Raw genomic sequence first — 51,290 nt, 5'->3', positions numbered from 1 at the left:
ATAGAAAAGGATATCTCACATTGAATACATGATAGCTAGTGGATATATCATCCTCTTAAAACTGTATGATTAAAGCAAATAATAGTTATTCTTCATGAACTGTATAATGTTACAGCCTTTAACAAATCATTACAATACAAAGTAAAAAAGAAGGAGTGAAACATTTCTGTGTGTGAAATACATGTTTACCTTCCCCGGATTCCACCATAAACAAGCCTGGATGCAAGTGCATCCATCTCCCAAATCACTGTGCATCGTGGTGCAGGGGCCCTCCTGTTTTTTACCACAAGGTGATGCACAAAGACGGTCGGAATAGCATCTACTCTCGGCCTCGACTCATCCTTTGAATTTGGTGTAAAAAGGTATATTTAAAATATATGTATGCAGTAAAAAGTTAGTTGAGAACAGATTTGTATTTGCACATCTTGCAGTTGTCCAGGAGATGGTGGTGTTTGTCTCATTATTGTCTCCGCCAGGCCGAAAGGCATGGCGAGAGAGAGTATGTTTTACTCCCTGTCTGTCCGTCCGTCCGTGTGTCCGTCCGTGTGTCCGTCCATGTGTCTGTCTGTGAACAGCTAATCTCCGGCACCGTTAGCCCGGCTGCTGCGAAACTGCACACACACTCCCTGGATGCCAAAGCCGAACTTCTGCCCCCAACTTTTCAGATTGGCCTGTTATAGCGACACCAGGAGGCCGATTTGTGCAAAACACATTTTTGGATATCACTCCTACAGATTTTGTCCAAACCTCACGCAAATCGGTACACAGTATCTATATAGTCATGTGATCAACACGGATCTGTCCGATCTTCTATATTCTGTCCTGATTGGCTAAGATTGGCTTCCAAAGTTTGCAGGATTGGTTTGTTTTGAACAAAATGCCTCAAATCATCAACGCAGAGTGCGATTGCCGTGAAATTTTGCACACACCTTCTCACTAGGACTAGGCCGAGGAAGAAATGCCACCCTTTTCACAATGACCTGTTATAGCGCCACCAGCAGGTCTAATTTAGCAAAACGCATTTTTGGAACAAAATGCCTCAAATCATGAATGCAGTGTCCGATTGAAAGGTCTAAGAAGAAATGGCACCCTTTTCACATTGGCCTATTATAGCGCCACCAGGAGGCCACAATAACCTATCTGACCTGGCGGAGACCTGTGCTCCGAGGAGCACTTTTTCTAGTTATCATTATTATTATTATTATTATCACCAGAACGGATATCCACTAGACTCTCCAGCCCCATGGTTATCTGATGACTGCAAAAGAAAAAAAGGATCTGTTGTCTTACTCATCTTAGGCATTTAAAATCAATTAAAGTATAAAACAGATAAGACATGTAGAGAGCATAAATTATGATACTGACCATGATACTAACCATGATACTGACCATTATACTGACCAATGACCATTATACTGACCATGATACTGACCATGATACTAACCATGATAACCATGATACTGACAATGATACTAACATGATACTGACAACGATACTGACCATGATACTAACCATGGCCCCGATTCACTAAGAAATGTACGACCATATTTTGATCTTACCGGCATTTAAGACAATATTTTGCATGAAGGAAATTGTCTTAAATGCCGGTAAGATCAAAATATGGTCGTAAACTGCTTAGTGAATCGGGACCACGATACTAACCATGACCATGACCATGATAATGACCATGATACTGACATGGTACTAACCATGATACCGACAATGTAGCCTACTGCATGTTGATTAGTTTTGTGATATACTGTTAGAGCATTCATTTTGTTATTTTTTTTTGTTTTTATTTGTGTTCTAACAGTTAATTAAGCAATAACTCACAACAGGCCATGGCTATTGTTATTATATCGGACCTATGGAGTATCGTTCGGTCCAACGTGAAGTGGAGCAGCTGCAGGTTAAATCTAAACCTACTGCATGGAAGACGCCTGGCCAGCTCCCAGGGAGGCTGTGCAAAAAGCAAAGATCTGGCTGAGAATTGGACAGGTGGAATTTTTGTTTGTTTGTTTGTTTTTAGTTAAACTTTTTCCATGCAGGCAAGCTGCAGTTCAAAGACTGCACCCCCAATGTGGGCTAGAGGAGGTGGGTGGAGAAAGAGAAAAAGTAATATCCTCCCATCAACACGGCACCCCTCTATTGGGCCCCCCTAATTGTGACAGTAGCAGTGGTGTAAAGTAACTAAGTACATTTACTCAAGTAGTGTACTTTTGAGTACTACACTTTTGAGGTACTTTTACTTGAGTATGGAGTATTTCCAATTTTCAATACTTTTACTCCTCTACATCTCGGAGGCAAATATTGTACTTTTACTTCACAACAATTATTTGAAAACTTTAGTTACTAGTTACTTTGCAGATATAAATTATTATATTATAAAACATACATTAACCACTTCAGCCCTATTTTATACGTCGGCCATTTGAAAATTGCCGATCTACAAGCTCACAACGCGTCCTGTTGTGAGCTTGTAGATATGCTATTTTCAAACATTTTAGTACTTTTACTTTTGGTACTTAAAGTATATTTTGATGGCAATACTTTTGTACTTTTACTCAAGTAACATTTTGAACACAGGCCTTTTACTTGTAGCAGAGTATTTCTACATTGCAGTATTGATACTTTTACTTAAGTAAAACATTTGAGTACTTTTCCCACCACTGGACAGTAGACTGTCTGATGCAGAGCATTGTATTTATTTTAAATAAAAAGCTTCCTTCCTACCTTCGCTAAATATATAAATCATATTAAAAATGTGAGTAATCTGTAACCGTAGATAATAACCACACTGTAAGGTAAAGTGACTTGATGAAGTTTCAAATCTGTCAGCCTGCATGGAAAACTTTGAATTATAAGGCTCCATCTTTGTTCAGAGTAACAATTAAATCTTTGAAAGGATAAATTGATTGACCAGTGTCCACATGACATGACTCTTAATGTAGACATACAGTATGTTCAAAAACATGGCAGTCAGGAAAAGGGGTTTATCTCTCTTTGACAAATATGTAGGCTACAGGTAGCTACAAAAGCACATTATTTAGATAACTGAAAATATTAATGTCAAATTACATAATTTCATTGTCATAATTGATCATTTCCCCTGGTTTTACCATAAAAATACATAATGTACAGCAAGGCTAAGGTGTAAAAACCCACAATACAAGATTATACTTTTATATACTGTAAGTGGTGGGGTGTGTAAGAAAAAAAACAAGAAACCATATATTCAGCTTTCAAAGCCCTGTGTTTTGCTGAGGTTGTTTAAGATGTACAGACAGCCATACAATATTAAGTCAAAACCAATACCAGGATCTTTTGAAACCTAATTGAGACCATGACAAAATAATCATATTTTTCAAAAGGGAAAAACTGTTTGAAATTAGTTTATTTTTAGTAGCAACAGTGGAGAATATCAAACCAAACAATTTTATAGTAATTAACTGTTAATTCAGGGAGCAGCTCCTTCTCACTCACACTTTATTGAAAAAAAGCAAATTTTCAGTGTTACTCTGGTTATCTTGATCCGTTGCATAACCTTATCAGGAAAGCCATTTCAACCTTTCCATTTACGTCATATTCACCGGATGGGAGTCAAGAGTACCGTGTGAGTGAGGCCACCTGTGCATTAGCAGGTACTGTATATAGGGAGGTGTGTGTAACCTTGAAGCCAGAGCGCTCTCAGATCCTCTTCCTGGAACACTCCACTCTTTCATCATGAACCTCCTAAGTCTCCTGGCCTGTTTCAGCCTGGCACTGGTGTCAACTGTTGCACAGAAGCCCAAGCCCTGTGGTGAGCTACAATGTTTTAAACAGAAAAATATCTAATACAATGTGTGTGTATTTATGTATTTCCAAAACAGTTGAGACTCATACATAGGACCACAATGGAAACAAGTCCCCAGGTGCCAGAAACCTTGAAATGCCTAAAAAAGGGACACCAGGTTGAAGCCATTTTTGTATTTTTAGAACACAGTTCTTATATTACCTGATTTTAAAAGTATATGGGATTTTGATTTGGAACAAATGTTCATGACCTTAGGGCCTGTTTTTCTTTTTTTGTTTATGCTCCAACAGCTTGTGACTAAATGATAACTACTGTACATCGGATCCTTTGGAACACAGGTTCCTCTTTCCATTTTCTGAAAAGTAATGGTTTTGGACATACAGTACAAGGTTTTCACCCAACGGCGATGATATACTATTTATTGATATTATACGGCATGGCCTACTGGGAGACAACCAATCTAAAAGTTTACCAAAACTCAAATCAAAATCAGATCTGTGGCTTAAGACATTCAAATATGTGGTGATATGTAATCCTATGTTATTCTTCCCAACACATATCGCACTACACACATTTATTCATGTGAAAATCTGTCGCTGGAATTTCAGAGTTAAGCCTACGACAATATTTTTTCATCTTTTGATATTACTGATCTTATTCATGAGTAATATGGACTTTGACTTGATATGGCAGTGGAATGTTTTGGAAATCAGTGTGTAAACTAGAACAGAATAACATTAAGTACAATAGAAATATTTGAATTCGCTCTGAAGAATCAATCTTTTTTATTGTTTAAAAATGTCATTCTGTCTGCCCTCTTGTGTACATAGTGGTGCCACCACTGCTGAATGGACACTATAGTATGGTGCGTATGATCCTATTAAACACATTCACATATTTCATGTGAGGGCCAAATGGCCACCATGAGAATTTGGTCAATTGTATAGATTCAAAATAAATGTTTCTCTCTCTCTCTCTCTCTCTCTCTCTCTCTCTCTCTCTGTCTCTCTCTCTCTCTCTCTCTCTCTCTCTCTCTCTCTCTCTTTGCCCCCTAGTCACTTAGCAATGGAGTTATGGGCCAGGGATCCATCAGTTATGACGCTTTCGGTCAGAGGTTTCGTGTCAGAAGCATGGGAATAGCTGGCAACGAGACCTTTGCAGTGGACCAGCTGATGCTCTTCAAACAGGTACTGTCATTTCACAGTTTTCCTACTGCCATACTGATGCCAGATGGGTAGCAGTGGTGGTCAGTAAATACTTTTATTTACTTGAGTACTGTACATTTTTGGGGTATCTGTACTTCACAATTTTTGGATGCTTGTTGACTTTCATTCCAACACATTTCAAAGACAAATATTGTACTTTTGACTCAAATACATTTCTAGGAAGGGGAAAGTACGTTATGAATTAACCACTTGCCCTATTTCAAATATAGTGAAAATAGCAGATCTACAAGCTCAGATAGACCTAATATTTTTTTGAAAATATCTGCTCTCTACCAATTCAGCTATGGCTGCAATGGACAATACAAGTGCTAAGAAATCATTATATAATCTCAGTGAAAGAAATAGCATGTACTTATGAATTGTTTTGTAATTACCCGACATCTCAATTATGATGTTCCATCCTGGTTCAAGCAAATATTCTCAAATACTTTCTGACATTACATTTTCTGATGACTGTTCCTAATTTCCTTTCATTTCTATCTACATGTCAAAAGTCCCTCCCTCACATGTAATGTCCAACAGGCTAAGGCTACAGCAAGTATAAACTAAGTAATTAACAGGAAATCCCTTTTCCACAAGGTTTTTACATCTCTCTCTCTCTCTCTCTCTCTCTCTCTCTCTCTCTCTCTCTCTCTCTCTCTCTCATATAATAGAAAGTCTACTATGAGATTGACTGGGCTAAATTCTCCTGCAAGAAGAAGCAGTTGGATGCCACCTTCAACCCCATGCAGGTGCCTAAAGATGCTGAACTGATGGGTCAGGTGGTCATGGGCTCCTCCTCTGGCTTCGGAATGGGTGTGCTGGTCAACACCTGGACTGGAAAGCTGCCCCAAAATGGTAAAAGGAAATATATGTAGAATCATGCATGCAGTTATGGCTGTACGTTTAATTCTGAGTGTAAAAATGTATCCTTATGGGTCCGTTTTTGCAATGAGAGTTAACACATGATTATGTGCCTAATGTTAATTATTTAATAATTTAAGGAATCATTAAGTGTCAGGACTACTTAGGAAAGTAGCTTTCAAGCTTCTGCTTCCTTAGCAACATAAACATTGACCAATCAGAAGTACAGTATCAAGTATTCAACAAAGCTGTGTAATATTAAACAATTAGATAATGAAATGTTGAACTGATGTCTGGACTGATTTCAAAATATTTTAGAGATGCATTAATTGGTGTGTTATGGTCTTTTGTGTTTACAAATGATAACCTCAAGTTCAGGTTGAAATTTATTATCATCTCACAAGTTTACAGATATAAAAGCTCATAAAGTTTTGCCTTTTCAAAACATACATACAAAAAACGACAAAAAAAACAAGACACAAAGACGATGCCAATACCATACATAAGGTGCATGGTCAAAATAGATAATGAAATAAAAATTAGGCAGAATATCACAGCCTCTTGTGCAAGAAAGGACTGTGTAGAGACTTGGGGCACTTCAGCGCTGCAGTATATTAACTAGCTGGGCCTGTGTGTTATGTGCTGCAATCACTCTGACTCAAATTGTCTCATTTTCTCCCATGTCCCATGTCTTGTGTGTTCAGGAGGGTACATGGCTGTCTACACAGAGATTGGCTGCATCCCTACCTCCATCATGAGCTTCTCTCCAGAGTCTGGCTGGAACACTATCAAGTTAGTGAACCGTATGCATGTTATAAAGTACTGTTCCCTGTTTCCTTGGACTTTATGTTAGTGTGGAATTTGAAACCGTTTCCAATATCTCTCAGTACAGTTACCACCCAGACTAATACAACAGTTAAAAACCACAAGGTCACTGTAGACAAGGTTTCTCTGTGCTTTACTTACCAAGAGTGTAAATTAATTCAAATGGTCACATGTAGGCTACAGTTATATCAGTGTTAAAGCAGAAATGTTATTGGACATGATATAGGGCATGGGTCTTCAACATGAGGTCTGGGTCATAGTTATAAAAGAACTAGAGAACGGACGGCCCCGCCACACCTATTCATTTCAATGAAGTTGCTCACCCAGCACACAAAGCAACAAAAGTGCACTCTACTTCTGCAAATTTGGTGCCCAAATGCGGAAGATTAGAGCACCTAGCAGGCGCACGCGCACTAGGGTTTCAGATGATAGAAGCACACGCAGTAGTGCTTTAAAATGCAGAAGTCTTGCAATACCAGATTTGACCACCAGGACACGGCAGCTTCAATAGTCATCCTAGGTCCTGGGGGCTTGGTCTGGGTCCCCTAGGCCTGGGGGTCCTCAGAGCTATTACAGGGGCCGGGGCAGCCACATTAGGATAGGAACGTTTTATTTTATGTAAATGTCTGAAAATACACATGAATCCAACATATTATAGCAAAGATAATGTGAAAACAAACACATTTGTTATTTACACAACACTGGTGATAGTGCTGAAGCTAGACAAGCTGCAGCCTGCAGCATCATTTGGAGGAAACCCATAGTCACTTAAAAGAAGAAAATATGTGGAATAATTCAAGCTACAGTAGTCTCAAATCTCTCAACAGTCAACACACTCAACAGACATTGATGAGATAATGAGCTTCTCTTTGAAAGCCTCTTATCAAGTTGGAAGGCTTTCTAAAAAAGAAAGAAGAAAAAAAGGAAAAGTTTAATATGCAACACAATTAAAATTTAAGACAATATGGGGATCCCTGCTTTGTCTCTTTCAACTAAGGGGTCATTGGCCTGAAAAAAACGTTGAAGACCCCAGATATACTGTAGGGTATATAGTTTACAGTACATAATAGAGTATGTGAGATCTTGTCCTGGTGTACTGTGGTCAATAAATGTAGATTTAAGACAAATTGCTGTACATTAAGATCCCATTTCCACCTTGCAAACATGCATGTTCTCTAAACCCAGATAATATATCCAGATCCAGAACACATTTGAATGCAAAGTGTAAATGGGGTCTAATGATACGTGGTGACTATAATACTATGTTTTTATTTGTATAGCACCTTCTTTACAGTGTACTGAATAGGAGAAAAGCCACAGCCAAAATTCCCCCCAAAACTCTTGTTGTCATTTCAGTACTGTCAACTGGGTGGTGGGCAACACAAACCCCATGGACTTCCATCCTTCATTCATCTGCAACAAGGCTGAACTGGAGGAGACCGAGAAACCTGACACGTTCTTCGCTGCCATGAGCAGATTGTCTGAGCAGACCAAGAGAGAGCAGTGAACGACCTCTGGAGAGTCTCTCACCTAATTAACCACTTAAGCCCTACACTCAGTACACTGTATACTTCATCATGCAATGAATAGCGATAATAGCCGGACTACAAGCGCACAACAAGTCACATCGCAACACGTTGGTGTAAGCAGGAGTTTTGCTGCATAGAACAATCAAGAGATTTCATTAAAGCACAGGAATGTAGGCTATAAAGTGTTTGTGTTTGAAATAAAGAAAGAAAGACATTATTATTATTGGTGCTTACTGGAACAAGAAACCCCATTTGCTTTTTCTCAACATCAATGAGTGAAATAAATGTTTATGTGACATCATGGATCTTGGACAGAATTAAAATATGTACCAATCTTATCTTTGTGATAGAGATCTTATTTTGTTGCTTTGTAAATCATATAGGCTACTGGATATTTTGCAGTGCCAATCTATTTGATATTTATGTCTGTTCAATACTAAACCTAGAAACCTTCCTTCCTTTTTTGTTGATTTGTATCCATATGGGGACATAAAACAGGCAACCAGGCTAAAATCAATCTAGGTCCCCACCGTATGAATACAAATCCACAAGGAAAAAAACATTCATAGTAAAGAACATTTCTAGGTTCATGATATGACAAATGGATTAATTCACCTGCTTGCCAGGTGAGATTGAGATGTGAGATTGAGATGTGAGATTGAGATGTAGGATTGAGATGCGAGATTGATCTGCGATTAAAAAAAGAAAGAAATTAATTCTACACACATGAAAACCTCCATTGGAATATGCTAATTGCGAGAGTTGCCATGCTATTTCTAATGGACTATACCAGTAGTAAGCAGCACTACTTGAGTCATACCTTCTTGCTCAATTCATCATATAAAACCTTTTCACTGGTGGCTTTTACATAATATCTGAATTAGATTAATACTGATTTTTATAGTTCATGGGGTTGAATGTTTATTTACTTTTTATGTTTTTGCCCAACTTAAGTTAATAAAGCCTTCAGCAGGTAACAGCGAGTCCCCGGTTTTGCACAGAACATTTTCCGCATGTCACTCTACTCTCTCTCTCCATGTTTCCGGTCTCCCTTCGCTATACCAGAAGGTAAATTAGTAAGAGTAAAGTATAATAAATAACCAGATAAAACCCAATAAAATAGTGTGTCGGCTACGGCACCTTTGTTAATATAACGGGAAGGCCAATACATATAATTTCCCAAACATTACACAGGTTTGTACTAAAATCAGGATAGAAGAGCCAACAACAAAAGCTGAACCAGAGACTAAAAAACAGTCTAATGGTAATAGGTTTAAGGAATAAAAACCTTTCAGAGGCCTTGCAGAGGCCTTGCAGAGGCCTTTAATCGGCGTAAAAATGTATTCAATAAAAAACTAATCACCCTAACCAGTCCCAGGGCCAACTAAAAATACACATTAAAGAGGAGAGCCTATGAGGGACAGCAAGTCCAGGGGAGCCCTCTGGTAAGCCCCACACCACCACCTAGCGATCTGTGGAAGGACAACAGAGTGCCAGATAACCTGTTCCAACACCACACTATTGTTACCAAACAGGATGCGAAGGACCAAGTGCTACTTGTCTGGATACTTAAACGCCAGGGAGAACGCTATGGCCTGCCTCTGCAGTAATCAGGTTGCTTATGGGCGGTCCATCGATGTCGACGATGGCGTTGCTCCAAATAGAATTTATGAGTTGATTATTGTGATGTCTTTGGCCTGTGCATAGCCAGGTGGCTGCTCAGACCGATGCGTGATCCTCAGACTTTGTCACAGGAGGGGCAGGGCGGGAAGGCAGCAGTGGTGTTCGGTGGTGACAGGTAGAGCTCCAGGTGTGGCGATCAACAGCCAGGGACTCTAGTGCTGGTGGTTTAATGTCACACTCCTTCAGGAGAGTTTTAATGTGGTCCTTGTACCGCTTTTTCTGCCCCCCATTAGATCTAGAAGCTGGCCATAGAGTATCTGTCGGGGTAGACGGTGGGCTGGCGTGCGGATCACGTGCCCGACCCATCTCAGGTGTTTTTGGCCAAGGAGTGCTGTGAGACTTTTTTTTTCTGTAAGAGAGTAGTGTTGTCAGTTCTCTGCTGTTTCATCAAACAAACTAAATAACAACACACTTACTTACTTGACATGCTTCAGCGGGGACAGTGAATTATGTGATTTCATACTGTCGTTTCCAAAAACAGACATTATCAAATATAACTGAATCATAAACAACACAGAGTCATCTACTTGACAGAATTGTTGCACTAGTTTTATTTTCTATTTTTGTAACACCGGGATTTAGAATGGAGAAAACAACTCCGTGATCCAGGGGGTAACGGAAGTGACGTTAGGAATTCTGTACTCTATTAGACCCCGCTGCGGCGCTGCAAGTCCTTAATGCAAAATTGTATGGGAGAATGTCCCCAGTGGCAAAAAAAACTATAGAAAAATGTATGCACACATGACAAAAGAATAATAAAGAATCCAGAAGAATACAAAACCCATAACATGCAATATAATTAAAGATGGGGTGCCATGATATTTTTCAACCCTAAAACCTGATCATAAGGTATTATTATTATGTAAGGCTTTTTTTCAACAAAAAAAGTGTACAGAAATTGTTAAAATTATGTTTCTATGTGGACACGCCTCCAGTTCATTAAGTATACCTGGTTCTCACCTTAGCACCTCCTCCACCACCTTAGCACCACCCACCTGTCCTAGTCCCTCCTCCTCCTCATGCCCACACCTGTTGTGTTATGATAATGAGGGGGAGGGTATGGCTTTGTGATGTCACTAAAGCGCTGTTTCTCTATTGGCACGTTTGACCCTCAAGGTTTCAGCCTCCAGGAAGAAACTCCAAATAGTCAGAGAAGACATAAAACACCATAAAAACACCACCAGGGGGCTTAATGAAGTTCTATCAACCTCATAGACACATGAAAAACAGAAAAAGTGCAAAACCATGGCACCACCTCTTTAAAACTAAAAACCACACATTAATAATAATATTTACATAACTTGTCACAAATTTACACACACATGTACATTCCTAGAGACACGACTCACACGAGATATGGGACAAATGTACTATTGAGACTGTGTTGGAAAACAAACATGATCCATTGCATGACCTAATACAACCTTTCCATAGGTTTTCCATGACAGAAAGATATTTTTAGTCATGCACCGGACGGGTGAAGAGTACCGTGTGAGTGAGGCCACCTGTGCATCAGCAGGTATATATAGGGAGGTGTGTGTAACCTTGAAGCCAGAGCGCTCTCAGATCACCTGATTTCTTTCAACATGAACCTCCTAAGTCTCCTGGCCTGTTTCAGCCTGGCGCTGATGTCAACTGTTGCACAGAAGCCCAAGCCCTGTGGTGAGCTACAATGTGTTGAATAGAAAAATATCTTTATTTGACAATATGTGTGTGTGTATTTATGTATTTGCAAAACAGTTAAGACCATGTCCAGTAAAGCAATTTTGCATATTGACGCTGTCACACATAAACCTAGTATCTCTGTCTTTCTCTAAATTCCACTATACTAGCAGGTATTTCATGAAAGTATGTTGTAAAGTAAAATACATAACAAAAACAAAAATGTAAAGAAATAAATACATTCTTATCATGGTTCCAGCTGCATTGAGTGCACCCTACCTTGCCTCCAACATAACCTGGCCTGCCTGATTAATCCTAGCAACGGAGACTTATTAAAGACTGCTGTACAGACAGTGTGGTGGTCACCTAACCACTAGGATCTTTTTTTTTTTTTTTTTTTACAGTAGCAGCACTGCATGCTAATATCAACAGCTCTTCTTTTTTAATTGTTAAAAAATATGATTCTGTCCTCTCTTGTGTCCATAGTGGTACCAGCACTAATGAATGGAGGCTTTAGTGTGGTACGTATCGAACATATTCACGTGGTGACCATTTTGATCTTACTGTACTTCATGGTATGACGAAAGAGCAAGACGCTTTGATGTGAATCAAAGGTCAATTGCATATATTTCAAAATTCTAGATCAATTTCATTTTGAGACTCCCCAACTCTTTCTTTCTCTGCCCCTCATAGTCACTTAATAATAATAATAATAATAATAATAATAATAAACTTTATTTGTATAGCACCTTTCATGACATGAAATGCAGCTCAAAGTGCTTTACAGAGCAAGAATACAATTACAGTTAGAACCAATTTAACAATAAAGCAAACAAAGATAAAATAAAATAAAATAAAAGCAAGCAAAAGCAAAGGCATAAAACAACATTAAAATAGGGAATACAGTGAGGAATTAAAAATCAACCAAAGAATCAGCTAAAAGCAAGAGTGAAGTAATAGGTCTTGAGCTGTGCTTTAAAGCTATCGACAGAGGCTGCCTGTCTTAGGTGTAATGGGAGTTTATTCCACACTGTCGGTCCGTAAAAGCAGAATGCTGCTTCACCGTATTTTTTATATGTCATTGTAGGCACCTCGAGCAGGTCAGCACTTGAAGACCTGAGGGCCCGGTTTGGAACATATCTCTCTAGGCAGTCAGAGAGGTAGGTAGGTGCCAGACCATTTAGAGCTTTATAAACTATTAAAAGAATTTTAAAATCAATCCTAAAAACAACCGGGAGCCAGTGTAGTGAAGCAAGAACTGGAGTGATATGTTCTCTCATCCTGGTTTTAGTTAAAATTCTGGCTGCCGCATTTTGAACAAGTTGTAATCTGTCAGTTGTTTTCTTTGGCAGGCCAGAGTAGAGTGCGTTGCAGTAATCAAGCCGAGAGAAAACAAAAGCGTGGATCAGCGTCTTTGCATCGTCTAACGACAGATAGTCTCTAATTCGCGCAATATTTCTAAGATGAAAGAAAGCAATCTTGGTGACATGATTAATGTGTGTATTGAAATTCAATTCAGAATCGATAATCACCCCCAGGTTCTTTACTGTGGTGTTACTTTCTACAGCCAGGTTACCAAGTCTACTTGTTATTGATTCTCTCTGCTCACTGGAGCCAATTATGAGAACTTCTGTTTTATCCTCATTTAGCTTAAGAAAGTTCTCACTCATCCAGCATTTTATACTGGACAGACAGGTCAACAATGGGTCTAGAGCGCAGGGGTCGTCTGGAGCTACTGAAAGATACAGCTGGGTATCATCAGCATAGAAATGGAAGTTCACTCCGTGATCGGCGATGAGTTCTCCCAGCGGTAGTATATACAGGGAGAACAATAAGGGACCCAGAATTGAGCCCTGTGGAATACCAGAACAGATGTTGTGTTTGTCTGAGTCAAAGTTAGCTAGACTGACAAAATAGCTTCTGCCTGTTAGGTAAGAGTGAAACCAAGACAAGGCTGTGCCTGACAAACCAATCCAGTACTCCAAACGTTGTAGTAGAATTGTGTGATCAATCGTATCAAAAGCAGCGGTTAAGTCAAGAAGTAGGAGAACAGATACATTTTTGTCGTCAGCGGACACCCTTAGATCATTAATTACTTTTACAAGTGCTGTTTCTGTACTATGACCTTTCCTGAAGCCAGATTGGAATTTGTTATGAACCTTATTGTTCTGTAGGAACACATCCAGTTGATGAAAGATAGTTTTTTCTAAGACCTTGCCCAAAAATGGCAGATTTGAGATTGGTCTATAATTACCCAGCACCAATGGATCAAGGTTGTGTTTCTTGAGTAGCGGCCTGACTACAGCCGTTTTCAGTGAGTCTGGAAAGACGCCTGAAAGTAGAGAGCTGTTTACAATTCTTAGGATATCTCCAATAACACTGTCTAAAACCTCTTTGAGAAACGGGGTGGGTACTACATCCAGTGAGCAAGATGATGATGTCATCTGTGATATAGTTTTACGGAGTTCCTCTTCATTAATTGCGCAGAATGATATTAGGCTTCCTCTGGAGGGATCTACATTTTTGCACCATGCACCATTTGCCGCATTTGCAGTGCTAGCAGCAGCATTCATAATACCAGCTCGAATGCTAAAAATTTTGTTTTCAAAAAAGGATGCGAACTCATCACACTTAGCTTTAGAAGCAGGGAGCGACTCCTTGTAAGCCTGGGGGGGGTTTAAGAGATGTTCAATGGTAGAGAATAAGACTCTGGCATTTTGCTTGTTGTCATTGATAATGCGTGAAAAATATGCCTGCCTTGCCAAGCGCAGTGCTTTGTTATAGGCCACTGTTGACTTCTTAAAGATCTCTAGGTGGACAGTGAGTTTGTTTTTTCTCCAAATTCGCTCAGCTTTACGACATTCTTTCTTGAGTGAGCGCATGTGCGCGTCGATCCAGGGTGTTACTCTAGAGTTAAGTTTCTTTTTAGTTTTCATAGGAGCCACTATGTCGAGAGCTGACTCTAATTTGAGATTAAAATGTTGAACCATATCATTCACTGAGGGAGCATCAAGTAGGGGGGGCACCTGCACACACGCCAGATGACGAGGAAACTCGTTTGCTGCAGATGAGCTAAAAAAACGTTTTTTTATAGTATATTCTGTATTGTTTTTCCCTAGATCAGAGACAGTCATATTAAAACACAATAAATAGTGGTCTGTTAGTTCGGGCTTATCAATAATACTGTCAACAGTGATATTCAAACCTTTAGTGATCACCAAGTCCAGGGTATGGCCATGTTTATGTGTTGGCCCAACAACATGTTGAATAAAGTCAAAGTTGTGCAGTAACTGTAGGAAACCCATAGCCACAACATCCGAAACAATGTCAACATGTAGATTAGCATCTCCAGTAATCAGAGTTCTGTCATAATTAGTGGAACAGATAGATAAAAGTTCTGATATTTCTGTTAGAAATAAGGCTTTGCTGCACTTTGGAGGTCGATACATACTAATCATAAGCACAGAGGATTGACTCTCCAATATGGTGGCCTGGTATTCAAATGATTTGAATTCCACTTAGCAATGGAGTTATGGGCACAGGAAAGATAAGCTATGATGCTTTTGGTCAGAGGATCCGTGTCAGAAGCATGGGAATGGATGGCAACGAGACCTTTGCAGTGGACAAGCTGATGCTCTTCAATCAGGTACTGTACTTTCACTTCACTTTCAGCCATACTGATGCCATATGGCTAGTAGAGTAATTTCACTACAGTTTCAGTAAGAGCCATCCTGATGTAAGATGGGTAGGTTTTGCTTAATGGACAATATATGTGCTAAGAAATCACTGCTGTAGTACTTTCACGAATTGTTTTGTAATTTTTACATGATAACTAAATTATGATGTTCCATCCAGGTCCGAACAAATTGCAATATTAATGTAGGCTATAGTAGATAAATGAACACTAAGAGCAACAGTAAATCACTTTTCACAAGGTTCTAATTTTTTTATTTTTTATTTCACTCTCTCTTTGTCTCTGTCTCACTTTCTTGCTCTCTCAACCAATCTCATAATAGAAAGTCTACTATGAGATTGACTGGACTAAATTCTCCTGCAAGAAGAAGCAGCTGGATGCCACCTTCAACCCCATGCAGGTGCCTGAAGATGCTCAACTGATGGGTCAGGTGTTCCTGGGCTCCTCCTCTAGCTGGGGAATGGGTGTGTTGGTCAACACCTGGACTGGAAAGCTGCCACAAAATGGTTAGAGGAAATATATTTCATTCATGCATGTAGAATCAGGCATGTACTTATGGCTGTACCTATATTAGCAAAACCCTGAGTTATTTAGTTTAATTCTGAGTGTAAATGTGTCTCCTTATGGGTCCGTTTTTGCAATCAGAGTTAACACATGATTATGCGCCTATATTAAATATTTAATATTTTAAGGGATCATTAAGTGAGGCAATCATTTCACGTCAGTCTTGTGTCACCTGTTGGGGTCCATTTTCAACATTATATTACATGGCTACTCAAAATATAGATTTTTAAAATAATTGTATTAGCTTATAAGCTTTTGCTTCCATAGCAGCATAAACAGAGTCACAACAACATATTCAGAACAGGAAACAACCTCAGAATGCCATGATTGACCAATTAGAAGTATCGAGTAGACTATTCAACAAAGCTGTGTAATAAATATAATTAGATGATGATCAGCTAATCCAATTAGCTGTCTGGGCTGGTTTCTAAATACTTAGGCGATGCATACAGTGGTCAAAATAGAAAATAAAAGGCAGAATATCACAGTCTCTTGTGCAAGAAGGGACTGTGTAGAGACTTGGGGCACATTACACATATTATGTGTTATGTGCTGCAATCACTTTGACTCTTGCTGAATCCATGTCTCTGTCCTGTGTGTTCAGGAGGGTACATGGCTGTCTACACCGAGATTGGCTGCATCCCTACCACCATCATGAGCTTCTCTCCAGAGTCTGGCTGGAGCACTGTCAGGTCAGTGAACTGTATGCATGTTATAGTCTAGTATACTGTTCCCTGTTCCCTTGGACTATACTGTATGTGTTAGTGTGGAATTTGAAACCATTTTCAGTATGTCTCAGTACTGTTACCACCCAGACTAAAGGGCCGTTCACACCAAGCATTATAACGATAACTATAAAGATATTGTTTTAAAAAAAAAAATCTAACTCAAGTGGATGGCAGAGTTGACTTGGTGTGAACGGTCCTTTATACAACAGTTTAAAAACAACATGGTCGCTGTAGACATAGTTTCTCTGTGCTGTATTCACCAAGAGTGTAAATGGATTCAAATGTTCAGTTATATCAGAAATGTTACTGGACATGATACAGGGCATGAGTCTTCACAGAGGGTCCCAGGAGACCCCAGGCCTTGGGTCTCCTAGGCCTGGGGGTCCTCAGAGTTACTACAGGGGAGCAGCCAATTTCTTTTTATAGGAACGTTTGTTTATTTGTTTGTTTTGTATGTACAGTAAATGTCTGAAAATACATATGAACATGAATCCAACATATCATTAGCAAAGATAATGTGAAAACAATCAAACATTTAAAGCAGCACTATGTAACTTTCCTCTTCTACCCCAGATTTGAACCCGGTTTATTGCGCAAGTGCTGACATTTTTACCATTGAGCTAATAGTGCTGGCCTGCTTGCTCTGGGGATGTAATCTTGATCAGGTCAAAATTTGTGTCAGGTCCTTTGTCTAGGGGAGACATGACCTTTGCCACAGTCATGTCAGAGACAAAATACAACCACCCCAATAAGTTATGTATTAACATACTCTACCAGGAGTGGGGAGGAGGCTTCACATCTGCTTTATATTTTAATCATGATCAGAGCTTCAGAGTCCCAGACTGTATGACCCGAAACATTAGAAAATTGTGGGAGGCAACAGTCTGGCCACGGCCCACGCGAGACTAGAGGCAACCCATAGTCACTTAAAAGTTAGATATTATGTGGAATAATTCCAAGCTAGTCTCAAATCTTTCAGCAGTCAACAGACATTGATGAGATAATGAGCTAGCTTTGAAAGCCTCTTATCAATTTGGAAGGGCCTTCTAAAAAAAAGGGGGGGGGGGGAAAGTTTAATATATAACACAGTTTTATACAATATGTAGTGGGGGTTCTTTCTTTGTCTCTCTCACAGCTAAGGGGTCCTTGGCCTGAAAAACAACGAAAGACCCCTGATATTGGGTATACCAGTATAGCTTACTTTCCATAGAGTGCTCCTTTAAGCTGCATGTGTGATATTGTCCTGGTGCCATCCATGCATGTCAGTGTAGGCTACTGTATAGTCAATAAACATAGCCAAGATAAATTGCTATACATTAAGATCCCACCTTGCATTAACATGCATTTTCTCTTATCCAGATAAGACTTCCAGACAACAGAACACATTTGAATGCAAAGTGTAAATGGGGTCTAATTTTACTTACCAAAAGAACAGATAAAACATAAACAAAGCTGAAACAAATAAATGAAATACATATATTAATTACTTAAATTAAAGTAAAAACTATGAAGCACTGCTGATTATGATTATGAAAGCATCTTATCATTAATCCCCCCAAAACCTTTGTTTTCATTTCAGTACTTTCAATTGGGTGCTGGGTAGCACAAACACCATGGACTTCATTGTCTCCGCCAGGCCGAAAGGCATGGCGAGAGAGTATGTTTTCGCCCCTGTCCGTCCGTGTGTCCGTGTGTCCGTCCGTCCGTGTGTCCTGTCTGTGTGTTACCACCAAATCTCCGGCACCGTTGGCCCGGTCGCTCCGAAACTGTGCACACACACTCCCTGGATGCCAATTCAGAACCTCTGCCTCAAACTTTTCACATGGGTCTGTTATAGCGCCACCTGGAGGCCAATTTGTTCAAAACCCATTTTTTTACATTACTCCTACAGATTTTATCCAAACGTCATGCAAATCGGTACACAGTATCTCTATAGTCATGTGATCAACACGGATCTGTCCGATATCCCATATTCCATCCTCATTGGCTAAGGTTGCCTTCCAAAATTTGCAGGATTGGTCCGTTTTGAACAAAATGCCTCAAATCATGAACGCAGCTTGTGATTTCCGTGAAATTTCACAAACACATTCCCACTAGGCCGAGGAAGAAATGCCACCTGCCATTTTTCACATCAGCCTCATGGTGGCGCTATAAAAGGCTGATTTGTGTTTTTCACTATAACTGCACCGATCTACGTGAAACTTTTCACGCACACTCCCTAGAGGCCAAGGAAAAACATCCGCCCTGCATTTTTCACATTTGCCTTTTATAGCGCCACCAAGAGGCCGACTTATGTAAAACATTTTTGGATATTAAGCCTTCACATTTTATCCAAATTTCACACAAATCGGTACACATGATCTCTATAGTCATGTGATCAAGATGGAACTGTTTGATTTTTCATATTTCATCCTGATTGGCTAACAATGACATCTAAAGTTTGCAGAAGTGGCCCGTTTTGAACAAAATGCCACAAATCATGAACGCAGCGTCCGATTGAGGTGACACTTTACAAGCACATTCGCACTAAGTTGAAGAACAAATGCCACCCTTTAACATTGCCCTATTATAGCGCCACCAGGAGGCCGATTTTTTCAAAACTTTTCTTTGTTGTATTACTCCTACAATTGTTGTCCAATCATCATGCAAATCGGTACCCATTATCTCTATAGTCAAGTGATCAAGATGGTTCTGTCCGATTTCTCATATTCCATCCTGATTGGCAAATTCCGAACATTGTTGGCCCACAATAACCTACCTGCCCTGGCGGAGACCTGTGCTCCGAGGAGCACTTTTTCTAGTTCCTAAGTAAAAACCTAACAAAAAAGACAACAACTATACATTAATGCTGGTTAAGATTATGAAAGCACAAAAAAGCATATGTCATCATATTTAATCCCCCCAAAACTCTTGTTGTCATTTCAGTACTTTCAACTGGGTGGTGGGCAACACAAACCCCATGGACTTCCATCCTCCGTTCTTCTGCAGAAAGGCTCAACTGGAGGAGACTGAGAAACCTGACACCTTCTTCACTGCTGTGAGATCTCTGTCTGAGCAGACCAAGAGAGAGCAGTAAACAACCTCGGGAGTGTCTCTCTCACCTAATTAAACGGATATTTCACTTTCAAAAACACTTTGGGTCATTTTATCGTCTACTCAGGCTTTTGTGAGCACCCCAGACAGTTTTTAAGTTGCTTGATTCAGTATTTAGACATTTGATATTCATTTTATCAGACACGCCCCCTTCCTATACAAACCCATTGTAACTTCAAACTCCATTTTAACAGATGCAGTTAGTTTTATTTATACATCTGTACATTTGTATTGGTTTGTGGTTTCTTGGTTCATTGTTACAAGTCAGGGACTGTATGTATGTTTCTCTCTGTAAGAAAGCCCACAGTGCTGCATTTAATGTCGGCCACTAAGGAACGCTGTTGTCATCGCTCGCAGGTGGTAGTGATTTAGAGGCATAAGATTCTTTAAATCTAGATTACAGTATATTTTTTCCACTTTTCACAACTTAGTGCAGCATTGGATCAAAACAAAATATAAATCTTAAAGCTTAAAGCTTATCAGTGGTGCACAAAATAACCATGTAGGCCTAAACAAATTAAGTGCAGAATAGTGAAGTAACATAATAACTACTTAAGAAAAAAGACTAAAAACTAACTAGTAAAAATATACTGTATATGATTTGTTTACACTTTTTTTGTACCATTGCTGTCATGGCTGTGTCACTGTTATAGAGCTGCATGTTTATGGCAAAACATATTATCGGTCCATATTGCGATCAGTTATTATTATTTTATGTTTTAATGGCAATCTTTTTTAACAAACACAATCTTGTGTTAATGCAACATTATTTTTCTTATTTTGACTAAAAGCAAAAATAAATAAGGTTTTTCCATTCAGACATATCAGTACATCTATGTCTGCATTTCATTGACTTCAAGGTGAGAAGTTTACCATATGTCACTCTAGAATCCGTCGGACCGATTCTCTAGTCTAGTCTGTTGCCTTTCAATGATTTCAAAGGCAAAAATACTACCTTAAGTCACTGCTTCAATCTTGGTTTGTTTTAACCTCTGGGAGTATTGGTGGTGGTGTACTTTGTTAAGTTTCCGGACGAGCCTTAACGAGCTTGAACAGGCTACAGCTGGAGAGATGACAAAACGTGGACTGTACTGTAGATCTACACAAAGCGACTGCAGAGACCCTGATGAAGACCTTTATAGGTCAGATTGTTGCCTTATAGGTCAGATTGTTGTCCTATTGCTCAAAACAAACCCTCCATAATTGTTTCATCAAAGACGGAGTGCCTTGGATTTCTTTTCTCTGCAAGTCTGCAATCCAACACCATTTTTTTTGGACTCAAATGGACTGCAAATTGCAATATTATTGACCCACATCAGGACACATGGTGTCAGAATTCCGTGGGCAGCGGTTAAAGAGCGAGTTTGGAGAGAGTTTTTAAAAATTAACCTCTGCCAGCGGAGAGATATAAAACCACGCCAACTCGAGAGGATTGATTAGTAGGCTATATATTTTCAAACTGGAATCGCTTCAGTCTGTCACTTTCACATAGGATAATAATGTTAAATGATAAAGTGTTCAAATGTTTTACTTAAAGTAATACTAGGTAACGTTTTCAACAAAACTAAAGTTAAATTGTATATCTTTTGCGAGTGGCAAAAGTTTCACAACACCCACTCCGTGAATTTCACCCCCGGAAGCCTTTTATTTATATATTTTCTATTGAACGTGTACGGGGGGGACTTTCCCGGGAAAATGACGTTCCTGGCCAACGTCATGACGTCGTGGCCGACGTCCTCAGGAACTACCGCAACGGTTTCCTGTTTGGCCAGGAACTACCGCGCTATTAACAAAAAGGAACCTCACGCTGATTTTAAGATAATGTAGGATTGGGAGATCGAAAAAGAACAGAAAAAGAAAGCACAGCTCATGGTAACTAATGCTCCACTGGCTAAGAGAAACGATCCGTAGATAGTATAAAACAATTAAAAGATCGCTTTTTGAAACGCTTCCGGCTTCCGGTGAAAACGAATGGAATTCTGGGTAATCGAGGACTAGGGAAATTGTATGCAGTGACGGTAGTGACCAGCAGAGGTTGCTAAAAATCGTTATTTGTGATTTTGCATTGTACAACTTTAAGTAAAAGTATCAATACTGCAATCTAGAAGTAGGCTACTGTGTTACAAGTCAAAGTCTCCAATTCAAAATGTACTTTAGTAGTAAAAGTACAAAAGTATTGGTATCAAAATGTGCTTAAAGTACCAAAAGTAAAAGTACAAAAATGTTTGAAAATAACAGATCTATACAAGCTCACTGAGCTTGTAGATCGCTATTTTCAAATAGGTATAAAATGGGGCTAAAGTGGTTAATAGCGTGGCTCCACCCCCTGAATCGTTTGCCTCGCATTCGGGGTTAGGAGTGAAATGAAAATTCAGGCTGAGTGTCAGGCTAGTTAATTTATGTTTTTATAATATAATTTATATCTGCAAAGTCACTAGTAACTTATGTTTTCAAATAATAGTGGAGTAAAAGTACAATATTTGCCTGATGATGTAGTGGAGTAGAAGTAAAAGTATAGACAATTGGAAATGCTCAAGTAAAGTACAAATACCTCAAAATTGTACTTAAGTACAGTACTTGAGTAAATGTACTTAGTTACTTTCCACCACTGCCTGGCACTTTGTTTCCCCCTCGTTGAGGAGAACCACATTCTTAGCAATGTGCTGCATTGGCTTCAGGTGAGCCTGTCATATTAGACCTCCAATTAAGAGTCAGACCAACACTTCTCATGGTTCAAACTGATCATTTTATTTTATGAATGGATATTTACATAATTTATAGATATTTACATGTTTTATATATTTACATGGATATTGATTGATGTACTTTATTTAGTAAGAGAACAACAGTAGCCTACATGGGAGTACAAATTCACAAGGTCTACTAAACTGGAAGGCTCATAAAGCACTAAGCTTGTTTAAAATGAGATCCCCACGCACACAAATCATGATGACATATGAGACAGACAGATATTCACATATATATGAGACCTTTGCTATTTACATACACATACTTGATAGAACACAAAACGGAAAGAAAAGGGTGAATATCGCTGAAAGGCAACAAGTCTCCATGCCTGATTTCAACCTCAGGGGTTAAGCAGGGGAGCAGCCAGCCAGGCTCTTCACTGTATGACTGCCGCTCAGAAAGGCCAGTGACATTCAGCTTGCTCCCCGAGTACTTCATCTTGACGGCCTAGTGGAGAGGGAAAACTAGCATTAGGATTAATCTATTTAGGCATCCCTATCTCTCACTCCATTATGCTACATTATACTAACCCTAACCCTAGTGGAGAGGGAACATTTATATTAGTATTCATCTATGCAAACATCCCTATCTTACTCCATTAGACTATACTGTACATTTATATTTACAATTAAGGCATTTAGCAGACGCTCTTTATCCAGAGCAATTTACAGTAAGCAATGAAGCCAGGTTATACTAACCCAAACCCTAGTGGAGAGGGAATCTTAGCATTAATCTATTCAAACATCCACGTCTTACTCCATCAACTTCCAAATGCCTTAGTTTGCCAACTCACCTGGAACTTTGTTTTCCCCTCGTTGACAACGACATTCTTTGCGATGTGCTGCATTATCGGCTTCAGGTGAGCCTCATCATAAGTGGTGTAATGCTGCTCTGTAGGAGACTGCAACACATGAAAAACAATCATTAGGATCATCATATGTGGGGCAATACTGCTCTGTAGGAGAAAAACACCAACCATTATTCAGGTATAAAATGTACACTCCTCCTCGCTTTCCCCTTACCAGAGTCAGATGCAGCCTGCTACTGTAGCTCCACAGTTAAGCCGGGTGTGCTTAATCTTCTTATCCATGTTTAACATGCATATAAAAAAAAATTTAAAGTGCAAAATTCTTACTACAAAATGTGGCACCAACAGTAACAAAAATATTTGCAGTGTGTGTGTTGTTTTAATAGCTCTGGCAACTGGCAAGCATACAGTAGCTTGACCACAGCCATGAACAGTGTTTTTTTGCTGCCTGCGACCACACAGCTCGTATAAGCCACTGTCTGTCTTTTAAAGCCTCCTGACACTCTTCTTGCTCTGAGTCTGAGCGCTTCCTGGAAGCACAGGTGAAGTTCACAGGCAGTTTGTGCAAAACAGAAAGCTGCATCCTGATCTGCTGCACAGGTCCGCCTTTCTGACAGACTGACACGTTGCTAGATGCTGGCATCGCGGACACCATCATCACATTCTCGTAGCACTCCAGCTCCTTGCCTTCCAGTATGTAACCATTGGCCATGCCACACTGGCCAGGTCTGGAGGTAATGCAGGCTGCAGGGAGGAGAGGAAAATGACAGGATTTAACGGCAGAACTTAACTGAAATTTGGACTTACAGATTTCTGGACCCACCAAGAATTTGGCCCTGCATAAACTGCCTGATCATGCCTGGGGTCATCCTGCGAAAGATCTCCAGGAAGACCTTGGACCTTGCAAACTTATTTTTCTCCCTTTTTCGTCTCTATGTCCAGTGGCACGTCTATCACCATCATCGTCTATCGAGATCAGAGCCGGAGGCACTGATTTTTTCCTCGTAGAACTCCAGCTCCTTGCCTTCCAGTATGTAACCATTGGCCTTGCCACACTGGCCAGGTCTGGAGGTAATGCAGGCTGCAGGGAGGAGAGGAAAATGACAGGATTTAACAGCAGAACTTAACTGAAATTGCAGCACATAACTGAAGGGGACATCAAGATGTTGGCTTTAGTAGCCAAAGACTTTGGACCTTGCAAACTTATTTTTCTCCCTTTCTCGTCTCTTATGTCCAGTGGCACGTCAATCACCATCATCGTCTATCGAGATGCAGACGCCTCAGAGCCGGAGGCACTGATTTTTTTCTGGTAGAACTCCAGCTCCTTGCCTTCCAGTATGTAACCATTGGCCATGCCACACTGGCCAGGTCTGGAGGTAATGCAGGCTGCAGGGAGGAGAGGAAAATGACAGGATTTAACAGCAGAACTTAACTGAAATTGCAGTACATAACTGAAGGGGACATCAATATGTTGGCTTTAGGAGCCAATGATAATTGAAAAAATAAAATAAAAGTTTTCATTACATCACAATATCAAGTAGCATTACCTGGATTATTTTGGCCAGTGTTTGACCAAAACAATTTGGAAATCGCACACGCTGAAACAGATTTCTGGACTTGCCAAGAAGTTGGCCCTGCATAAACTGCCTGAATCATGCCTGGGGTCATCCTGGGAAAGATCTCCAGGAAGACCTTGGACCATTTGTCCATCCTTTCCTTAACTGTCCTTTGTACTTGACTGTCTGTGCCCCGTATCAAACAAACATTTTCCTTACGCTGGTCTCATAGTGATGTCGTCTTTTCTCCCCCTCCACCAAGGCAGTTTTATACTGTGCTTCAGCACCACAGGTGCACTTGATTACATTCCAATCAGTGCCAACACCAGGAGAACTGAACAACAAGCAAACTCGTTATTTGTTACAATTAGTTTACCGCATCCAAGTAACTGAGGAGCGATCAAAGGAACCATAACTGATTTAATGAAACTTCGCAGTTTCACCGTACAAGCCGTTTGTACTTAGACATGCATGGCTTAATCTTTGAGACAAGCATGTGCTACTCTGAGACCTGACGTTTGGGCAGGTAACCCCTTCAAAATAAAAGTTTAGGAAACCCCACTACAGGTTGTACACTCTCAGTACAACAGGCCAAGGCCCTGGATGGCATCTACACATGTCACAAGAATGCTACAGATGAGCCCTGATGTACCATGGGTGGACCACATCAGAAATGTGGACCTCTACAGAGGCCTCCCGAGAGTCACGGACAAGGTCGTGGAGCGAAGGATGAGGCTGGGCACTGTGGCAGGGCGACCTGAAACTGATGGCCAAGAAACTGACACAAGGCACAGCTAGGAGGGGAGAGAGGCGCACCACCTATGTTGACACTGCACAGAGCTAACAACACTGCAGAGCTCCTGATGGGGGATAGGAAGTTGTGGAGAGCACCAAGTACGTTTTTGCTAGTCTGAACTGTAGTATTGCATATCATCGCTGTCGGGTAGAAACCTTCCATCTCCATATTTCAACTTTTTATGTTTTTATATAAATGAATGCCCTACGTCAGGGGTCGGCAACCTTTTTGACATGAAGTGCTAAGTTTTCATTTTCTTGATAGTAAGTCAGTGTGCCATATCAACATTAAGTTTAATTATGACACCACATCGAAATTAAATATTACCGACTGATTTTGATTGTCCATAGGCTATACATAACAACCTTACTTTTTTTCTTCTTTAGAAATATTTCACATCGGGATGTAATTGCAGTGATCATTAGACTCCCCACCTATCTCTCAGACTCCCTCCCCAGTCAGTTAGGAGTTTGAATGAATGTAGAATTATGTGCAGGATGTCATTTGTATATAGATGTGAGGGGACTTAATTTAACTGACCAAGTCTTTTTTGAATAATAAATTTTAAAAGAAAAAAACCTGCTTGTAGATTGGCTATGTCTGGCGAGTGTTGCGGTCGTGGGAAAATGTATAAATCAGGCTTCAGTGTCAGATTGTCCAGACAGAGACACACTTAGTTATCAGATTTTAATCACATTTCAACCCACCTAGGAATGTGGTTCATATCTGATTAGCAAAAACCTACTGTTCAGACAAATCTAATTTCAAATCTGAAGAGGACAATTATTAGATTTGGCTGTGAATGAAAGTGAACACAGGTTGTGACTGGTCAAATGGTTAAAATGGTTAAAGATGTAGCAGAGGTTTTGGAATTGTATTTGCAAGCAGGATTTTCGATGGTGTTGTTTGTTTGTTCTAGTCTACTATGAAGATACACACGCTGGCCAACTATCTGATGGAGCTGACACTCCTTGACTACGACATGGTTCACTACCGGCCCTCTAAGTAAGATCGCTGTTGCATCCCTGTGCCTCTCCCAGCTGCTGGATGGCCTGCCATGGGTGAGTTGACTAGAATCAATGGGGGGACATTGGTTGATTGAATGAATACTTTATTTGTCAGAAATGTAAACGGCACGAGGTACAGTACAGGTACATTTAGGCTAAAAGGATAACACAAAAAAGTCCTGCGGACTTGTTTCCATTGTGGTCCTATAATGGATACATGGATATGTCGGCTTATATTAGTACAGATGGCTAGCTGGACACTTTGTCTTTTGGTTCAAGTTGTTTTTGGTTCATGTGTTACAGACTCTTAGTACTACACCACATATGACTAGGCTCAACTACTGCTAATCATGCAGCACATTGCGAAGAATGTAGTTGTCGTCAACAAGGGGAAAACCGAGTTCCAGGTAAGATGGCAAACGAAGGCATTTGGAAGTTGGAGTAAAGGACAGTCCACACCAATGCAACTCCAACATCAGCTCGTCTTGTCCAGGGGTCTATTCCACGAAAGCGGAATTAAATTATCCTGGTTTGAAAGGCAAATCCAGGTTTGACAAGCCTGCGCTGTTCAGCCTGGTTTATTCAGTTCCACGAACGCCAAGCCGGGCTGAGAAGGAGAGGTTTGTCGAGCCAGGATCGTTAAACCAGGCTGAATGTGAGTTCACATATTCCTATAAAAGACCATGAAAGTCGATAGCAGAATCCTTGAACTTGACCAATCATGGAGCCCAAAACCAGAGCGGTGTTCTTCTCTGTGGCTGAACAGCAGCTCTGCAGCAGCTCATGAGATCATACAAGGAAGTAAAATGTATAATAAGCAAGAGAGGAAACACAGCCGCAATAAATATAGATCCAGGGAGAAAGCGTGGCAAAGTATTGCAGACAAATTAAATGCACAAGTTGTCCAAAAATATGCAATTAATTTATATACAAATCCATAAATATATAATTCAGTTAGGCTTAAACATAAGGAGTTTACGTGAATGTTGGAATTATAATTACACACTTATATAATTTTCTAATTTCTAATTTCTAAAATCGAAGATCTACAAGTGAAAAGCTTGCCTTTTGGCGGCCGGGGGTCCCCGGTCCACGGGGGTCCACGGGGGTCCGGAGGTACACAGGGGGCCGGGGGTCCACGGGGGCGGGGGTCCATGGGGGGCCGGGGACCCCCGGCCGCCATAAGACAAAAACATTTCGGGCTTGTAGATCTTCGATTTTCGCATAAGAATTGAATAAGTGTGGAAAAACTCATTGGTTTATGATTGGAGTCATTGGACTAACAGCTATTTCACAAAACTTGAAGAACAAGGCACTGGATTAATAAAGCTTGGCTGTTAGCCTGGTCCGGACCAGGCTAACTTCACAGCTAAATTGCCATGGTAACTAAGGCAGGATTGCTTCAATTTTCTTTTGTGAAACAGGATCATGGATAAACATATCCAGGTTTACTGGCTAAGTTAATCTGCCGAGCTAACTCAGCTTTCGTGAAACCAATTCCTGGATAATTTAAGCCAGGATAGCCGATTAAACCCGGTTTAAACCCGGTTTATCCCTAATCCAGGTTTCGTGGAATAGACCCCAGGTCTAGCTTCAGGTGGTGCGTCGACATCCACTCCGAGATGTCAGCCAGACAGGCAGAAATGCGTGCCTCCACTTGTGTGTCAGAGGGGGGGGAATGACAGGATTAGCTGGGTGTCATCGGCATGGCAGTGGTAGGAAAAGTCATGGGAGTGGATAACAGCACCAAGAGATGTAGTGTAGAGAGAGAAAAGAAGAGGACCAGTCCACACTAATGCTAATGTTCCCTCTCCACTAGGTGGTCAAGAGAAAATACTCAGGGAGCAAGCTGATGAAAATGTCCCTCCTCCCTGAGCTGCAGTCACCTGCTGTGAAGACTCTGGCTGCTCCTCTGCTGGACAACTTACCAGTTGGCCATCCAATACATGCACTTCGTTATGTGGTCTCATGATGTAAATATCTTATTTAAATTATGTAAATATTCATGTAAATAATCATTCATTCAAGCATTCATTTATTAAAACTATATTTTTGTGTGATTAACTGTTTGTTATTGTATATTCAGCCTTTTAGTTTCTGTTGACCAAGGGTTTAAATGGTATGACTTGTTTTTAATGGTGTTGAAGGTCTGAAGTAGCATCTATCCAAACCTTAGGGTCTGAGATTGACGACTGAATACAAATCTTTTCACTATTGTTTAATACAATAAATAGGTTTCTGCTGTGTTAGATATTATTTGAATACTTTGTATATTTGAAAATAGCCGATCTACAAGCACACACAATGTGTTGCATTGTGATGCGTTGTGAGCTTGTAGATCGGCCATTTTCTGTACTTATTGCCTGGGATTTCATTTGCATATAGTGAGCTCTCAGCAGGTATGAATATAAAAGTACTCTCAGTACACTGACAGTATATTAAACAGTATTAACAGGTATTCCTAGTCAAAGTGGAAGTGAAACAGAGCGAGGCTAGTAGACTTAAATAAACAATATATCCCCAGTAATGTTTGTAAATATACGAACAGTCAATCCACAGTGGATACTAGCTATACCAGCATGTTCACCTTAGATAGACAGACAGCACTTGGTTTTATGTTGAAGTAAAGTGTGTGCAATGATAAATATGTTGCAAATGTGTCTATTTCAAAGTCAGAGGTGAAAGTTCGTGTATACAGCAGAATAGCCTAATATTACTAGATGAAATCATTGTATGGCACTGGAGTTGCTTTATTTTGCCACGAGATGGCGCAGTTCACCATCAAACCACAGAGGGTGCACATCATCTTGTCAACTTAGAGCAGTGGTTCTCAAACTTTTTCATGTCAAGGACCCCCAACTTGACACTGCGGACCCCCATTTGAAAATATTTGCCAATGCCCCCCACAAGATTTTTACTGCTCTAGCAGTGAGTTTCAACCATTTTTTATTTCAAGGACCCCCATAGTTTGACATGCATTAGGCTACGGACCCCCATTTAATGGCATTTCTATCTCTGGGACCCCAATTTATATTGTAAAATCAATGTTAATTTAACTCTGAGCGTGTACAAATGGAACCAAATTTGGTTCCATTTGTACACTCTGAGTTACAGACCCATAAGGGTCCATTTGGTTCCTAACTCTATCATTTAGCTGGGGACCCCCTGGAACTCAAGGACCTGTGAGGGTCACCGGACCCCACTTTGAGAACCACTGACTTAGAGGTTTGAGGTTCTGCGGTGTGGTGGAAAAAGTACTCACATTTGTTTACTTAAGTAAAAGTATCAATGTAGAAATAAAAAACATTTAATATGTAACACAGTATTATACAATATGTAGTGGGGGTTCTTGCTTTTTCTCTCTCACAGCTAGGGTCCTTGGCCTTAAAAACAATGAAAGACCCCTGATATAGGGTATACCAGTATAGCTTACTTTCCATAGAGTGCTCCTTTAAGCTACATGTGTGATGTTGTCCTGGTGCCATGCAGTGTAGGCTACTGATTATGGTCAATAAACATAGCATAATAGAAGTAAATTGTGGCGCACCACCACATGGGTTCTAATGCCTGACAGTGAGCTCCCGGTTCGATTCATTCAATTCAGTCATTATAGACCATTATATTTCACTGACATTGGAAAAGCTCAAAGTTTGGCTTAAGGGGTGATATAAAAAGGCCCTTTTTTGTAGCAACATAGGCCTTCTTAAATTAGCATGCACAGGGTTCACCAACCTGACAGTCTTCCTGCCAGACTTTGGAGTGAAGCTCATGATGGTGGTAGGGATGCAGCCAATCTCGACGCAGACAGCGATGTGCATTCCTGGAGACACGAGACATTGTATTGTGCATTATTAAATAAAAATGACACTGTTAAAAAAAAAAGTATTAAAGTAAATGTTTTGTTGAAAGGTTTTCAATGTTACTTCGGATAACTTTGCATGCGTTATATCTGTTTTTTATAAAGTATGCTGTATATTCTTTCATTCTTATTCTATAAGTGGTTCTAAACTGTAGGCTGCACAGCACTGACACTAGGTTCAGTTGGCCTAATGTGTTTGGTGTTGGAAAATAAACAATCTGTTGCATAACCTTATCAAGAAAGCCATTCAACTTTTCCACAACATGTAATCAATGAGGTATTTTTGGTCATATTGCAGCACTGACACTAGGTTCAGTAGGCCTAATGAGTTTGGTGTAGGAAAATAAACAATCCGTTGCATAACCTTATCTAGAAAGCCATTCAACTTTTCCACAACATGTAATCAATGAGGTATTTTTGGTCACTCACTGGGTGCGGGTCAAGGGTCAAGACTACCGTGTGAGTGAGGCCACCTGCACGACAAAAGATATGAAAGTGAGCAGGTATATAAGGAGGTGTGTGTAACCTTGAAGCCAGAGCGCTCTCAGATCCTCTACCTCGTTCATCATGAACCTCCTAAGTCTCCTGGCCTGCGTCAGCCTGGCACTGGTGTCAAGCTATTTTACATGTCACGCAGTCATCTCCAAATGTCATCAGTTTATGTTTTTGCATAGGCTACATTAATGCACTATTTTATACTTTGTCATACGACAGTGTAAATACGTAGTGAAAATAGCAGATCTACAAGCGTAGCTCTTTTTTTTTATAGTTTAAAAATATGACTCTGTCCTCTCTTGTGTCCACAGTGGTGCCGCCATTAATGAATGGAGCCTTTAGTGTGGTGCGTATGATCCTATCGAACATATTCAGGTGGTGGACATTTGGATCTTACTTCATATGACATAAAAACAGAATGGCCACCATGAGAATATGGTCAATTGTATACAGTAGACTCAAAATATACTTCATATTGAGATTCTTTAACCACTCGACCCTAGCATCGCTATTTTGGAGTGAACATTCACCCAAAGAAAAGCCAATCTGCAAGCTCATATTAACGTGACTGTTGTGAACTTGTAGATCGTCTATTTTCAGCGAAGAGCCTATACCCCTGTCAACTCAATATTAGTTTACTAAGTATAGAGGGTTTAAATGGTTAACCGACCACCTCTCTCTCTCTCTCTTTACCCCGTCATAGTCACTTAGCAATGGAGTTATGGGCACAGGAATGATAAGTTATGACGCTTTCGGTCAGAGGATTCGTGTCAGAAGCATGGGAAAGGCTGGCAACGAGACCTTTGCAGTGGACCAGCTGATGCTCTTCAATCAGGTACTTCACTTTCACTTCACTTTCAGACATACTGATGCAAGATGGCTAGTAGTGTAATTTCACTTCAGTTTCAGCAAGAACCATTGTGATGTAAGATGGGTAGGTTTTGCTGCAATGGACAATACGCAGCAAAGCCCAAGAAATCACCTGATATCCAATTATGTTGAAACGGTATGCCAACATTTATTTTCAAATAACTTTTTGACCTATGAAATTTAGGTCTACTTTAACTTAATAATGTCAAAATTCTATCTAAAATATAGGCCAAGGCTGCAGTTGGTATAAACTAAGTAATTAACACTAAAAGCAACAGGAAATCACCCTTCACAAGGTTTTACATATATTATTTTGTCTGTCTGTCTGTCTGTCTGTCTGTCTGTCTGTCTGTCTCTCTGTCTCTGTCTCTGTCTCTGTCTCTGTCTCTGTCTCTGTCTCTGTCTCTCTGTCTCTCTGTCTCTCTGTGTGTCTCTCTCTCTCTCTCTCTCTCTCTCTCTCTCTCTCTCTCTCTCTCTCTCTCTCATAATCTCATAATAGAACGTCTACTATGAGATTGACTGGACTAAATTCTCCTGCAAGAAGAAGCAGCTGGATGCCACCTTCAACCCCATGCAGGTGCCTGAAGATGCTCAACTGATGGGTCAGGCGGTCTTGGGCTCCTCCTCTAGCTGGGGAATGGGCGTGCTGATCAACACCTGGTATAAACCCCTGCCCCCTTCTGGTAAGAGGAAATACAACATTTCATATAATATTATGCATGCACTGTACCTACAGCATACTACACTATAATGTGTTATTATAGTGTAATTCTGAGAGTAAAATAATGTATCCTTATGTATGGGTCTGTTTTTACAATCAGAGTTAATCTTACACATGAATATGTGCCTATGTGAGTTCTTTAACCCATTGAGACCTGAGGCGATTCTTAAAAATGTTTTTTGAAAAAAAAATCAAAAACATTTTTTTTCAAGGTTTTTCTAAAATAGCAGATCTACAAGCTCATAGCGCGGCACTCGGTGCCGCGCTATGAGCTTGTATATCTGCTATTTTTGAATAGCCAAATAAATCTAAAGTGACACAGATGCGTTCCAGGTCTTTGGGTTAATGTTTTCTAGGTAAGGGATCATTTACAGTGAGGCGATCATTTCATGTTGGTATACTGTGTCACCCTGTTGGGGTTTATTTTCCAATGATCACACTTATTACATGATGGCTACAAATCAATAACTTGATGCAACATATTGGACACAACAGAGGCACAACACCATATTCAGAACAGGGTCTGCCATCAACTGCATAATTCCATGATTGACCAATCCGAAGTATTGAGTATTCAAACATAGTTAGATTAAACATTGAACTGCTGCCTGGGCTTTTTTCTAAATACTTTAGTGATACATACGTTCTTAATTGGTGTGTTATGGTCTTTTGTGTGTACAAATGATAACTTCAAGTGTTTAAGTTTCTTATCACATCACAAAATTACAGGTGTAACATTTGTGGGTGAAATTATTTCTTTTTAATAAGCTCCCAATGTTTTGTAGTTTTGAAAGTAGCCATATAAGAATATTGAAAGAAACAAAGGAAACTACAGTAAGTCGCATAACAAGACACAGTATCAAATATATATAAGGTGCATGGTCAAAATGGGAGAATAATGAATGATACAAAATATCACAGTCTCTCAGCACTGCAGATAACTAGCTGGGCCTTGAATATTTCTGATGTGCTTCAATCACTCTGACTCTCGTTAAATGGTCTCATTTGGCCCATGTGTCGGGTCTCCAGGATGGTACATGGCTGTCTACACCGAGATTGGCTGCATACCCACTGTCCTCCAGAGCTTCACTCCAGAGTCTGGTTGGAACACTGTCAGGTTAGTGAACCTTAGGCCACACGTACAGTTCTATCAGTGTAAAAGCAGAAATATTATTGGACATGATATGTATGATCTTTGCAATGTTGCAAGGATGATCAGAGTCAACAGTTGTTTGAAGAAAGGGTATATTGTTTACTTTCCATTGAATGCTCCTTTACACTGCATGTGAGATCTTGTCCTGGTGCCATGTCAGTATGGTCAGTAAATGTAGCCAAGACAAATTGCCCTACATTAAGATCCCACCTTGTATTAACATGCATTTTCTCTTATCCAGATAAGATTTCCAAATACAGAACACATCTGAATGCAAAGTATAAATGGGTCTTTCCTTGGTGACTACAATTATATTTTGTAATTTGTATAGCATGTTGTTTACAAGTTACTGTACAAGAGAAAAGCCAGAGCCAAATGAACTGATAAAAATAGAGTAAACAAAGCTGATAAAAGTAATGAATTACCAAAATTTAATATACAAGTAAAAAAATATATAAAGAAAGGATTATTATTATGATTATGAAAGCACAAAAAAGCGTATGTCATCATATTTAATCCCCCCAAAACTCTTGTTGTCATTTCAGTACTTTCAACTGGGTGGTGGGCAACACCAACCCCATGGACTTCCATCCTTCATTCATCTGCAACAAGGCTCAACTGGAGGAGACTGAGAAACCTGACACGTTCTTCACTGCTGTGAGATCTCTGTCTGAGCAGACCAAGAGAGAGCAGTAAACAGCCTGGAGTGTCTCTCACCAATTAACCACTTAAGCCCTACAATGTATACTTCATCATACAATGAATAGCATAGGCTACAAGGCTACAAGCGCACCACGCGATGCATCACGACATGTTCGTGTAAGCAGGAGCTTCGCTGCATTGACCAATCAGAACCAGAGATTTTAGAAAAGCACATAGGGTATTTGAAAGTGAGTGGGAACCTTTCTGTAATTGACAACCTACAGTATCTGACCCCTCTGTGTTAAGCCCATTTACATTGTACTCTACACTGGTTAAAACAACTCATGTTACATTTAAGCAAATATTGTTTTCTCCATGTGTGGACCCTATTTTGAAGAGTAGAGGTTTGGACAGCCTGTGCTGGATCATGGTGTTGTGCTGTAGATCATAGTCAAATAATCAATTAAATAAACTATAAAATATGAGTCATGGTTGTTGTTGTTGTGGTTGTTACAGCTGGAAGCTTGTTTGAAAGATAGCAAGAAAGAAAGCAAGAAAGCAAGAAAGCAAGAAAGAAAGAAATGGAGGAATTAATGTTTTGTTGCTGCAAAAGTACTGTCCACATTTTTCAAAAGAAAACAATCTAAAACTATGTATAGGACAGAATTAATATGTACAAATCTGTTCTCTGCTACTGTGCTACCAAGAGTTAAAATCTATCTTCAGTATAGATCTTATTGCGCTTTATTGGATACATTTGGATGCAGTACTTGCTGTTCACCAGCAGATGGAAGCAACACTACTTGCATCCTACCCTCTATTGCTCAGTTCATCAGTAACCATTTTCACTGATTTCTTTTACATAGTACCTGAATTAGATTAGTAACTGCTTCATTACTATCACGTTACATATTTATTTATTTGTTTATTTAAACATTTTGCTCAATTTAAGTTAATAAGATATACTTATAGGCCTACGTCAATTGTGACCCTATGTAGGAAAACCAACCTATACAAATTCCTGTTTAAGAACAGTGAGCATCAGTGGACTAATATATGTCAGAGAGATCAGATCAGATCAGATCAGATCAAAGGAGCTGGAAGATGTTCTTTTTCTGATGTCCCAGACTTAAATTGCTCAAGAAAAACCCCTCTCCAAGTCATTTTCAATAATGAAAATAAATGTGCTATGGTAGGACTTGCCTTCCTCGTTATGAGCTGTTGAGCCTACCAACAATCACCATCTGTCCTGTGTGATGCCAGTTAAACTCTGGAAGCATTAGCAGCAATAATAGCCTTGCTTCTGTCCAATTAGCTGCGGTCTAATGATAATTCAAGCCAAATGGGACTGATAAAAGCCCAGGGAGAAATGGGACAGTATTGTATTGTAAAGAAATAAAGAAAAAGGGAATATTTGACAGGTGCAAAGACTGACAGACTCAAAAGATAAACGATTGTTGACATTAAAGGGAAGCTGGTTATACACTATAGACTATTAGTAAAGGAACACTTGACCTTTTCTCAACCGTATCTCCTTAACATCGGTCGTCACTAATGCTCACTATTAGATGGTAGTATACCTGTCTTCTCGCTTTGTGTGGGCCGCCTGTGGATAGTTCAGTGATGAACGGTACGGTACCTACCAATGACATCATTGGCTGGGATTCCAAGCAAAGCACACTCATTGAAGTAGTAGGCACTGTTATCAATGGCATCATTAAAGAGATAAAAATGTTTGAAATCTAGCTTGCAATCTCTGCTGATGATGTCATTGGCAGGCTGATTTTCAAGCTATCCACAGCCCATCTCTGACACAGAGGAAGTATGCTTCAGATTCTGCTCTGATCTTCTGTATGCAGCCTAAAATCGGATTTAACCACTTAAACCATCTACCGTGAAGGTATTGTATAATATGGTCCCTGACCATGCATTTAGTAATGTGGGAAAGTGAAGATTTGTATTTATTGTCTCCTCCGAAGGTGGAGAATATGTTTTCGCTTTGTGTGAGCAAACATTGTTAGCCAAGCTAACATTGGGCAAGCTCCACGTGACACGTGTCAATTTGTTGACACCAATGCCTCTGATTGGCTAGAGGGACGCGTGACGAAATAAAATTCTATAAATAGGTGTGTCACTTCAAAAAGCCCCTACTTTTTGAAGTGAGGTAAAACAGGATCAATCAGACTTGATTGGAACAGTACCTTCAGTAAGTCCAAGTCACCCGTCTGTGCGTGTGTGTTTCCCTCTGAGAAAACCTAACATTGGTCAAGCAAAGGCGCAGAAGGCCAAAGCTAAGAAAGCATACTCATCTACAATTGTAACGTAGAAGAGGACTAGAGTTGAAATGATCCCACAACAAAGCCGAACTCTTAATACGTGTCAATATGTTGACATCAATGTCTCTGATTGGCTAGAGGGACGCATGACGAAATACAATCCTATAATAAAAAGGTGTGTCACTTCAAAAAGCCGTTTACGTTTTTGAAGCGAGGTAAGACAGGATCAATCAGTCTTGATTGGAACAGTATCTTCTAGTCCAAATCTGGACAATATGTTGACATCAATGTCTCTGATTGGCTAGAGGGACGCATGACGAAATACAATCCTATAAATAGGTGTGTCACTTCAAAAAGCCGTTTACATTTTTGAAGCGAGGTAAGACAGGATCAATCAGTCTTGATTGGAACAGTATCTTCTAGTCCAAATCACCCGTCCGTGCGTGAGTCTTAATACTATAACAATTGGCCACCTTGATCAAATACATTATGTAGCACTAGAGAAAACTGACAGATCAAACACACCAATCAACTGCTGAAACTGTTCAAGACAATGAAGATGAAGAAGACAGACAAGCATTTGAACAAACCAGTCAATTACGAGGACTCCCATATGACATATTGCTTCAAGAAGATTTTTTTTTAGATGCAGACACTACATATTCAGTCGCCCCTGCAGAACACCAAAAACCACGCGCATTCTACCAAGACGACCCGTTCTACCATTAAAATAGTATTACTATACTATTAAAATAGCACAGGTCTGCTGGCGGAGACTTGTGCTCCGAGGAGCACATTTTCTAGTTTTTATTTTTATCGACCACTAGTTGGGAAACTAAATGTGCACTAAATGACCTGATGACGTATGATGATGCATCAATGTTGTCAGTTACTGGGAAGTCGGACGTCAAGAACTTCCACAGAAAAGGGGGAGAATCTCAAGGGAGAGTGTATACCGGATTGCCTGGTTGAGTCACCATTATTAGGAAATGTGCCTATAATCAATTGCATGTGTCTGCTCGCTCATACATAAGTTGCAAAGAATCAGTTAACAGGAGTTTAATATAAAAGGTTAAGAGAACAGAATAAGGGTAACATGGGAAAGGAACGGATCAGTGGTTCTCAATCTTTTTTTAGCTCTGGACCACTAGCATAAACTCAGTTAAATAATGACTGTTAATGGCTTGATTTAATTTGTTGCGTGTAGTATCGTGCAGCAAATTAAATCATGCCCTTAACAGTCATTATTTACACACATTTACACCACGCTCATATCCCCACCCAACACAACAGTGGTCCTCAGGTTGGTTCTTAGTTATAGGGTGATGGTCCCTGGTTCACAATCAGTTGAAAACCCCTGCTCTAGACTGAGTAAACTGGAGTTGGTCCTGTACTTGGACAGCTTTTTTCTGTCTACACCCCAAATCTCTCAAGTGTTGCAACACATTGTGAGCTTGTACTGTAGATCTGCTATTTTTGGCTAATGTCCACCCCCCCAGCAGCATTCGGATAATCAGCCATGTTCTTATGGTGGTGAGGAATGGGTTAAGTCTTCTTAGATAGATGTGAATGATTCATGATAGAGAATACATGTATCAAGATATAGCCTATTAAGGCTTAGTCCCCCGTTTATTTAAAAAGTGCCCAATTATCTCAAGCACCCATTATCTGGTTACCCATATAAAGACATACAGTAGTTGAAGGAATCTCTTTCTTGCTCTTCAGCCTGTCCACAAAGTGAGTTGTGTGCTCCAGTAGGCTAGTCTAGCCTATCTTCTTGGGTTCAGTTGAGAAGTGACCCATAAGAACGGTTTCTAGCATACCCTTGTACATCTGTACACCTTGTACTACTACTGTAATGCAGGCTTCAAGGGAGGACGCAAAGAGAAACAAAGAAATGCCATTATGAATTAGTTATATGCTATTCACTATTCTATTTGGGTTTCCGAGGCTACTATTCTATGAACTGGAGCATTCCTTTGACCAAGCTGGTAACAAAAGCCAAAAGAGATCTTAGATTCTAAATAATAAATGAGCAGTAGTATAAATATTACATCAATATCAACAACAGTGATAGTATTCAATATCTAAAGTGAAAGGAGAAAGAAATACCACAGTTTTGAAGAAGGAAAACATGCGATGCTATAGAGCTCTATTGCGCTCCCACAATGCAATAGATCTCTGAGATCTCTCTCTGTGAGCATAAGATTGAGCTGCCTTGGATGGTGCTGAACAGACCTGTGTGTGTGACAGGGGACCCCCAGGGGTCCTTGAGGGCGTTCCAGGGGGTCCCCAGCTAAATTAGTTAATGTAGCATCAAAATCAGATTACAGTAATATACATTTGAAAATAGCCGATCTACAAGCTTACAACGCAAGGTTGTAAGCTTATGGAACTGCTATTTTGTAGTAAAAGTTTTTTGAAAATACAGAATCTTTTTTTTAACATTTTAACAACACAAATCTTGTATGGGGTCCCTGGCACAAAATATTTTCAGATGGCAATTCATGACAGCCTTAAAACCCTAGCACATTCAACTCAGTCTGAGCTGTCTTACAGTAAGTCAGTCTTTAGTCCCTTTTACTTTAGAGTGCTGATGTTCGGCAACGCTTGCACCAAAGCTAATATAGCCTTCTTGAAATCATGTATAGTTGCAGGATGAGCATGCCATATTTGAAAATAACATGTTTTGGGTGATCTGATCAGGATATCCCTACTGAATCAATGTTAAATGAGTGTTTATGGGTTGAGAAAGTAATTACTTTCATTGCTCTCACTCCACTTAATACAGATGCACACACATGCACGCATGCACGCACACAGACCTGAGGTCTATTTTCTGAGTCTATGCTGGCATGATCTGCCATGTTTCAGATATACTGTAGCTGTGTACATCTCATCCTAGTTTTATGTACAATTGACTGTAAACTTGTGTAGCCGGAATATCAATGACATCGTGAAGGACTCGTACTGTAGGATGAGCTGTACACAGCTACAGGATATCTGTAAACATGGCAGATCATGCCAGCATAGACTGGACCTAGTGAGTATGTTGCGAGACCCGAAATGACCCCAGGCTACAACACTGATGATACGTCCCAGGTGCATCCACGTGATGTTTTTCCATATACATATACGTCAGTTTTATGTACAATTGACAGTAAACTTGTGTAGCTTGAATATCAATGTGAAGGACTCACAAAGTGAGTGTGGGGCAGCCAACCCCTGACACTCACATTTCAAATAGCAGCCGCGTTGACTGCTGATACAAACATAATTGACACAAGGCATAAATGATCACACACTACGAAATAATACAGATCCTGACAGTTACAAGTAAAAGATCTGTATTCAAAATGTTACTTGAGTAAAAGTACAAAATGATTGACATCAAAATATACTTACAGTACTAAAGTAAATTCAATATAAAATTTCAAAAAGTACAATATTTGCCTCTGAAATGTAGTGGAGTAGAAGTATAAAGTATTGGGGAAATGGAAATACTCAAAAACCTCAAAATTGTACTTAAGTACAGTATTTGAGTAAATGTGCTTACATTACTTACTTTCCACCACTGGGAAAACAGAAAAACTGAAAATATGATATTAACCTGTGAAGGCCTCATCTGGCCCTGTGACATGAAAATGTTAAGGACGCTTGAATGTAGCAAAGCAATTTATCTATCTGCTAGCACTCTGATCCATGTCAAAAGAAAGGTATACCTGAGAGGCCTTTATATCAAAGGGAATTCAGAATTTCTATTCCATATTCAGTTTCATGTTCCTTTCAAATTCAATGCATAACAATTTATAATAGCATGGACATCCTCCACCTACATTCAAGAACACCTCTCCATTAACACACACACACACACGCACGCACACACACACACACACACACACACACACACACACACACACAGAGTTGTAGTAAATCTCTTGTGTGACTAAGTGTTGCAGTGCTAATTTTCCATCATTAGTGACCACTAAATACATGCACATGCATGTAATTAATGGCAAGTGAGTACTACAGTATGAGTAACCGAAATAGCGATACAAGACAGTGCATGTGGAAAGTGTGTGTGTGTGTGTGTGTGTGTGTGTGTGTGTGTGTGTGTGTGTGTGTGTGTGTGTGTGTGTGTGTGTGTGTGTGTGTGTGTGTGTGTGTGTGTGTGTGTGTGTGTGTGTGTGTGTGTGTGTGTGTGTTAGGTATGTGCTTGCTTGAAGAGGATGACGCTGATTAACATTTGTATTGTTAGTCACTGTTTTTCCTGTGTTGAGTGGAGGTGGATGGATGTGCAGGTTAGCTACAAAGAATCCACTTTACACATATGGGATGTCAGCCCCCTCCTTCCGTTCTTGCTCTCTCACTCCCATTGTATTAGTCTGTTTTTATTTTGTTTAAAGAGGTGGTGCCATAATGGTTTTGCACTTTTTCTGTTTATCATGTGTCTATGAGGTTGATAGAACTTCATTAAGCCCCCTGGTGGTGTTTTTATGGTGTTTTATGTAGGCTGAAACCTTGAGGGTCAAACGTGCCAATAGAAAAACAGCACTTTAATGACACAGTAAAATGATACCCTCCCCCTCATTATCATAACACAACAGGTGTGGGCATCAGGAGGAGGAGGGACTAGGACAGGTGGGTGGTGCTAAGGTGGTGGAGGAGGTGCTAAGGTGAGAACCAGGTATACTTAATGAACTGGAGGCGTGTCCACATAAAAACATAATTTTAACACTTTCTGTACACTTTTTTGAAAAAAGATCAGACAGACAAACCCTGTCCAGATAAGGCAGGAAGTTGCTGTGGAGTGTTGATCATACCGTCGCTGTCGGGTGGAAACCTTGTATGTCCAAAAAAATAATAATCCACAGACACCCTTAACCACTTTCACTCTACTACTACTACTACTACTACAACTACTACTACACACACACAAATTACTACTTAAATTTCACAATAAATAAATAGCAAAGATTCCAAAATAGGAATCTACAGGTACATTGCAATGTGATGCATTAAAACGTAAAAGTTGAAATATGGAGATGCAAGGTTTCTGCCTGACAGAGACGATATTCAGTGTTGGCTCTGAAGGACTGAAGTGAATGGACTGTATAGCACACCTTCACTTCACTCACACGACTACAATCACCTCAGGATTCATTTAAACTAATGGGTACATGTTGGTTACAAATGGATAAATCAACACTGAGGATTTTACTGTGCGCACACACACACACATGCACACAAACAAAACACACGGTAGCCTACAGACACTATGAATTGATATATAGCCAATAAAACTACTTATCTGTCTACTCAAACACAGAGACAGAAGCCAAGGGTTAGAAAGCCATGGACATTATTGTCTGCTCTGTGTAAAAAGAGGAAGTTAATTATTCCATTTGTATTCAGTGAGCAGCCAGCCCAGTAGGAACACCATGTACTGTAACGTTGTCTATACACTAACATTACGACTAATGATGTGGGAAAGCCATGCAGTGGCTGAATATCGGAGGGTGTGAATAGAGGAGGCCAGGTCATTTAGTCTTACAGGATGTGATGTTTCATCCAGTTAATTAACATTACCTTTTTTTATGGCAAACCTGAAGGCCAAACAGTCTAGAAACGGAAAATAATCAAGAATCAAAAGGGTTTATGTGTCACTTACTCTTACAGGTAAAAGCTAAATGCTAGTGGGACATGTTCCGCAGAGATGTGCCAACACAACAAAGCAATATAACATCAAGATAATAATAACAATAATACAAAATGTAAATAAAATACAAGTAATAATACAAATATAAACAAAAATAGTATCTTCTGGTCTCCAGGGGAGGGTGAATTACTTTACACTGTTACAGTTTTACCCAGCAGGTGGCTGTTTAGATGGCTCTGATGAGCACACGGGGGGATCTGGTAAGTATTCAATTCCTTGCTCAGGTGCAATTTGACATGGACTGTAGACTGGGCGAGCTGAGTATATAGAACCAGCGACCTTTTATATTCCCAGACGGCCCCCACCCACTCAGCTATCTGGCAGATCTGACAGGGAGGCCACAGCGTTATTAGACTCTATAATGCCTTCATTCTTGGTGGGTACATATTGTCCAGGCCGTCCCGAGAGTGAACATATCGTTCCCTGTTCCGTAATTATCCAAGAAAATCTCTCCTCCATCTGAGGTCGCAATCTCTCACAGAGGGTGACTTTTACCATAAACTTTAACGGGATTAAGAACGGCTGATCCTGAAATGTGTTGTAAAACCAAGCCAGCAGCCAAAATGTCAACAGGGAGCATCCTTAAATGCACAAAATCTGTGCGTGCGTGTGTGCAGGTGCATGCATGAGTGTCACCATGCTCAGAGTGTGTCTACATTTTAAACACTTAAACGATGTATACCTAGTTGAATGGGGTACCCCAGGCCTCTTTAGGCCTACTATGTGTGCTAGCATTTCCCTCTACACAAAATCTCCTTGTAGAATGTTCGCCTCAGAATAGGGACACCAGTGGTTAACGGGTAAAGCCCAAGCAAGCACTTGATTTCATTATAAAGCACTTTGGATAAAAGCTCTATATAAATGCACAATTTACCATTTATTTCAGGAAACAACATTGGGCTTGGGGTGTGGAAGGATTAAAGCTAACAGGTACCGTTCTAGTGGCAAAAGAGGGATTCCTTGCATTGACTGACTGATTGTTATAAATGTATTTCATAATAAAGCAATAAGCCACTAGAGGTCAAAGGCCGTGGCTCTCAGCCATTATAAAATCGAGGTAAATTGAGACCTCGCGTGGCTTATTGCTTCTCTAAAACGGTTACAAATATGGCAACATGAAAATCATAGACACATCCCAATTAAAACAGCTAACCAGGAAGAGCAACTTCCTGACAGAGACTAGTGCCTGTTTAAGAAAGAAAAACAGGTGCGCTTCCTCTGAATGCCTTTTTTGTTTAGGCAGTGAGTGCTCAGCTATACAGTACATATAACTTAAATCAAATACCACCGAAGTGGAAAAAGCGGCACTCCAAAATACTTTTTAATCTGCTCTGAGGAAGGCTGAGGCTGAGGCTGAGGCCGTAAGCATTCTCAATAAAATGAGAATTTGTATCTGAGGAAGGCTGAGGCTGAGGCCGTAAGCGTTCTCAATAAAATGAGAATTTGTATCTGAGCCAGTCTTGCATTGTTTATTTTGGAGTACCACTTTTTCCACTAGTGCCTGTTTACTCAGCCAGTCCATTGAGATGGCTGTGTGCTAGACGTCAACTTTCCCCAAACAAACACATAGAGAAACAAAACTTATTATAAGCTGATCTAAGGAGTAGATTATTAGTCTTTTATCACATCTACTAAACGGAAACCAGCCAATCAGAATCAAGGATTGGGACTATCCGTTTTAGATATTAGTTGTGTGTACATTTGGGCAGCAATCCTATAAACAGACAATGAACCCAGAATATCTCCAGACCAAATATCCTCGGGAAACACACTGAACCACCTCTATGAAATACATGCAGAGGAAACAAATTATTCATAATGATATGGAGATTGAAGTGCTCTGCTCTGAACAGAATGCTGTCTGTCAACCAGAGGCGTCGTTTCTTTAAAGAATAGGGGGTGGCAAAAATAAGTTACTTGAGCCCCATTAAAAAAATAGCGTAAATAGTGCAACGTGACTATTTACGTGATTTTGGGCGGAAAAAAAGAGAAATGTTACGTTATAATGACATGCCCAAAATATGTATGACAGGTTGAAAGTGGTCGATAGTGGTTGCAGACAAAAACTTGTCTGCTAAACTTTATTCAAAAATAGCCTTCTAGCCTATCTGCTATTTTCGAAAACGTGTAACACATTTGATAGCCTACTTTTACTTTTGTATACTGCAAGTATATTTTGCAATAATAATACGTTACCGCTTTTACTCAAGTAAAATAAAATACAGGCCTTTTACTTTTTCTACAATTTCTACATTGTGGTATTGCCATTTTTTAAGTAGCACATTGAGTACATTAGGCCACTTTATTGGCCAATGACCTGCCTGCCATAACAAAATAGACATGGCACACAGCCGTCGGGCAAACAAGGCCTAAAAAATTTACTATACCATAGATCTAATTGATCTGTATGGTGGAGGTACTGAGCAGAGCATGTCATCAAAAGCTATAGGTGGAGGCTAAACCATAATTACACGGGCATACAGAGCCTGGGACGCTCGGCTCTAATTAACTGAGTGTCACATTGTGTGTGTGTGTGTGTGTGTGTGTGTGTGTGTGTGTGTGTGTGTGTGTGTGTGTGTGTGTGTGTGTGTGTGTGTGTGTGTGTGTGTGTGTGTGTGTGTGTGTGTGTGTGCCCATTAGTCCATTATAGATGAATGAAGCAACACACACACAAACACACGCACATACACATACAAGGGCGGCAGTGGCTCAGGAGTTTGCAATAGATTTTTGATCTGCACTGGTATTTAACCACTAAACACAATATGACAGCGCACTTTTATCGTGCTGCTCTCCTTTTTAAAAGGCCACTCACGTCCAACAACATGCCCAAATTCAGTTGAACTAAACTCACACTTGATAAGCCATTACAAAGAACACATTGTACTGTAAATGCGAAAACATAAGGTTAGCGGGCGAGCGTGCAGTCAAGACCTTTTCAAATGATAATGAGGACTTCAGGTTAGCAAAAACAAATTTAAATGACAGCTATTATCCACTTCAGCTAATCGCTCTATCCAGTACAAATAAAAATAATAAAAGGAAGGGGGAGGGGGGGTACTGTGCTGATCTCAGTATATAAGCTTGCTAGAAAGTATTTTATTGTATTATCTTTACTTTCTGTGTGATTGCATTTATTATAATTATTGTTATTGTCATTATCATTATCCTCATTATTATTATTATGTAAGTTACCTACTATATTTAATTGAAATGTTGCAATCAAATATGCACAGCTCTGTTTACACATTTATTTAATATACAAAAAAGATCCACCTACAGTATACTGTAGCTCCCTTAAATGCAATTTATTAGACCAGAACAACTGATACTTTTTAGTCTTAAGAAGACCATAGGATCGAAACGTCATTCTGACTGTTGGATGTGCCAAAAAAACTGCTCTTCTACGGTCTTCTATACTGTACCTTTTGTATAGCAGTCTTGTTTTTATTTCTATTTCTTGCTTTGGCGTGTTTCCGATGCCAAGATGAACCCTTTGAATGAACTGAATTGAATAGAAAGAAAGAGAGAGATGAAATGTGTGTGTGTGTGGGGGGGGGGGGGGGGGAACATTGTTTAACACCTCGCTCTCTATTGACTCTCGCACCAACGTGCTCAAACATTACTGTTAGACAAATGAATACAGCGTGTAGCTGTTGTAATGTTAGCTGTCATGCACTGTGGCACACAATTAGCCCTGTGGTCTGCTCCTGTGGGGAGTTTCTGTTGGTTTACATGGGTTTACTCAGTGGGCACCATCATCACACAGTGGAGGGTGGGTGTGTGTGTGTGTGGGGGGGGGGAGCATCCGCCTGTGCATCCGTGTATGTGTGTGTGTGTGTGTGTGTGTGTGTGTGTGTGTATGTGTGTGTGTGTGTGTGTGTGTGTGTGTGTGTGTGTGTGTGTGTGTGTGTGTGTGTGTGTGTGTGTGTGTGTGTGTGTGTGTGTGTGTGTGCACGTGTGGACATTTGAGAGTGGCAATATAAGATGTGGGTGGGATAGTTTTAATGCTATAAAGGATTAATCAAATGTCTCTGGACATCTATACATTTGTCATCAATCATGGCATTTTATAAACTATTAGTCATCCAATAAGAAAAGGGTCTGAAAATACCATGTGAGTTTGTGACATTTAATAATACAAAGCTGCCAATGCCATAATACCAACTTGCGAGTTGCAAATGACTGCTGCTGACACACAATCAATTATGTACAGTATGGAGCCTGTAAAATGTAAATGTAAAGCCAAGTTAGGTAGAATATACCTACCATTTTGTAAATATCAACATTGCTTGCGGAAGGTCCACATGACCCAAGTTATTTCATTAAAATTCACTCTTGTACTGATCAAGTTGGCAGCATGCGAATACTTTTTATTGTTGATGTTGTCTGCTTTTTGCCTACGCACCTGCTTTTAAATGTTTTAATCTTGCGAAAGTAAATATTGACATACAGTACATTCTCACATAATCATTGAGATTATAGCACAAGCACTGTCTGGTGCTTTTAACCACTACAGTATGTTCTTCTGTACTTGGTACCCTCCTTTTTCCCCCTCTATAGTAGGCCTATACCAATCTCCTCACTAAAATTAGCTCAGTGAGCTTGTAGATCTGCAATTCTTGCTGAATGTTTGCCTAATATGACATGCCCAGAATAGAGACGCCAGGGTTCATGTGGTTAAAAGTACACAACCATCGTTGTATATTCTAGAAATATTCACCTGGATTCAATGAGTATAGGATGTAAGCTGAGCAGAGTATTGCCTTCCCCTAGATCTAAAAAATCTCCAAAAATAGCCTTTACATTTACAGAGAGCGCGGAACCAAACATATAATGAACCTAATACACCAACGACCTGCCATTATCCACTCATTATTCCACAGATATCTTGTGTTTGCTCAATGTCTCTGATCGTCCGTGTCTATGTGGCTGTGAGACAGCTCATTGACAGGGATGCTCGGACACATAATGGCGAGTTGAGGGTTAGGACACGATGGCTCCACGTATCATTATCTGCTAGTACTCTAAAACTGGCTCCTGTCATTCTTGTTCGCATGTTCCCTAAGCATGGTCATTATCTGTAGCGTGTGAGGAGGTGAGGGATAATTCACAGGGTATTTGTGGGTTTGCGGATGACCGCACAACCCTCATCCCCTGTCTTCCTCTGCCCTCATCTAATGCTGGTGTGAAAAGGGAAAGGTCCGTAGTTGATGTTACTCGTGATGATAGGTTCTTTCAGCAGTGTTGATGTCAAAAAGGGCAGAGAGAGAGAGAGAGAGAGAGAGAGAGAGAGAGAGAGAGAGAGAGAGAGAGAGAGAGAGAGAGAAACTGAGTGAGAAAGAGAGAATGATGTATCCGTTTTTTTGTTTTTTATATACATGACTTTGGATAATAATACGATTAGAATTTCTCAACACACATCTCAAATCTCTTAAAGTTTTAGCAAAAGAAAGTGAACAATCTGGGTTTCACTCCACCACAATGCGGTTTGTAGCATGTGACAAAATGTTCTCCAGATTCATTTGGAATGGCAATAGACCTAGAATTAAATTTGCAACGCTTCAGCTTCCAAAGGATAAGGGCGGGGCAGCACGTTAGAATCTGAGGGAATATTTCTATGCAGCACAGTTAAGGGCCTTGGTCGCCTGCTGAACCCTTGCATTCAAGGATGCCATGTGCAAAGCTGAATAGCAGATAAGGTATTGACAGGGGAATTAATAGATGAGATGGATTCGAGTGCAAAGTTCACGTTATATGGCTGACTGTAGTCGAGCATTTTAAATTAGAAAGATAAGTTAGAATACAGTAGCTAGATATGCAAGATTTCTTCACAGTAATACTGTATGTGCAGTTCTGGAGAATGGAAAGTTCAAGAGTATAACAAATCTGATGATTTGGATAACCATGATTTTTGTTTAGATCTTTAAAGTTAAAGGGATATTTCACTTTCAAACATGTTTGGGGTCATTTAACTAATTTTTTACTCAGGCTTTTGTGAGCACCCCAGACAGTTGCTTGATTCAGTATTTAGATATTTGATATTCTATACAAACCCATTGTAACTTCAAAGTCCATTTTAACCATGAAAGTTTCATCGAAAATACCGTCCTTGGTTCTGGTGAGTGATATTTGTCCTTCTAATACGTGATGGGCCGTGTTTTTTCCAAAAAAAAATCATTCATTTTATTTTATTGTATTTTATTATTTTCATTTCCCCCCAAAAAAAAATCAAAAATAACATCTCTTTAAGAGATTATTTGAAAAGGAGCTGAACAGAAAATAATAGTTCCATTAAAGTTAAAGTTCAATCAACACTTTTTTACAGTTAGAACTACATTCACAAATCTGGAAATAATTTGGTCAGAATAACCTGACCTGCTTTTCATTCAAAAGGCAAATGAGTGTATTTCTGTAAAATGGGTTTTTGGATAATGTGATAATCTTAGAGTGAACGGGTCCATTTGTGCACTCTCTGAGTTACAAATGGATAGCATATCCAGAATATTTTTATTTTGCCACCTCTGGAAAGTGGCACTAAATTATTCTCCCACTCAAAGTCAGAGGTTTTGAAATAGGCTACCGAAAGCTGACTTTTATGTTGAGACTTAAAATTGGCCGAATTTGAGAGCATTTACGTCACAACAAAAAAAATGCAATTGCAGAGTAATCTGATTTTAACGTTTGGAAGTAAAAATATATTTGAAATAATATGTAACCCACGTTGTATGTTTAGTTTGTAATGTCCATAAGGTAAAAAAAACTCAAGTGGTAAATAAACGAACATAAACAAACAGAAAATACATTCTCAGCAAATTGATTTAATGAGCTGAACAACACTCATCTAGGGACCAGCCAAACTGACATTTCTTCGTTGAATATGAATAACGGTACCATCCCCTGGAGAAATAAAACTCCAGAATCTACCCACCACACTCTCTCTCTCTCTCTCTCTCTCTCTCTCTCTCTCTCTCTCTCTCTCTCTCTCTCTCTCTCTCTCTCTCTCTCTCTCTCTCTCTCTCTCTCTCTCTCTCTCTCTCTCTCTCTCTCTCTCTCTCTCTCTCTCTCTCTCCTCTCTCTCTCTCTCTCTCTCTCTCTCTCTCTCTCTCTCTCTCTCTCTCTCTCTCTCTCTCCTCTCTCTCTCTCACTCACTCACTCACTCACTCACTCACTCACTCACTCACTCACTCACTCTCACACACACACACACACACACACACACACACACACACACACACACACACACACACACACACACCACACACACCAGAAACAAAACAAAAAGAAACAAATGCGCACCCACAGAAATAGCTAGCCCACAGATAAGGTCCAGTATGTCCCAGTCTGACAGCATGCATTATGCAGGTTACAGCTCTCCCAAATCCTCAGGACTGAGAACTGGCAAAATGCAGAAGTCTGCAGAGAGCCAACTTCCATTTGGATGTTGTCACCCACCTGGCCTGTAAATCCAGCCACAGATGGTACTGGGTTTATGCATTGGAAGAGCATTGCTGTTCCCAGCAATAATGTTTGTGCCTATACTGTAATATAAGTAAGGTGCTTGCAAACAGGGTTGGTAAATGACTTTTGTTGGGACTACTTGTGTTCACTGGGGCAACAGTGCATGTTTTTTTTTGTAATGATGAAAGCAGAGTCACAACAGAAAGACCATCTGGATTGATCCCCAAAATATCTTAAGTCTCCTACTCTGCCACTGTTTTTTTTACCAGGTTGCAAAACCTGGTCTACACACATCTACACTCGCCAGTCCTGACTTTTGCATCACTTTTTCCTCATTGGCTGGTCCTTTCCAATGAGGGCTCAATGTCCTCTCAGAATATGGGATCTAAAGACGACCCACAATACTGTGTTCGGCCACTGTATGTAAATCTATGGTAAGTGGCGCTGTTGCTCAATGTCCTTTCAGAATATGGGATCTAAAAACGTTGCCATGTTTAGTGAGAGAAATAAGCAACCATATGGGATCTAAAAACGTTGCCATGTTTAGTGAGAGAAACAAGCAACCTAGTATAATATGACTGTGTCGTATCTTGTTTATCTTAGACCTAGATCTAGACCATGACCTCAGTGAAATGCAAAGTTTTTTTCAGAATTGTCCTGCATCAATTGCATCGTTACCGAGTAGGCCGCACCGGTCTAGTACAAGCGTCTGACCGATTGACTTCAAAATGGGTATGCGTATCGCAGAGGACCTGAAGGAGCTTGGCACAAACACTGTTCAGGGGTCTGCCATGAGAATAGTCACACCGGGGGCCAGATTTTGTCAGGGATCTAAAAACCTAAATTTCACATAATATGAGGCGCAGTGTTGTTACAGCAGTGTTGCAGCAGTGTTTAACACTCCAAATGGCCTTAACTCTGTGACCATTGCTCTGATCAGCACAATATAGGACTGGATTTGAAGGCAGCGTAGCGGCCTGGAAATAGTAATATAAACATGCAGTTGAACATAAATATAACACACATCACAAGCCTTGAACACACCAACTGCATAATTGAAGCAACTGACATACTTCAGCGCAGTGAGCAGACAGAGCCTATATGAACAGTGCTCAAATAAAGTCAGTCATCTGTCACCCTGTCTCTCTGAAAAGGTTTTCCATAGCCTTGTACTTTTCTGCTTGTCAATTTACAGTTTCAGAGAGAAGTTTTTCATCAAGCCCTTCAAAATGAAAGTGAAGCTTTATTGGGACTCTGGGAATGACATTTATAATGGATTACAAAGTCGCATATACCCTGCCTTTGAAGTTAATATCGATTTTGTGGCGGCTTTCTATCAAGCAAAATTGGCAGAGTATGGTTCACACCCCATCAGAGACCTAAAGCCTGGTGCGTCAACTTCAATTACAGGTCCGTGTCTGTCACCAGGCAGTGGCAGACGGTGGCATTATCTCACTTTTGTAGAAAAAGCAGTGTGTGTACCATATTTTTTAAACAAGCTCTTCTACAACTTCTTAATGTCTTAAATCTAAGTCTGAG

The 51,290-nt window shown here is 40.0% G+C and overlaps 3 protein-coding genes across 3 annotated transcripts; all 3 read left to right on the top strand.

The window, feature by feature from the left end:
- Positions 1–4,866: 4,866 nt before the first annotated feature.
- On the top strand, positions 4,867–8,194 carry LOC308094659 (ependymin-like; the record flags this gene model as incomplete). The annotated part of the gene is made up of 4 exons (XM_080441429.1): positions 4,867–4,980; positions 5,673–5,856; positions 6,567–6,654; positions 8,044–8,194. The coding sequence occupies 4 exons, from the start codon at positions 4,867–4,869 to the stop codon at positions 8,192–8,194; spliced, it is 537 nt and encodes a 178-aa protein (XP_080297555.1).
- A 6,899-nt stretch (positions 8,195–15,093) lies between these two features.
- Positions 15,094–19,623, top strand: LOC308094647 (ependymin-like; the record flags this gene model as incomplete). Its single annotated transcript, XM_080441418.1, has 4 exons — positions 15,094–15,207; positions 15,578–15,761; positions 16,424–16,511; positions 19,473–19,623. The coding sequence occupies 4 exons, from the start codon at positions 15,094–15,096 to the stop codon at positions 19,621–19,623; spliced, it is 537 nt and encodes a 178-aa protein (XP_080297544.1).
- Positions 19,624–31,642: 12,019 nt separating this feature from the next.
- On the top strand, positions 31,643–34,349 carry LOC308094637 (ependymin-like; the record flags this gene model as incomplete). Its single annotated transcript, XM_080441407.1, has 4 exons — positions 31,643–31,744; positions 32,279–32,462; positions 33,530–33,617; positions 34,199–34,349. The coding sequence occupies 4 exons, from the start codon at positions 31,643–31,645 to the stop codon at positions 34,347–34,349; spliced, it is 525 nt and encodes a 174-aa protein (XP_080297533.1).
- Positions 34,350–51,290: the final 16,941 nt, after the last annotated feature.

Source organism: Gymnoscopelus braueri (genome assembly GCF_963280865.1).
Source record: "Gymnoscopelus braueri genome assembly, chromosome: 2".
NCBI lineage: Eukaryota > Metazoa > Chordata > Actinopteri > Myctophiformes > Myctophidae > Gymnoscopelus > Gymnoscopelus braueri.
This window is presented reverse-complemented; position numbering and strand designations above follow the sequence as displayed.